The following is a 72,089-nucleotide window of genomic DNA, read 5'->3' as shown; positions in this document are numbered from 1 at the left end:
GTCGGACAAGGAAAATTGAAGAAGAGGGAACCAGAAATCAGAGAAGAAGAACTGGAAAATAGAAATAAAACCTTAGCCCTTTCTTCTCATTTTTCCTCCAAAATTTCTCGAAATCGTCCCCTCTTGTTCGTTCCTCCCCCTTTTTCGTTCTCACTCTGTATGTTCTCTCTCTCTCTCTCTCTCTATGCGTGTGTGCGCGCGCTTTTGTTTTGCTTAAGTCGGGGAAATAGCATCTATTTTCTTTTTGGAAAGATTATGGGTCTGTTGTGTGTTGTTCGAAGATGAGGGTCAGATCCGAGAGCTTCCGCTACGGCTGATCTAGGAAGTGTAGGGATTGTAAAAGGGTTGTGGGTTAGGGAATGGGTAAATGGGCTGAGGGGAGGAGTGGGCACATGTCCAAAAATGGGGTTCACCAATAAATTATTTTGGTCCAAATTCAATTCTTTCTCGTTGAACAAAAATAAAAATACTACCAAAATTAATTAATTAAATCTTAGTTAATAAGAATAAACTATTTTTGTGTTTTTTAAACTTATGTTTTAAAATAAAAATTAAAAGTTGATGGAAATCCTATAAAAATAAAAATAAGTAAATATTTTTAAAATACTGCTTTTAAAAGTTGCGCCAGGTAAAAAATTATGCGCTTACAGCTGCCCCTCTTTGCTTGAAAACACGAAGAGTTTTCGGAACAAAGAACAATAAGCAACGTAATTGATTTATGACCCGACGCTTATTCAAAGCGAAACAAAGACGGACAAAAGATTGTGACCGAGCCCTGGTATCTGAGCTACCTACATATCCTTGGCTTTAAAGGAATCAGGTCACGTGTCGTTCAGAGGTGAATGAAGTAATGGAGTGTGTGGAGAGGATGACAGTGTCGAGTGATATACTGTTCCGTCGAGGTTCCGGTCCGCGGTCCTGTTATTACATCAAAATAAAAAAAAAATGAAAAAGACTAACTAAGCCTGTCAGCTATGAGTTACAAGATTCCTATCTATAAGTCTTCTGAAGCTTGATCTTGAGGCTTGAATGGTTCTTCATGCAGACTTTTGATTTGAACCTTGCTGCTTGCTAACTGCAGGTGCTGATTCATTCTTCTACAGCTTCTTCGGATCAAGACCGGACATGCAGTGCTCGTGTATTCACCCATGTCTTTCATCGGCTTATGCATTTTGGATTCACTTCTCTTTTTTCCTTTTTCTTTTTTTTTTCTTTTATTCTGGATTGAGACTTCTTCCTTTGGTCATCTCGGACTGTCAACTCGCATTCTTGAGGCGAGCTTCTGCTACTTCTAACTTGAATTGAATTCTTAAATGACTTCCCTCATTCTCCAGGTGGGCACCTGATGACTTAAAACACGAAATAAATTCCCTCATTCTCCAGGTCGGTGCCTGTGCTGACTTAAAACAAAAATGAATTCCCTCATTCTCCAGGTGGGCGCATGTTACTACAACAAAACGGAAACAACAAAAGTAACTTTTTCTGCCCCAGTTTACACTAGGAAGATTTGTGAGTTATTAGCAGAACTATAAATTATCTATGCCATTGATGAAGGATGTAATGATGAGATTAAAATTAAAGACTCGACTAGGATGTGCGTCTCCTAAAGAAATAAAAATTTGAAAAACCCAAACTAGGAAGTGTGTCTCCTAAATTTGAGATTGAGCTTGCGAAAAACTATAAACTAAGCTTGACTAAACTAAAAACTGACTCTATTCTCCAGGCGGGACCCCTGATTTCAAGAAAACTAAAGATTGATAACTTTAAGAAAACTAAAAATTGACCTTTATTTTTTTTTCTTTCCAGACTTCCCTTTTGTAAACTTATTATCCTAGGAGAAAATTAATCAGACTAGGTCTTCTCTTTTTTTTGGTATCTTAGGAGAAAGATTCATCAGACTAAGAATTCTATACTAGGAGAAAGTTCATCAGACTAGGTTTTCTATCTTAGGAGAAAGATTCATTCAGACTAAGACGTTTATCCTAGGAGAAAATTCATCAGACTAGGTTTTCTATCTTAGGAGAAAGATTCATCAGACTAAGATTTTGATCCTAGGAGAAAGTTCATCAGACTAGGTCCTTTTTTTGTTATCTTAGGAGAAAGATTTATCAGACTAAGATTTTGATCCTAGGATAAAGTTCATCAGACTAGGTCTTTTTGTTATCTTAGGAGAAAGATTCATCAGACTAAGACGTTTATCCTAGGAGAAAATTCATCAGACTAGGTTTTCTATCTTAGGAGAAAGATTCATCAGACTAAGATTTTGATCCTAGGAGGAAATTCATTAGACTGGGTCTTTTTTTTTGTTATCTTAGGAGAAAGATTCATCAGACTAAGATTTCTATCCTAGGAGAAAATTCATCAGATTAGGTTTTCTATCTTAGGAGAAAAATTCATCAGACTAAGATTTTTATTAGGAGAAAATCCATCAGACTAGGACTTTTTATCCTAGGAGGAAAAATGTGAAGAGCAATGGCAATATTTTATGCACACTAGCAAGACAAATAAAGGCAAAGATTTGAGAAACTTCCCTTTGTCGGCTCTTCTCTTCTCTTTTTTTCTTTTGAACCACTTTCCTTGCACTGATTTGTTCCTGTTTCAAACAAAGAAAATTTTGTCAGTTTTAAAAGTGGTGGTCGGTTTGTGGCCTTGAGTCTTGGGCAGCTTGGCTTTTGCTCAATCAGCTTGAGTCAGTTTCAAGAGACTTTTTGCTCTGCATCAATCCTGATCGTTTCACACCCAGTACCATTTATATTTGTGGCTCAATCAGCCTTATCCCAACTGAAAATCTTTGTTTAGGTGACCTTTTCTATGTCTTGAATGTCTTTCTGCTTTTTGAGCAATTTGTCTGTCAGAGAGAATCACAACTGGTAAGTGTCTTTTGTATGATGTGCACATTTCATAGTTCTTCTTCAGTACTACAGAGAGCCCCAGCCCCCGATTAACCTCGAGGTTATCTGTGCTTGCTTTAGCCAAGTAGGCTGACAAAGGGTATTTTGGGGGGGAAGTCTTTGCATAAATCCTCAAGGCATGTTAACTGTGACACCTGACTGTGCTGGCCAAATTAACTTTGTGCAACTGAAAAGCTAGTAGTAGATTTTGAAATCTTTTCTTGTTTGTTTTGACAAGACTTAGAATGAAGGACACAATGATGCCAAGAAACAATATTAACAAGAAATTCCCATGTCGAGAAGGACATAAGCAAGAGTTTTTTAAAAAAAAAATAGCTAGCCTTAATGAATCATGATATGCATTTTGGACTTAATGGCCGATCTATCAAACTAATTCAATCTTTCCTTTTACAATTCTTATGATTTTGAAGTCGGGCTTGTTCGTGCCAATCCTTTGCATCAGCTTCACGACTCACTATCGACTAATGGTGCTCCGAGGGATTTTCACCAACAAGTCTCTCTCATTTATTTATCCCTACTAACCGTCATCTTACAGTGCCCGTGAGGGTTTTCACTAGTAAGACTCTCTCATTTTATCTTCTTTATTTTTCTTTTTCTTTCTAGTGTGAGCAAATTGACAGTGTTCTATGCGTGTGACAACTGTTGCTCATTGCATGCGTCTCTTGACATTCTTGAAGGCATATCGGAAGGTCTTTATTTGGAAGGTTTTTGGATAGGGTTGGAAAGAAGGGTCGGCGTGGAGGCTCTAAGTAGACTCAATATGATGGGTTGTACACTTTACAACTTTTGGAATCGACTCTTTCAAAAGTGAAATAAAAGTTTTGCCCCAGTTTCTGATACTGGGGATTTTTGTATTTTTTTCTTTCTTTTTTTTCTTCTCTTTTTTTTTTTTTTTTGAATTCTTATTTGGTTGGACCGAACCGTGTAAGGCTGCCTACGTATTCCTTTTTTAAAGGAATCAGGTCTAACGTAGTTCAAACATTTGACCTAATATTATTATTTTTCATCTTTCTTTCTTTTTCTTTGTCTTTTTTTTTTAATCTTTTTTTCCTTCTTTCTTCTTTTTTTTCATTTTTTTTTTCAAAACAAGTTGCCCCAACTTTTATTTTCTGAGAGCATGGACTTTGACTGTTCTTTTCTTATTCTTTTTTTTCACTTGAACTTTCTAAGAGTCGGCCCAGTTTGTACTCTTGGGACATGGACTTTTCTTTTTATTTTTTGTTTTTTTTTCTTTGTTTTTTTTTCCTTACTTTTGAGTCTAAACTTGATTCCAAAAGAGGGTAGTCAAAGAAAATAACACAGGCTCGAAAGGGGTAACGAAGGGTATAAAGTGTTTGGATAGCAGAAAAAAGGGCCTTCCAGCCTCGAGAATGCCAATCTTGTTAGCCCTTCACAATCACGACATTGATGGACATGTTGCTTTCTGGGTCTCTTTTCAGTGCAAAGTTGTATGAGCAATACTTTCCTCGCAGTGAATGACTCTTGTCAATTTGGGGTGACTTTTTCTTGGATTTTGTCTTGATGTAGAAGATGCATTTTGCCACTAAACTGATCCATTTCAAGTTGTCTGAAATACACCTTCTTTTGAAAACACTTTCTGTCTTTTAGTGCTAAACAGACTTCAACCCATCCGATCATCCTTAAGCCTGATCTTCTTAAAGATTCAAAAGGTAGAGATCCTTAACTTCCATGAGCATGACTGCTTTGGTTCCATGAAAACTTGGCTCATATTTATTTTCCAAAAGTTTCATGTTTATATTCATCTTCAAAAGTGTCTCTATCTCACGTTATCCAATTCAAGACTAAATCAGGTTTATAAGGTCTGGCCAAAATTTCCGCATGCATGTCATGTCACTAGAACTAGTGTGAAAATAACTATGCACAAAATGACTAACTGCTTTTTTTATAGAATAAGGGATAGAAGGGTCCGATAGCACAAAAAGAAGAAGAAAAGACGACAAAAGAAACTACCATGACTCTTCCCTGTCTAAAAGAGGAGTGACTTTCCCGTTGCTACGCGACATCTTAGCCACAAATTTGCACATCAGTACTATTACGCCATTCAACCTTTTTATTCCTTCTAATTCAGCACTCAATTTTTGACTTTTTGATCAAAACATTCCCAATATTGGTTGCCGGATTTCAGGACTGACGACATGTGAAATTTCAAAGCAACTCATTTACTAAAAGACTTCGAAGAATTCTCATGCATCCCCATCATCAAATTATCCCGAGCATGCCATGTCTTATTGCTCAAATCTGGTAAAGTCAACCCCACATTTGCCACCATTTTTTATTTTTCACGGCCAACTTACCTACTTGCCTTTTCGTGATTTTGGATCAACAACAGTGGTCCTTGTTCAATTGGTTGAGAAGATGCTTTTATTTCCGAGGGATCCTAGACTCGCCATTGCAAACCAACAAACCGACCACCTTAAACCAGGTTTTATTTCAAAACAACAAACATATTAGAATGAACACTCTTTATTTTCTATTTTTCTTTTTCTTTTTCTTGTCACTTTTTTTTCTTTTTCTTTTTTCAAAATCATTCTATCGAACCTGATGTGGGTTGCCTACGTATCATGTTGGAACATGAATCGGATCTTGCATAGTTCGGGAATATCAGAAATAAAGTAAATAAACTAATTCTTTTTGGATTTTGATTGTTTTTTTTTAATTTCCGAAAGAAAGACTTATAAAGAAGAAAGAAAATATTTTTAAAATTTGATTTTTTTTTCTAATTTTTTCCGAAAGAAGGACTTCTACATAAGAAAGAAAAATATTTTTTGGATTTTGATGTTTTTTTTTTTTTGGAGAAAGACTTTCGAAAAAAAGGTAAAAAATATTTTTTTCGATTTTGATTTCATTTGTTTTCTTTTTCTAACGAAAGACTCTTACAAAATGAAATATATTTTGGTTTAAATTTTTTTTTTTTTTATTTGTTTGGGATTTTCTTAAGAAAAACTCCTAAAGAAGGAATTAAAGGAAAATATTTTTGAATTTTAAAAAAATGGGGTCTCAAAGAAAGACTTTCTAAAAAAGGAAATAAAGGAAAATATTTTTAGATTTTTGAAAATTGGGGGCTGGAAGCGATGAGGTTTGCCTACGTATCTCACATCCGGTGAGAATCAGACCCGCGTAGTTCTGTCATTTTGATGCACAGAAAAATATGATTTTTTTTTAAATGATTCTCTTTTTTTTTTGAAATTTCGACAGAGTAACGGGATTTTTGAATACCGGAATTATCAAAACCAGGTATTTTTCTATCCTACCTCACTCTTGGTTTTTCTCTTCTTCTTTTTTTTTTTGGAATTTTTTTCTTACTCAAGAAGCCGGTCAACATACAAGCCAAGCAAATTAATGCACAAGTAGCACGTAAAGAATGCATCAGGATGGTCCTTTAATTTTGGGTACACTTGTCCTAGACGGACCCATCCCCTGTGTTGAGTCCCCTAAGTCAAATGCACGTGATGCAAGCAAACGTACCTACTAGGGATCCAGCATGAGGCTGTGTTATTCTAAGTTTAAATCCAGGGTGTATTGTTCTAGACCTGGCTTACCCGAGCGGACAACTCGAGCCGAGGGAGGGCAGCGTACCGGGAATACAGAAGGTTCACCGGCTTTGCAACTTGTCAGAACCTCGTTCTAAAATTAGGATATGACTTTAACAGAAAAGAAGCCACACAAAGCGCACGCTTCCCGGAAGATTTAGAAGACTCAGAGAGAAGAAGGGCTTCGGAGCAGTTTATATACAATTCACACAATATCAAAGCGGTAAAAAAAATGGCATTTAGCACATTAGGCTCAAACACGTAAAAATCAGACAATCATGAAAGTCAATCATAACAGCTATTCTAAACTCGAATTCTGAACCCTGAACCAGAGATTCTGGGTTCGGTCACCAGCAGAGTCGCCAGACTTGTCACACCTCCTTTTTCCCGCGAGGATATGGGGGATAGAGAGTTTTTCCAATTAAAGTGACATTAATCGAAATGAGATTATTTATTAATTCAGAGTCGCCACTTGGAATAATTTATGGTGTCCCAAGTCACCGGTTTTTTTTAAATCCCAAATCGAGGAAATTGACTCTATTTTTACGGTCCGCGAACACAGAATACCGAGTAAGGAATTCTGTTAATCCGGGAGAAGGTGTGAGGCACTCCCGAGTTCCGTGGTTTTAGCACGGTCGCTCAACTATTAATAATTGGCCTAATTATCTGATTTATCACATATTTGAAACCTATTGTGCATCTTTAACTTTTTAACCGCTTTTAATTATTTATGAAATTATTTCTGGAACAAGTCACGATGTCGTACACTTGTCGTTTCGGCACACGTCGCAAACCGCGCCACATGAAATGCACCCGCGATTTATGACATGTTTATTTTTATTATTGTTATTCGAAGTTGTGGTCGAGTCACATGAAATGCGCACCCGAATTTGAAAATTATATATCATGACTATGCCACGGGAACCATACTCATAGTTACGATGATTTATTAATCGCGCCAAAAGCAAACTACGAATGTTCAAGAATTGTTATTCCTAAAGCTAATTTGAGATTATTAAAAGGCCAAGAGTTATGGAAAATTAAAATCATTAGAACAAAAGGTTTCAAGTTTAACGGTTATTAAAACAAAAGCTCTAGCAAATTATACATCAGCGACTTGTTCCAAAAGTTGGAGTGCATTAAATCAAGATTTGATGGAAAGGCTTTCTACCTCATTTGCCTTTAATTTCAACAAACACTACATCTGACAATTCTAACAGTAAATTTACTACATCTTGAACACTAGCAAATTCTAACAGCAAAATCAACAAACACCGGATTAGAACATCACTCAACAGAAATAAAGCATCAAACCTCTTACACCTAACAAATCAGTATCAAAAGTCCATCCCCAAATTTAACCTCTATTGCTCTTACATATTTTCAATCACACCAAAAACAAAGTAAAAGAACCAGAAACAAACCCGAGAAAAGCAAATTTTCGATTAATAAAGAGGTTCCGGCAATTACACGAACAGAAGAAAACCACAACTACGATCGAATCCGAAACAGCAATCAAATTCAACTGAAAACCACGAACCAAACCACGAACGGACAGCAGTTTGAAACTCGAGCTCAGACGAACTCCAGACCTCAATTCATCTCCATTTTTTAAAACACAGAAATCGAAATTAACATGAAGAAGGCAGTATCACTTTTCTTTATGTTTCTTCCTGATTTTCTGATTTTTGAATCCCATAACAAACAGAAAAGTCGGACAAGGAAAATTGAAGAAGAGGGAACCAGAAATCAGAGAAGAAGAACTGGAAAATAGAAATAAAACCTTAGCCCTTTCTTCTCATTTTTCCTCCAAAATTTCTCGAAATCGTCCCCTCTTGTTCGTTCCTCCCCCTTTTTCGTTCTCACTCTGTATGTTCTCTCTCTCTCTCTATGCGTGTGTGTGCGTGCTTTTTTTTTTTTGCTTAAGTAGGGGAAATAGCATCTATTTTCTTTTTGGAAAGATGAGGGGTCTGCTGGGTGTTGTTCGAAGATGAGGGTCAGATCCGAGAGCTTCCACTGCGGCTGATCTAGGGAGTGTAGGGATTATAAAATGGTCGTGGGTTAGGGAATGGATAAATGGGCTGAGGGGAGGAGTGGTCTTAGGTCCAAAAATGGGCTTCAGCAATAAATTATTTTGGTCCAAATTCAATTCTTTCTCGTTGAAAAAAAAAATACTACCAAAATTAATTAATTAAATCTTAGTTAATACGAATAAACTATTTTTGTATTTTTTAAACTTATATTTAAAAATAAAAATTAAAGTTGATGGAAATCCTATAAAAATAAAAATAAGTAAATATTTTTAAAATACTACTTTTAAAAGTTGCGCCGGGTCAAAAATTACGCGCTTACACCCACGTCTTAAAATCTGACAAAATTTACAAAACTAGGAAGCTCATCCACTCGCGAGTCCATACATATAAATTTTATCAAAATCCGACATCGTTTGGTCCCTCAAATCCTTAAATTAAACTCTCCAAAAATCTCAAGCCCTAACCCCCCATTTTCACTAATTATATGATTAAACAACGAAAAATCACCATATATACGAGTATTAAGGCTCAAGCAACTTACCTCACCGATAGCCCTTGAATCACCCTTCAAAAATCACTCCAAAAGCTCCAAAAACCGACTTGAAAATGGTGGAAATGAACCAAATTCGTGAAGGGTTCTATTTATGGTTTCTGCCTAGGTTTTTCGCACCTGCGGACAATTTCTTGCTTCTGTGCCACCGCACCTGCGCAAGTCACTTAAACGCCCAGACTCCGCACCTGCGCTCCATTTCCGCATCTGCGACCACGCAGGTGCGGAAAATACCTCGCACCTGCGGCCACTGCCTGACTTCCTCATTTCCGCTTCTGCGTCACCTATCCGCATCTGCGGACTCGCAGATGCGACCTATCCTACGCACCTGCGGACCTAGCCTACCTCGACATTGTCCGCACCTGCGACCTCTTGTGCGCTTCTGCGGCCTCGCAGGTGCGGGAACTTCATCGCACTTGTGCCTTCTGCCCAGTTCCTCCAACCTCGCATATGCGACATACCGCTCGCTTCTGCGAGCTCGCACCTGCGATGAGACATCCGCAGGTGCGATTATGACAGCTGAGTTCCAACTTCAGCAACCCTCCAATATCCAAACTTATTTCGTTAATCACCCGAAATCACCCCGAGGCCCTCGGGACCTCAACCAAAAATACCAACAAGTCATATATCAACATACAAATTTAGTCGTACCTTCGAATCACTCAAAACAACATCCAAACACCAAATTACCCTCAGATTCAAGCCTAAGAACTTCTAAATTTCCAAATTCGGCAACCTATACTGAAACCAACCAAACCACGTCCGAATGACCTCAAATTTTGTACACACGTCACACATAACATTACGAACCTACTCCAACTTTCGAAATTTCATTTTGACCCCGATATCAAATTTTTCACTGCCGACCGAAATCGCAAAATTTCCAACATTTGCCAATTCAAGCCTAATTCAACTCCGGACCTCCAAATCACATTTCGGACGCGCTCCTAAGTCCAAAATTACCTAACGGAGCTAACGCAACCATCAGAATTTAAATTCGGGATCGTTTACACATAGGTCAACATCCAATTGACTTTTTCCAACTTAAGCTTCTACTTTAGAGACTAAGTGGCTCATTCCACTCCGAAACCACTACGGACCCGAACCAACTAACCCGTTATATCATAATATAGCTTAAGAGAATAAAGGAAACAGAAATGGGGGGAACGAAATTATAACTCCTGAAACGACCGGCCGGGTCGTTACAAATTACTTGTATGGCACGAATAAAAAAGGAAAACACACTGATTTGTTTACATTTTCCCCCTTTTTTGTTTGACAAAGTTCATTTTTTCTTTCTTGTATACCAATCAAGCAATCAACTAGTCAATTCCGAACTGATTGGATCAGTAATTATTTCATTCTAATAGTGAGTCCATATAAATATCTCTTTGAATCTAATTATCCCAAGCCCAGAGGAAATGTAATTTGTTAGCACGCTTCTAGGTTAACATCCTACTGATTGTACTGTAGACAATTCCCAGCACAATGCATCGCTAAGGTCATCTTAAGTTGATTTTTCAGCGTCAATAAATCGGAAAGCCGATTTTATTTAACCACTAAGTTGATAGTTTACGAAGGCCAAAATTAATTATAAAATATATGCCAAAAGAGTCTATGAATTGTGGAAATAGCAGAAAAATCCGTCTCAAATACACACAGGTCATCAGTCTCAGAGAAATATGTCAAAGCCCCAAATACCCCAGTTATCGCCAAACAAACTGACAGAAAATAATGGAAACAACCTCAACGCACAACTGAGAAAACAAGAAGCGCAGAAGCTAATAATTGGAAAATTAATTGACAGAGAACAAAGATAACAAATTCAACATTTACCTAAAATGAAGAGGTCAGAGATCGAACAAAGAAACAAAGGTATTTGATGATATATATATATACGATCTGCAAAAAGCATAGTAGAAGAGAGGAGAAAAACATAACAAACAGTTAGAATTTGAAGCGGTCACCTCATCCTTGCTAACTCAACTGATAAGGTTGGTCGTTCAAGTATTTTTTCAAACACATATACAATAGACAAACAGAAATATGCATAAGAAATTTAATATATATGGTAATTCATTGAAGAATTTTCTCAAACACCTAGAGAACTTTAATAGAAATGGTATTCATTCAAGAATTTTCTCAAATATTCCTCTCAAGACAAATACAGATAAAGATGAATCAAGAGATGGTAGAACGGATACCCACCAAAAAATACAATTGACGGAAGAAAACACACAACAGTACAAACTTGAGAACAAGAGTAGAGAGTTCTGGAGCGTTACTTTTCTGGAGATGGCGTTAGTTCTCCACGTTCCTTCGAGATTTAGCTGAGAAACCAGGGGTGCTTCCACATGTTAAAACTGGAACTACACGTGTTAAGCACTTAAGTTATATAAGTGATCGACTGAATAGCTTTGAAATGACAGAATTATCCTCAGATCAATTTTTATTTTCATAGAAGCACACATGTTGACCTTAAGGTGCTTGATATTTCTTCTTATTAATAAGTAGTAATATAAGTACTAATATTCTTCTTTCCTCTTCCTTTTTTTTTGATTTCTAGTATTCAAATAAAGGATAAAAGTGTTATGAATATATTATATTATGGATGTTCATTTAGTACTCCGTTGTAAATAAGCCTCCTGAAGAAGCTTATCCTTTCGGTACTCCGCTATGGATAAATATTACCCATGATAGAAGATTATCTATATCTGGCACAACAGTTTAGAGCAGCAGCTTACAAGCAGCTTACACAGCAGCTTGCAGTAGCAGCTTACACAGCAGCTTACAAGCAGCTTACACAGCAGCTTCCTTTCTTCTATTAATAGAGGAGAATTCAGTTTATTATGTACAGAAGTTTGAAGTTGAATAATATATCAGTTTCTCTCTATACTTGTCTTTACTTTACAGTCTTTATTTTATAACACGTTATCAGCACGAGACTCTGCCATCTCGAGCAAATACTTTGAAAGTATAAGAGGTACGAACTTTCTTTTTCTAAATAATGTCAAATCTTTCTAAACTTGAGTTTGTAGCCCTAGATATATCGGGCAAAAGCTACATGTCTTGGGTGCTTGATGCCGAAATTCATCTTGATGCGATGGGTCTGGCAAACACCATCAAAGATAAAAATCAGGCATCAAACCAAGACCGTGCCAAAGCAATGATATTCCTACGCCATCACCTTGATGAGGGCCTGAAAATGGAATATCTTACTGTTAAAGATCCAGTCATACTGTGGAGTAATTTGAAAGATAGATATGACCACCTGAAGATGGTCGTTCTTCCACAGGCACGTTATGATTGGACTCATCTAAGGCTACAAGATTTTAAATCTATCAGTGAGTATAATTCTGCTATGTTCAGAATTATTTCCCAATTGAAACTATGTGGTGATAATATTACTGATCATGATATGTTGGAGAAAACTTTCACCACTTTTCATGCCTCGAATATGCTCCTGCAGCAGCAATATCGAGAGATGGGATTTAAAAAGTATTCTGAACTTATCTCACATCTTCTTATAGCCGAGCAACATAATGGGCTATTAATGAAAAACCATGAAAGCCGACCTACTGGTTCTTGTCCATTCCCTGAAGTGAATGAGACGAACTTCCACCAAGCTAAACGTGGAAGGGGACATGGCCCCAGTCGTGGTCATGGCCGTGGTCGGGGAGGAAACTCTAATCGTGGTAATAATAATGCACCAAAGAACCCTCCTCACCACCAGCAGTGGAAAAGGAAGGAACAAAAGCATGAAGCGGTGCAAGCAGCAAAGCCAGAAAATGCATGCTATAGATGTGGAGGAAAAGGGCACTGGTCACGTACATGTCGTACGCCAAAGCACCTGGTTGAGCTATATCAAGCTTCCCTGAAGAAGACAGAGAAAAATGCTGAAGCAAATTTTATTTCTGAAGATAATTTAGACTTCATGCATTTGGATGTAGCTGATTACTTTGCACTCCCAGAAGGAGAAACAAGTCATGTGATCGGTAGTGAATCTGTAGAGATGTAAATATTTTAATTTTTGTTATTTGTAGTAGATAGTATGGTTATGTAAATGTTGTACATAAATAAAAGTTATGCTTTGATAATAATATTTACTATCATATTTATTTTATTTATGTCATTTTGAAGAATATGGATAATCCTCAAATTATGTTTGGATCAAAGACCAATCATGAAGATATTTGTGTAGTTGATAGTGGGACAACTCATGCCATATTCAAAGATCAGAAATACTTTTCTTATTTGCATAAGGAAAAAGCAAATGTTTCTACAATTTCTGGTAATATAAGTTTGATTGAAGGCTCCGGAAGAGCTATTGTATTTCTGTCTAAGGGAACAAAACTTATTATCGACAATGCATTATACTCCTCCAAGTCCCGAAGAAACTTGTTGAGTTTTATAGATATCCGCCGAAATGGGTATCATGTTGAGACAATAGATGAAATGAATGTGGAATATCTTTGTATTACAAAGAATATTTCTGGCCAGAAATGCATTGTAGAAAAGTTACCAACTTTATCTTCTGGCTTATATTATTCAAAGATTAGTACAGTTGAATCACACTCTATCGTAAACCAGAAGTTTACTGATTCAAATACTTTTGTGCTTTGGCATGGCCGTTTGGGCCATCCTGGATCAATAATGATGAGACGAATTACTGAAAATTCGAGTGGGCATCCATTAAAGAACCTGAAGATTCTTACAAATAATGAATTTTCTTGTGATGCTTGTTATCAAGGCAAAATGATCACTAGACCATCACCAATGAAAGGTTGGCATTGAGTCCCCTACCTTCTTAGAACGTATACATGGGGATATATGTGGACCTATTCACCCACCAAGTGGGTTGTTTAGATATTTTATGGTCCTAATAGATGCATCTTCAAGATGGTCTCATGTGTGCCTATTATCATCTCGCAACCTGGCGTTTGCAAAGTTATTAGCCCAAATAATTCGATTAAGGGCACAATTCCCAGATTATCCTATAAAGGCTATTCGCCTTGATAATGCTGGAGAATTCTCATCTCAAGCTTTTGATGATTATTGTCTATCAGTTGGGATAAAAGTTGAACATCCGGTAGCTTATGTTCATACTCAAAATGGCCTTGCAGAGTCATTTATTAAACGACTGCAATTGATAGCAAGACCACTACTTATGAAAACAAAATTGCCCACTACTGTTTGGGGCCATGCTATCTTGCACGCAGCATCACTTATCCGTCTCAGACCAACACATTATAATAAATATTCTCCGTCACAATTAGTTTTTGGTCATGAACCAAACATTACCCATCTACGAATTTTTGGATGTGCTGTATATGTGCCAGTAGCACCACCCCAGCGCAGTAAGATGGGCCCCCAAAGAAGGTTAGGAATATATATTGGGTTTGAATCACCCTCTATTATTCGCTATCTTGAACCATTGACGGGAAATTTATTTACTGCTCGATTTGCAGATTGTCGATTTGATGAAACAAATTTCCCACAATTAGGGGGAGAGAAAAAGGAAATCAAAAGAGAAATTGTGTGGAAAGTTTCATCATTATCTCACTTTGATCCACGTACCCCTATATGTAATCAGGAGGTCCAGAAGATCATCCATTTACAGAATATAGCAAATCAAATGCCAGACGCATTTACTGATTTGAAAAGGATAACTAAGTCACATATCCCTGCAGAGAATGTGCCTATTCGAATTGATGTCCCAGCAGGACCATCTATTAGCATGAGAGCTAGTGAACCTAAAGCACGCCTGAAGCGTGGTAGGCCTATGGGTTCTAAGGATCGAAATCCTAGAAAAAGAAAATCGACAAATGATCAAAATGATATTATGAAGGGATCTCCTGAAGAGACCCAAGATCTGATTAGTTATGAGATTCTTGAAGAAATCAATAAACCCGAGACTCAAGTGAGCGAAGAACTTTTAATAAGTTCTACTGGTGATGGGATTAATTTAAATCGATCTGAAATAGTGGTGGATAATATTTTTGCATATAATGTTGCACTTAACATTATGCAAGATAGTGAGGATTTTGAACCCCGATCTGTCGAAGAATGTCAACAAAGATCTGATTGGCCAAAATGGCAAGGGGCAATTCAATCAGAATTGAACGCACTTGCTAAAAGAGAGGTCTTTGGACCAGTAGTCCAAACACCTGCTGGTATAAAACCAGTTGGTCATAAATGGGTTTTTGTGCGAAAAAGGAATGAGCAAAATGAAGTTGAAAGATACAAGGCTCGCCTTGTCGCACAAGGATTCTCACAACGACCTGGAGTCGATTATGAAGAAACATATTCACCCGTTATGGATGCCATAACATTTCGATATCTCATCAGTTTAGCCTTACGTGAAAGGCTTGAAATACATCTAATGGATGTGGTTACAACTTATCTGTACGGGTCACTTGATAATGAAATTTACATGAAAATCCCTGAAGGATTTAAAATGCCTGAAGCATATTCAAAATCTCGGGAAATGTACTCAATCAGATTACAAAGATCTTTGTACGGTTTAAAGCAATCTGGGCGCATGTGGTATAATCGCCTCAGTGAATATTTGCTGAAAGAAGGTTACATAAATGATGTTATTTGTCCATGTATTTTCATAAAGAAAATGGCTTCAGAATTTGTTATACTTGCTGTTTATGTTGATGACATAAATCTTGTTGGAACTTTAGAAGAGCTCCAAAAGGCAATTGAATATCTTAAGAAAGAATTTGAGATGAAAGATCTTGGGAAGACAAAACTTTGTCTTGGTCTGCAAATTGAACATTTAGCAGACGGGATCTTTATCCATCAATCTGCCTATACAGAAAGGGTCTTAAAACGCTTTTACATGGACAAAGCACACCCATTGAGTACACCAATGGTTGTTCGATCACTTGAAGTGAATAAGGACCCATTCCGACCTCCAGAAGAGGATGAGGAACTCCTGGGTCCTGAAACACCCTATCTTAGTGCAATTGGTGCACTTATGTATCTTGCTAATGCTACAAGGCCTGACATAGCATTTTCTGTTAATTTACTAGCAAGATATAGCTCTTCTCCTACACGGAGACATTGGAACGGGATTAAGCATATATTACGATATTTAAAGGGAACTCTTGATATGGGTTTATTTTATGCTAACAAAGATAGTGCAGATCTTGTTGGTTATGCATATGCAGGTTATTTATCTGATCCCCATAAAGCTAGATCTCAAACCGGGTACGTGTTTACATGTGGAGGTACTATCATATCATGGCGCTCCACAAAACAATCTATTGTTGCTACTTCTTCAAATCATGCTGAAATAATAGCTATTCATGAAGCAAGTAGGGAATGCGTATGGTTGAGATCAATAATTCATTTTATTCGAGAAAAATGTGGTTTGGAATGTGAGAAAAGACCCACAATTTTATACGAAGACAATGCTGCATGCATAGCCCAATTGAAGGGAGGATTTATAAAAGGAGATAGAACGAAGCACATTTCACCAAAATTATTCTACACACACGATCTTCAGAAAAATGGTGATATTGATGTGCAACAAATCCGTTCAAGTGACAATCCGGCAGATTTATTCACCAAATCTTTACCAACTTCAACTTTTGAGAAGATGGTATACAAGATTGGAATGCAGAGACTTAAATATTTGAAACAAGGTTTTCATCAGGGGGAGTAAAATACGCGATGTACTCTTTTTCCCTTATTAAGGTTTTTTTCCACAGAGTTTTCCTTATAAGGTTTTTAATGAGGCAGTTAGCAATGCGTATTACTAAATATGTGTACTCTTTTTCCTTCACTAGGATTTTTTCCCACGGGGTTTTTTCCTAGTAAGGTTTTAACGAGGCACGTTATCTTTTAATGAACATCCAAGGGGGAGTGTTATGAATATATTATATTATGGATGTTCATTTAGTACTCCGTTGTAAATAAGCCTCCTGAAGAAGCTTATCCTTTCGGTACTCCGCTATGGATAAATATTACCCATGATAGAAGATTATCTATATCTGGCACAACAGTTTAGAGCAGCAGCTTACAAGCAGCTTACACAGCAGCTTGCAGTAGCAGCTTACACAGCAGCTTACAAGCAGCTTACACAGCAGCTTCCTTTCTTCTATTAATAGAGGAGAATTCAGTTTATTATGTACAGAAGTTTGAAGTTGAATAATATATCAGTTTCTCTCTATACTTGTCTTTACTTTACAGTCTTTATTTTATAACAAAAAGATCTCTTTTTTGAGTTTAAAGATATTTATTTGTAAATGGGGTCTCTATATAATTATGCAGTAATGTATATTAACAAATTGATAGTAAATCAAAGAGTTGTCATAGCTATCATACATATGACCATTTTAGTTCTCTGATTGTTATATGTTCATGATATGAGATACTTAAAGTTACACAAAAAAAATAAAAAATAAAAATAATAATAATAATAATAAATATATATATATATATATATATATATATTGAAGAAAAGAATATTATTTTATGTCAATCGATTTCTCGGTGAAGTATATATATATATATATATATATATATTGAAGAAAAGAATATTATTTTATGTCAATCGATTTCTCGGTGAAGAGACTTCATCACACAAAAGCTAACAAATTTTTTTTATAAAGAAAAACTTAAGTGGGGCAAGTGCAGGGGCGGATTAGAATGAATCTCCTTCGTCGAAAAATTACATTGTATATATAAGATAAAATTTATTTTTTATCTCTATATAATATATTTTGAATCCCCTTAACACAACGTAAAAGTATAGCCTAGTGATCAAGGGGTTTTAAAAATTTTATGAGATCATTGATTCAATTCCCACTGACTACCATCTTTGTTAATGTTTTAATTTTTTTCCTTTTTTGAACTTTGCCGAAAATCCAATTTTTTTCCTTTTTTGAACCTTGCCGAAAATCCTGCCTCGTCATTGGGCAGGTGGACGCAAGTGCAGGTACAGGCGGGTAGACGCGGATTCAAATGCTATGCGGGGCGGAAGCGAGATTTTATGGGTTAAAACAGAACCCGTCCCGCCCCTTTCTATCCCTGACCAGAAACCTATTTTAAAGTAGTTCCACAGAAGTAATATTTGGAGGCGAGATTTTATGGGTTAAAACAGAACCCGTCCCGCCCCTTTCTATCCCTGACCAGAAACCTATTTTAAAGTAGTTCCACAGAAGTAATATTTTCCGTAGCTCGCGGACAATAACAGATGCATTACAACCAATGGACTATTAAACATAGAAAGCTTTCTCAGAATTGGACATTTTTCGTAATGTGATTAATTTCAAACTTGGATCATATCGGTGGAAATCAAAAGTCGGTTAAAAACAGCCACAAATTGTTCCATATGAGCTTTGGGCATTTTTATGAATAATCACTCAGACTTTACTTTCCTTTTACCATCTTATAATATAAAAAGTTCACTCAAATTACATTGAGTATCGTATAAAAATTAGAATTTTTTTATAAGATAATCACTCAACTTTACTTGTGAATGATTATTAATACATATTAATCTGTACCTCGGCTGGCTTTTGATCAAAGTTACTGCGTATTGACCTTGTTCCCTTCGTAAGCATTCACAAGATTTTTCATAAAGAAACCAAACTATCAGGGCGAATCTTAGTAGGACTTGCCTCTTCGGTGTAAGTTAGCTGTACGAACAAATTATACTATTGACGTTTGTATCAAACAGAAAGAGAGGAACTTCAAAAGGGAAACATTTTGATTTTAAAACTTGCATTACAAATTAAAAAACAACTAAAACTACAATAATCACACACACAATATAAAGCGCCTTCTAATAATATCATCGTACTTCCCCTGAAGTCCAAACCAGCTGCATACTAAAACTGCTTAACTGTATATTATCTGTAATTAAACCACTCTGCAGTACGTAAAAGCTGTAATTTGTTGAGCTGATCCCTATTCGAGTTTGGCGGTCGTTCAATTCTCCGCGCCATGCATCTTACGAGCAAAAGAAGCTGATCTCTGAGCTTCTCATGAGCTGCTGTGTGTAAAGTTGCTGCTAAAATGTCGCAACATATTTGAGCAGATTTCAAGTACTTTAATTTAACCCCAACAACTTAGGTACATGACTTGCCGTAACGAGTCATCAGTTTGTTTCCTCTTTGTCTCCCCAACTACTCCAGCAGTCCCACTGAAGCTGCCTCTAAGTTCAGAACCCAAAAAACCAGAAAATAGCCTAACATCAGAAGCATCTGATTTCCACTTCTCACCGTGATCTGAATATCCATTTACTACGGCTACACTTGCTGCCATCCACACGCGGTTCAAGTTCATCATCTTGGTTGTTTTCTGTGTTCGTTGTTGATTGTAGTAAGAAATGTTAATATACTTCTTTGATGGTTGTGAGAGTTATAAATGGTAAATGGAGATATACGAGAGGGTATTTATAGGGGAAGCAAAAGAGTTGAGGACAATTAGGATTATATAGCGAGTGGGCGGCTATCGAAGATGTGGATGTTTGATGCATTTTTGGACGTATTGTCGTTTGTCATTTAGTATATAGTTATTACTCTTCGTAATTTCGCGACTAAGACACTAATGAATTAATCTTATATATAGATGGTCGTTCAATTTATTTTATCGTTAATGATATAATAATTTATTAATATATAAATATAATAAGTAATATATTTGAGTAAAATTAATTAAATTTATAAATTAATTTCTCCTATAATCATATAAATCAAATAAAATGAAACCGCTGAGTACATAACAATCTTGCACGACAGGGAAAAGAAATATAAAAGATCTTTTGCAAAAGAACCGGCACTTTTTTTTCATTATATTTTGTATGTCACTTTAAGTCTAGACTAGAGAACCGCGCAAGAATGATTGAATCGCAAATTTCCAGAAAATGAAATATCTTACGCACGTGCTACGATGAAGGACGACGTTACAAGTGCCAACTATATACAGAGCTACGTTGCATGAGTCATCTCAAACTACCAATAGTTATTATCAATAATTTCTTCCTATGTTTTATCCAAGGTACAGAAGGGACAACGTGGGATACTAGTGCATCACGTGATTTACCTGACTCGCTTCCATGCTTTGCCATGTCTCTTGGCGTGGGTTCATTTCGTCGCGCTTAATAATATTTGGATATAATTATATATTTTTAGTATATTATTTATATTATATTTTGAAGTTTTAATGCTAAATTATGTTATATTTATACTTAATTGAGTTTATTTTATGTGTAGGTGAATTGATGATGAAAGTAGAGCAAAAGGGATACTTAAACGTTGAAAATATGCTCGAGAACAGTAAAAAGGAGAGGCCAGCTAAAAGCCAGACTGAACCAGACTTTAGCCTGGCGAGGCCAGCCAAAAGCCAGGTTGAACCTGGCATTGGGCTAGCGACGCCAGGTTGAAGCTGGCGTTGGGCTGGCGACGCCAGGCCTAGGGCTAGGTCCAATCCGAGTTTTGAAAACTTAATTCGTTTTCAGATTTGATTAGGACTTGTCCTACACGTTTAGGTCTTTTCCTACACATATAAATAGACCTAAAAACGCCATAGAGGGAGACGGACCGAAAGAGAACATACTTGGGGAGAACATATTTGGAGAGGATGTTTTTTAGAGGAAAACACAAGCACAGAGCCGCCGTGGAGGCCGGAATTCATTAAGTTCCATCTTTCTCCCACCAAACTTAGTAATTTTTATGTTTCTTTGTATGATTTATTGTTTGGCTACCATGTCTATGTGAAGCTAAACTTCACGTTTTAGGGTTGCGGTTCTTTCATGACTTTATTATTCGGATATTGATTTTGCCTTCTTGATTTACCATATTGGTTTATTTATTCAATCTTGCGCTTAATTATTTAATTGCTTGATCACCAATTGCATACTATCTATGAATCTAGAATTGAACTCGAAAGTGGGAATTCTAGATTGCATATAGGATTGAGTAGAGCAAGTTCTTGAACTCGGGTATCGGGGAACGGATTCGTGGTTAGGATAGACATATACTTAGTTGTCTTGTTTGGTTGATTTACAGGAATTATAAATGCGTTCTTGTTGATTCTAACTCCATAGACATATAGGTGTTAGGTTAGCTTGAATAGGCGAGTAAGAACTCGACAGATTCTTATGAGCAACATTAACCATGTCAACCAATAAGCTAGATAAATTAGTTGGTCAATTCAATTGAAGAATACAATAGGATTGTTAGATAGCCCATAACCCTAGATCGTTTTCATTACATTGATATCATAAAAATATGCTCTTTCTCTTTTCAAAGTTCATTATTTATATTTTTTATTTAATTAGTTTAGAATCAAATATTTTTAGGTTTAATTCTTGTTTAGATAATTAGAATAGTCTAATTTAGTTAATAGTTAATCACAAGTCCTCGTGGGTTCGACATCCGACTTTTAGTCACTTTATTACTTGACGACCGCGTATACTTGCGTGTGCGTTTGGCCGCAATACTTAACTTATAATCCATCAGTTTTAATTTAGATGAGATAGTTTCAGTGGCGAAGACATATAGTTATAAGGATGGTCAGTTGATCATCCTTCGTCGAAAAATTGCAATGTCTATATATATATAGATAAAATATTACATTCTAGAGGTATATAACACATATTAAATACTACGAAAAAGGTTCATATATGCGAGTGAACTATGCGAATTAGGACAGATATGCTCGTCGTTAATAGTTTGGCACAGATATGTCCAATCCGTCCAATACTTGCTTATTCATGCCCTTAGTCTAACGAAACCACTATTTTGTCTTTCTTAAATAATTAATAACCGGATCTGCTGACCCGATCCGTTAGGACCCGACCCACCCTTATTTCAAAGATATTTTTTGATATATTATTTTTATTTCATTGAGAAATTGTGGGATAATCATATTTATTTATTTGATTAATTTGATAATTGATTTTTTTATACATCATTTCGGGAAGTAATCCTACTAAAAGTAGTAATTGATATTTATTTATTATTTTAATAATATAATATTCGAATTAGTTTGTGCTTTCTTCAATTATTTTACCATCTATTTTTATTTTTCTCATAATCTATTTATATTTTTTACCAATACAAATACAAATAACTTCATGTTCACTATAACCTAACCTGATGGATCCGTTTTTTTGTTTAGATAAGTGATCATTATATGATTGATTATTAGTTTATTGTATTATTTTCTGCATTACAAATTTATCATGAAATAAGTAATAAATTGTTAAAACAATGATACTTCTTTTATATTTTTATTAATTAATTATTTCATAACAAATATTATTTCATAACAAGCACCACTGTTATGAAATATAATTCACTGCTCGTAAGTTGAGCGCTTGCTTTGCTCATGGGATACAGGCCATAATAAAAATGTTATACACTTGAAATATTTTGAGGTACTTGACAAATATAACAGTAGAAAACAAAATAAGACTTGAAACTAAAGTTAAAGATAATCTTAATTTTGAAGGGCTTGATTGAGAAAATTGGTGCTACGACCATCTAATTTGGATGTAAATAAGCTTCAAATTAAAAACTGACCAAACTTTAAACGATTTAATTATGTTCATTGATACTTTTTAGAAGAGTTCTTTTAAAAAAACATTTGGGAAAAATAAAAATAAATGATAAAATAATTAAAGAAATCACAAATTATTTCGAATATTATGTTATTAAAATAATAAATAAATATCAATTACTATTTTTAGTAGGATTACTTTCCGAAATGATAACAAAAAAAAAAATCGATTATCAAATTACTCAAATAAATAAATATGATTATCACACAATTTCTCAATCAAACAAAAATAATATATCAAAAAATATCTTTGAAATAAGGGTGAGTCGGGTCCTAACGGATCGGGTCAGCAAATTTTGGTTGGGTCCGGTTATTAATTATTTAAGAAAGACAAAATAATGGTTCCGTTAAACTAAGGGCATGGATGAGCAAGTATTGGACGGATTGGGCATATCTGTGCCAAACTATTAACGACGGGCATATTTGTCCTAATTCGCATAGTTCACTGGCATATATGAACCTTTTCCGTAAATACTATTTGTCGGAATTGTTTTTCACTTCTTTCAAATTTGAATACTCTTGAGTAAATTCCTAACTTCGCCACTGGATAATTTGACTCGACACGGAGTTTAAGAAAAAAATAAATTTTAAAACTTGTAATCTTAAAAGCTTAAGAGGTAAACGTTTTGGGGGGCCATAACATTTGTGTGATTATAAAATTATCTCATCAAGGGTAAAATGAATAAAATAAAAAGTTTAAAGTTGAATTATTTTCGATTATAGAAATGTCATTCTTTTTTTAACGGACTAATAAGAAAAGTGTGTCATCTTTATTGAAACAAAGGGAGTAACTGGTTTGGCAAGTTGTTTTTGGCCAAAAATAGTTTTGGGGGGCTAAAAGTGCTTTTGTCAAAATTAAGGTTTTGGCTAAATCTTTAAATTGAAAAAAGTGTGTTTTCATAAAAGTACAAGTAGTTTTTGAGAAGTAGAAAGATTAATTTCTTCCGAAAATATTTTTTTGAGAAATACTTTTGCTAAAAATTCTCTTAAAAGTACTTTTTAAAAGTTTGACCAAACACTAATTGGTGCTCAAAATTACTTTTTAAATTTATTAGTCAAACACAAATTATTTTTCACCAAAAATACTTTTCTGAAAAAATAATTTTCGAAATAAGCTGATTTTATAAGTTTAATCATACAGGCTATTAATATTCTTGAACAATAAGCAGTTTTACATACCAAGTGGGGGTTGGGGAGCGAAATTGCTAGTTTTCTTTATATTCTCATTGAAGAAAATCGAATTTACGAGGTTTCAAGAGCGCTGACCTGATTTACCCCTTCTCGTTGGATGACCGGCCCTTTCTTAGACTTGGTGAACTCCTGTCGCAATGAATTAAACTCCGTTCTATGCCCCGCGTCAAGCATTCAGGCACCAAAGACCTCTAACTACGCCCCTCAGCCTAGGAAAGAAAAATTCCATTTGCCTAATACGTACGGGTGACTATTAGATAGGGACTCCGGAAGTTCATGGGAGGATCATAAAGTTCTAAATTTTGGAAGCTAATATCATTTACTTCATTCTCTAGCATAAGTTTACACTTAAATAGTATGCTTTTAACACGCTTACTCAAGCTTTTTATAATGCCTCCCAACATTTCCTATTTACTCTTTCCGTTTCAATTCAGATAAGATATCTTCGTTTTAATTTAGATAAGATAGTTTAACTCGACACGGAGTTTAAGAAAAAAAAAGGAGACTTTTAAAATTTGTAGTCTTAAAAAGCTTAAGGGATAAAAGCTTTGTGGGACCGTGACATTTGTGTGATTATAAAAGCTTCTCATTAAGGGTAAAATAAGTAAAATGAAAAGTTTAAAGTTGAATTATTTTCAATTATAGAAATGTGTCATTATTTTTGAAACGGGCTAATAAAAAAAGTATGTCATCTAAATTGAAACGGAGGAAGTATAACTCGGGTAAGTTAGAATAGAAAACACTAATCACAATGTTCATACTCCCTCTATCTCATATATCTATCGTGATTTTTAAAATAGTTATCTCAAATTATTTGTCATTTTAGAAGTTCAAGATAAAATTAATTATTATTTTCTTTTTTTTAACCTTAGTAGTAATTGTTCTTGAAGATGGAAATGACATATAAACAGAATAAATATTCAATAAAAAGAGATTATATCTTAAGATATAAATAAAGGTAAAATAGTAAAAATTTATTTTAAGTAATATTTCTTTAAAATTGTATAAAAGAGAAACATAACACTTAATTTGATGTGGAGAAAGTATATCCTAATATTCATTATTAATGGTTAGTTCGACGGAACAGTATCCTTGTTCTAACATGTACTTATGTAATTTTCAGGTAAAGAGATTTGAACACTCACCCCAAGTTGATAAAACTGATCAAAATCTAAGTGTGAGGTGTTTATGACTACTTCGACTACATTACCCAATGAATATGAGCAAAACCTGAATTCTGGAAGTTTCCTTTCAATTTAATAAACCTTTTTTTATTAATAAAGAAACCACCATAAGTGGCAGAAATAATTTAAATCGAAGAAGACTAGACCAATACCTATATTGATGATCTGAATTTTTTTTGTATGACTTGAATTTACTTGGGGCCAGTATATACACTTAGGGCAAAAAAGGAAACTTACTCTTCACAGACCTAACAAAAAGTGCATATGTTTTCCGAGCCGTGCCTTTGACAGAGCAATAAACTAATGGTGAAATCAATCGACAATTATCTCAATCCCGATCGCCGCTTAATTTGAGGCTCTTTATATTCCACTTTACTCACATTTTATTAAGTTTTAGTACGGCCAAACAAGGTCCTTAAAGTTGGATTCAAATTCTATTTAGACACCTCAACTAAGACTTCTATGTATTGGATACTTCAACCATAATAGAAGTGTGCTTATTGAACCCACCGACTGATAATATAGTGTCACATCCCTTTTATGCCTCCCAAAACGATAATATGTTTGGATTGTGGGTTAAAGAGTTTTTTCAATTAAAGTGATAATTTTTTAAATAAGAATTATTTTATTTACAGAGTCGCCACTTGGAATTGAGTTTTGGGTTTTCCAAGTCACCTTTTATTTGAATCCTTAGTCAAAGGAATGTTTGACTCTATTATTATTGATCTGCGAAAATAAAGTCCGGATAAGAAATTTTGTTGACCGGGGAGAAGATGTAAGGCATTCCCCGAGTCCTGTGGTTCTAGCACGGTCGCTTTATTAACTACAACTTGGCTTTGATTAAATTTAGACATACCATGATTTATTGGTTTTCAGATTTTATCTATCCGTTTGTAATTACTAAAATATGGAATTATCTTTGAAACAGATCACATGTGTGTAAATCCATTTTATTTAGTGCGCAAAAATTATGTCACGCGTACGTGTACACAATTAATCACGCTTTATTATTTACTAAGATTATTTTTGGTCAAAGTTACGCGAACGCGTACCTTGATTTATTTTGGGAATCATAATTATGTCACACAAACATGTACATAATCACGATAATAAGTTTAAAACACGCCTAAAAGTGTACTAGTTGTATTCATTATTATTCCTAACTTTTGAAATTATTATAAAGTCACGTGGTATGGAATTATTTGTGGGATAAGTACATGATTGTAGCTATTTGAAATCATAGTGTCATTTACACTATGTGATTTCCGTTTACACCTTAAAAGTTAACTGTTAATCTAACAAATAAAGACACTATTTTGACAACTATACGAAGCACGTAAATAATTCACGTTAAGAGATAAACAAGGATATATCTAAACAATTAATAAAGCTTTTCAACTTTAACTAACAGTTCACATAACTTTTTATTTTTTATGTTTAAACTTTGGATTTTAAATTAAAAAGAAAAACATATACTTATTCAACAATCTTCAAATAAATCAGAAGGCCAAAAATAATAAAATATTCTATGTGAACTAAACATGTAGATGCAAAATCAATAGCAACAAAAATAATTAGCTAAGAGGTGACCACCCCGATGTAGTATTATTATCAAAAATGCTAGAAAATAAAAGTTGGCCTTTAAATGAATCAACCAAAGACCTCAAACACAAACCTCGAACAGGAGGCCTCGACGATCTTGACAGACTGAGCTCAACTTAAAAGAACAACAACAATTAATGAAGGTGGAGTTGCTGCGTTATAGTGAAAGAGAGCTAGCCGGAGATGGTGAAACTCCGACGAAACGCCGGCAAGACAGTGAACTAGCGGAAATGCATTTACATGACTTCAGAACTGATTTTAAAAGTGGAATGGAGAAGCCAGAGCTGCTGCGTTTTGCTAGTTCTGCTGCTGCGTTTTATGCTGTATTTGAAGGGCTTTTGGAGGCGATTTTGCTGCGCTTTTAAAGTGTTTTAATGAAAGAAATAAAGGAGAATCAGTGATGGTTTGAAGGAGGTGAACTATGGTGCTTTGGTTGTCAGTTTTCAAGGCTTTGAAGGATGGAGATATAGCTTTTTTTCTGAGTTTTCCTACCGGAGTATATGAAATGAAGAAGAAGACCCCTTTTTTTTTTGCCTTTTTTTAGTTCTCTGGATCCCTACCCTTTTTGCTTTTTCTTTTTCTCTGATGTCTCCCCGTCCTTTTTTCCCTATGTGTGTGTGTTTTAATGGTTGAAAATGAGATATGTGATTTGTGAGTGGGGGGGACAAGCATGGGGGCAAGAAAAAGTGGAGTGGGAGCAAAGTGTGGTATTGGTGAGATGAGTGGGCGAAAATTAAAATACGGTCAAAAATTAGGTGCTCACAGAGAGTACTGCAACAATTTGAAGATGACCTGATAGTGTGAAGGTGTTGTTAAAGGGACGAAGGTGTTGAACTGACTATCTGGTAATTGTCGATAATGATCCCAAGAGATGGTGGTGAAGATGCAGTGTATTTGGTGGTGTATGATGGCCGAAAGACACGATAGGTTAAGGTGAAAGCACGGTAAAAATACGTCTTGGTAGTGAAATGATCTTAATGAGTTACAGTGTTTGCTCAGATGGTTTAATTACTGGAGAAGATAAAGGCAATATTGATGCAACAATGGAGATAATTGTATGAAATAGAAAAGAAATGATGGTATTGGTGGCGAAGCGGTGTCGACAACAGAGTTAAGGTGGAGTTTTTAATTAGAAAATGTGATTCTTTTTTTACAAAAATGTTGATTGTTTAGCTTAATTGGAAAATGGAGTTAATATTGGACCCATTCAAGCTTTTGAATTTTTCCATTGAAAGAGAAGCTAGATTGTTTGGTCGGAAGGCGTAATACATTGACATCGCGGGGAGGGGGGAGGGGGCGGGATAGCAGTGGGGTTCTTTTCTCTTTTTTGTTTTTTTCCTATGGCGTTGTTTTAGATTAAAAAACCACGTGGCTTGTTTTATTCGTTAATTTTGCCATGTCATGCGCATGCAGTTCACTCGTCTAGTGTTACTTCTACACATTATTAGAGGTGTTCAATAGGTACACTTCTACTGTGGTTAAAGTGTTCAATAAGTACAAGTATTAGTTGGAGTGTTTAAATAGAATTTGGGATCAATTTTAAGGGGATGTCTATATATTTGACCTTTAAGTAATAAATAGTTTATTATATTTTATCATTTCTACGTTTATCGTCAATCTATAACAACTCTCCTTAGAATTGTACAAATAAAATTAAAATTTAAAAGACTCACTTTTAAAGGATTGAATAGTCTCCAGAATGGCTATTGAAATGGGGCCAAAATAAGTCTCAACAAGGAAAGTCGAATGGGCTGATTGTTATAAATCTTAGCGGATTTAACCGAATTGCGTCGTAGTCCTCTAAAATTTGCTTTGGTCAAGATAAACAAGTCAAATTGACTAAATAATGAGTTATAGTACGTTATACTACAGCGTTCCCTAGCTCAAAAATTTTTCATCTATTTTCCTAACTTTTATAATTTCTTTAATTACCAAATGGAGCTGATAAAAGTTTCTTTTGTTTACAACACTATAATTTGGGGTACATGTGCCGTTCAAATTGACCAAATCTTGTTGGTTGAATATTGAACTTTCATCGATGAAAATTCGATTCCTCGCCTTATAATTTCGGTCCTCTCCATTTTTCACAAAACAATATATAATAAAAAGAAATTTAAACAAAAAAGTAACATTCTTGATCAATTATGCCTAAGTTAATACCATCTGAATGAATTTATGAAAATCAAAGTGTCCAAATTTGGAAGAATTAGACAAGTCTCGGCTTAATTCATCGCCCACACACCCATGTGTTTTTACTTTGTTTTCCTCTGCTTGTATTTCTGTAGACCCAAGTCAGCAGTTCCCAAAATCTCCCCCATTAGAAGAGAGAAGGAATAGAATAATGACAAGCAGAGTAAGTATATCCTCCCACCATTTCCGTTCTTATTAATCTAAGAAATATTCTATTTTCTTATTAATCTTTAAAAGAAGAAAGAATAATACGTCTTATATTAAAGACATTTTAATTTTAAAGTTCATATTTTACTGTTAGTGAAATTTTTATAGCTACACAATTGTTATAATATCTTTAAGTTTACAAATTTTAAAAGTCATAGTCACCTAAACGTTATTACTATAATACATATAAAACCACAAGATTTAATGGTATTTATTTATTTCTTATTTAAACTCCGTATAAATCAAATTAAGTCGCATCAATGGAACGAAAGATTATATTTAAGGAAAAAAAGAAAGACAATGAGACACGCACGCATATATCTATTTCTATATTATAAGCGGGGATAACCAGACAGTTCATGGTCAACATGTTTGCCGGCCATAGGGATATTTCTGAAATTTCATAGTTTATACGCTTTTAAGGTATTGTACTTGTTAGCTTTATTGCTTGTGCACACTTGATATGTTTGCTGGAATTATGTGGCGCACCTCAACTTTTCATGCCTCGTGTTAATGCAGCACTTTAAAACTGCCACTTACTGATCAAGTGGGCCTCTTTTCGGTTGTTTCAATGTCATTAGAGATAACATTATTACCTTACCTCTCTTTCTTTCTCATTCATAATATCATGTCTTTATTTCCTATTCTAAGTAATTAAAAAATAAAAGAACCAATTATAATAAATAAAAACAGTCCTTTTTCTTCTCATGTTATTTTCTTTCTCTTTCATAAAATTAATTGAATAATAAAAGAGCAATCTTAATTCTAATTAAAGGTCAAGTCTTGTAGCTTATTGTACGTGACCTTCGAATAAGGCATATGCATTATACAATTATTATACTTTTTGTGTAATTAAATTTTCTAATTAAATTTGAAATATACTAAAATTATTTCATAAATATTTCATGTATATTGATATATATCTTATGTATGTTTTACCTATTATGTAAATATACTAGGAATATTTTATAAATAAAATGCACAAATAGATATATACACATATACATTGTATTATTATTCTATTTGTTTAATTAAATAATCTAATTGAATTTTGTAATATACTAGAATTATTTCAGACCAAAAATATATAGAATGATATACTTATGATAATAGAAAATCTAGGGATTGATATAATTAATGAAGTGTTGTATGGAAAGATGGAGTTTCGGTTGCAATGTGATGGGCAGGGGCGGATTTACATGGACCCAAGCGGTGTCACATGACACTGCTTCGTCGAAAATTTTTATTATATATATATATGAAATAAATAAAATAAATAAAACAGAAATACAAGATAAAATCATTAAAAGTGACACCACTTGCATCGAAATAGCTCAGTAGTCTAGTGGTTGACAGCTTCAAGTTTGATGTAAGAGGTCTTGGGTTTGAACTCCCTTAGCTCCACCAAATATGTTTTGACTTTTAGGCTTATTGCTAGAAATAGTGAACCGCTTATGAAAAATTCTGCGTGCCACTAGTAGGGGTGGGCATTCGATATTTCGGTATTCGGTTTATCAATTGTGTATACCAAATACCGTACCAAATTAATTGGTTCGGTACGATTTTGGTTTGATACATATTCATGTGTCACGTACTGCTAAGTGCTAAGAGCATTAGCAGGCAGAAGCAAAATTTCAGTGCATTCCTAATTAAGGAAAATCTTTCCTTTCATTTCTTATTGAAAGGAAATGGAATCCAGAGGCATCAACATTCGGCACCACTAATAAGTAATATCTTTCCTTTGAAAATTAAAATAATAATGACTAAATTTAATACTAATATGAAACGAAAGATTCTCACTAAAAGGAAAATTCAAGTTTACACCAATAAGTAATAACAACTAAAGTGTTCCACACTCACAACAGCAACAACATTATGCCAAGTTTGCAAACCTATTGGTTACTGCCATTATGCCAAACATAAAGTTGTAAGTTTATCTAATAAGCAGGCAACCAGCAACAACATCAACATAAAACGATAAGAGCACTGGCCCATAACGCCATAAGTCTAAGTGTCTAACACATTAAGCTTAAATAAGTTTAATAAATTTTCAAAAATTAAAATAACATAAATAGTCTCGACTCTCGAATCAAATTTAGGAGCACGGGGCATTATTGAACTTGAACCTAAAAAAAGAAGATAAAATCATAAGTTAGAATATTATTTTTTGATGATAAAAGAAAAAAACTACAAAAGTATATCACCAAACAAATAGAATATTAAACTCACCACTGTAACTATACGTCAAAGTGATCAAACAATGGTAGTAGTGCTTCCATTATTTTTCATATCTAAAGATAATTCAACCAAATACATATGTCATACAAATAAACAAGTGTAAATAAACAACTGGGTTTAGTATCACAATGCCTAAGGAAAATAGACCTAGTGAAAACTACAATAACTACGATAAAATAGTCCCTTAAATCTGTTTGTGTACACCCAAACTACTGAAAAGTTGAATAACAAGTTGCAAATAACACATAAGTTAGTTCTTTCCCTCTTAATTTCGCCCAGGCCAAGTGATAAAATGTATTTTGTAAATGGCGTCCAACTACCCATAAGTCTCCACGACTTAACTATAAACTAGACACCAAAATATTACTTATGTACTTACTATATTATCCTTGAGTCAATTATTCAACGCACTAACTTAATGAAGAATGAAGAAGTTGTGAACCTGTTGAAGAGTTGAAGATTGGAGGTTAAAAATGAGGAAACAAGTAGTCACACTAGAAAGTCGTCGGTGCCGAGGTCGTTAAGTCGCCGTGACGCCGTCTCTATCGCAGTCGCAACACTCGTAGTGATAGATTCACAGCCACAAGCTCACGGCCGATATGTTCTTCACTTATTGAGAAACCTAATTCTAATTCCAATCCTTAGAAATAAGGGGAAAATACTAAAAGAGTAATGAACTTGGGCTTAGTCTTGAGTTATTAGGCTAGAAATAAACTTAAAACTTTGGGTTGGGCTAGGACAGTATAGGACAAGGAATTAGGAATTAGGAAGCACATGGAATACTTTATAAATTTGGTATTTCGGTATACCGAAATATCGAAATGTTAATACCGAGGACCGTACCGTTATACCGAAAATTTAATACCGAATTATACCGAAAAAACCAAAACTGAAATACCGAATTAATTCGATTCGGTTCGGTTCGGTTCGAAATTCGATTTTTCGGATTTTATGCCCACCTCTAGTGATGGGGTCAGTTGGGATTCTATTATGGAATATAAATATTTGCTACCATGTTTTGTTAACTGATAATTGCTGCTAGGTTTATGTATTTTCTTTAAATCTTGCACAATTATATTTTTTCTCTTAATTTGATCTGTATTAACTTAAATTATTGTATATAGGTAGAACCGAGGCTCTATGCTTGATCAAGGCATCTGGAACAATAGGTCAAAGCTCGATACCTACGTAAGAGATCGAAGTAACATATGTAATTGAGCTCGAGGATCGAAGTTCGAACAAGACCATCATATTTGCCCTCGAGTTTATCAGGGGCACAACCGACCCCGCTTCTAACGACCTCGAAGAAAAAATTTGCCAACTCACACGACAAGTATTCGTGATTCTCGCCATTAATCAATCATTATGGTGAAAATTAGAGGATTAAGTGAAAAAGGTAGCCAAGTATAATAGCGTATTAACCAAGTAAAACCCTATAAGCATGATTTCTAAATATAAATTTTGTAGAACATAAGTTAACATAGCCCTATAGTCATAGTATCTAATGAATATGCTGCAGTTATGTAAATTGAAAGATTGGTCATTGGCACTTTATTTCCTATAGGTATGGTATCTAATAAAACACATAGTAGCAAAATATATTAAACGAATTAAACACTCAGGTCCTATGGGCATGTTATCTAACAACACATAGGAGAAGAACATGTTGAGTAAATTAAACACCTATAGGCAGGAGTTTTACCCGTTCATGCAAATATTAGAATAAGCCCATTTTTCTAATTTTACTAACACCCCAACTGTTATTACAACATTATTACAAGCCCGATGAATGAATAATATTACAAAGTTAAAAAATTACTATAGTGGGCCTAAGACAGGCCCAAAGTACACCCAGCCTGGCCAGACCTTCAAATTTCGTATCCATACAAGTTTCACCACAACCCAAAAGTCATAGCCAATCAAACCAAGAAAACAATCTTCATTTATACAAAATAGCCAAAATCCAGTAACCACAACTGATTAACAACCATTTACACAAACCAATTGGTTCATTCAGTAGGTGAAAAGGGAGACAGAATTGAGCAATTGGGACAAAGTAGCCACAGAACCTTAGACCCTAGTGTGTCAGAGTTCCCAAGGTTTTCAAGAACCCAGACAGTGCTCACACTAGGGAGGTTAATAGAGAAGATTTAGGGGGCCTTGGCTTCTAGCCGGCCCAGAATTAGACTCATAACAAGAAACAATCAAAGAAATAGCAATAAAGTAATAGGTTTGGAAAAGCATTTGCAGACACTTTAAGATAATCACATAATGAACATGATCTCGAGAAGCAAACTAATACATTGGGGCAGAGTTACATATGACAAGAAACAAGGAGCCTGGGATTGCAAAGTTAGCAGGCAAGGGCATTAGACTAGTAAAACCAATTAATAAAACCAGTTTAGAGCTTAAAGGATCAGATTATACCAAACTCAGGATTAAACAGTATAACACAAACAAGATCAGGAACCATAGAGGGCTTCAGTCAAGGAAAAAACGATAATAGGTTATTAGAGGTACAGAGTTGGATATGGCAAGAACACATAGAGTGGAAATCATATTCGTAGGGGCACACTATACATTTAGAATGAAGGTCTTAAACAAACTAGGGCATATTAATAACAAAAACTGATCACTAGAGATTCGGAATTAGGCAGAACATATGGATTGAGCCGTATAATCAACGGAGAACATTCAGATTATCAACAATCACCAAGCTAAACATGCTTCAATCTGTCCAAATTGGCTAAGCTAGGTGCAAAGACATTATTAGGGTAGTAATTATAGGCAGAATTAGACAGAAAAGAGTCAAGGAAATACATGAAGTCATGCAGCTTCAGAAACTATGCTAATATAATGGAATAAACACTGCAAAGGTTTAGAAACTAACCTGTGATTGTTCAATAAACAAGAAAGAACAACAAATAGGATCCAAAGTCTCAAATATGTCAAGTTCCTAAGAGTTTCAAGAACCTAGGGCAGTGCTCACACCCAAGAGTGGTCGAAAAAAAAAAAGAAATCTGGTGGCCTTGGCTTTCAGTCAGCCAAGAGCCCAAAACAGAACAAGATACTCAACGAGCACAGAGTAAAGCTTTAGTTTTAGTGGAAAAATAGTGATTGAAGTTCTGTCCAAAAAGGGAAAGGGGAATGGGTTTTTATAATAGTAGGAATCGAACAAACAAACAAGGAAATATAATCAATCAAACATAAAAATAAGGAAAGAAGAACATGCAGAATCAATTAGAACCATTTTACGAGAAAAATCAGGCCAAACCCTAGTTTTTAGGGAAAACAAATATCAACGAGATATACACAAAAATAGTAACATAGGATGAATATAGACACAAATAGCACTAAAATTTAGAGAATTGAACCAACTTTGGTCCGATTTAAGGAAATATGCAAAACCCCTAGTTTTAGGGTAAGTAAGAATCAATAAAATATAAACAAAAATCGGACTCACACGGTGTAGAATAAATGTGTGTAGACGGAATATTGTCCAGATTTAAGAAATGGGAGTAAATCGGACAGAATCAGAGTGGTAATACTTACCATGTTTAGGCAACTATTAGGTAATAGCATGGAGAATCAACCAATAGCGGAAACATACTAATATGGTAATGAGATGAGAGGGAAATCCCATTAAAAGAGGGATTAAGGGAGGGTTTAGAGAGGCGGCGGCTAGGGTTTCTCAGAGAAGAAGAGAAAGTAGAGAGAATTTAGGGGTGGTGGGTGATGAGAATGGTTAGGGTTTGAGCAGGTTTGGATAGTTAAAGAGAGGGAGTGAACGAGGGCCGTTGATCTTGAGAGATAAATGGCTGGGATTAAAGATAAATGGGGCGGGTAGTATAAAATGGGTACCGAGCGGGTTTTGTAAGGGGTGTTTGGTTTGGGCTTGAGATTTATTGGACTAGGGTGTTAGGTTTGGGCCCGCGATTGGTCCAAAAATGGGTGGGTTTTTAGGCTAGTTTTTAAATACCCAATATTTAATAAATAAATAATTTATAAAAGTAATTAATAAATAATAAAATATAATTTGTGCACTAAAATGATTAAAAATAATTACTTAACATTATAAAAATATAAAAGTTATTTTCTGCATAAATAATGTAATTATACATGCATATGGGCTATTATTGCAAAAATGTGCAATTAGCCATAAAATGCAAATATAATTATAAGAAATGCACTGAAAAAAATATTTAAAACCTCATGCTGGTATAAATTATAAGTTCAGATGATTAAATCATCATAAAAATAATTTGGAGGATCATTATTGGATATTTATATAATAAAATGCAGGAATAAATTGGTTTAAAGCCTTTAAAAATTATAAAAAATACTTTTGTATGTTTATAAATTAAAATGATAATGTATATGCACTATTTTGAAAGTATATATATATATATATATGAGAGAAAAATTGGGTATCAACAGCTGCCCCTCTTTACACGAGAATGATGAAAGAGTGATGACCGATTTTGACCAAATGGCGTGATTTTAAAAAATATAGGTCGAACCCTGGTTTCTGAGTTGCCTACATATCCCTGGTTTTACAGGAATCATGCCATGTATAGTTCTGGATCCAACGATGGAATAAACCGATGAAGTTGTTGTAGGAACGGACAAGCTTTTCTGGATATGACGATATCGGAATTGTGAATGGATGTACCTTGGAATGGTTATGGATATTTGAACGGTTATCATATGGAAATGGGTAACGAACGGTGGTTGGTTACGTTTGAAATAATTGTAGGATGTGAATGTTGAACGGAAACCGGAGCGAAGATTTCTCCCGTTAGGAGAACGGTTACTTCCTGAATTACCTGCAAAACTTAAAACACAATGCATGCAAGTATATATGGATTATTGCGAGAATTTAAACATGATGCAAATTCCCTTTGGACCATGAAAGCTATCTTTGGAAGATGGGGATGGTGTCCTTAGACCATGATGTCCTAGGCCATGAATTGCGTGATAAGGGATTAGCAAGCCATGAAATGATGTTCTCGAACCATGAAAATGGTGCCTCTGAACTATGACGCCTTTGAAATATGATGTGCGATATTGAGAGATCCTCAGGCCATTGCATGGTGTCTTCCGGCTATGAGGATGATGGCTTCGGACTATGATGCCTTCGGACAAAAATGGCGGTATTTCAGCCCATGAGATGGAAAGACATGACGTTTGGTTATGCGAAGCGAAACAAGACAGATCTTAGTCTTGTGTAAGATCGGGGGCAGAGCTTAGCCCTAGGTGGAGAATAATGCTAGATCTCATGTAGGATGGGAGACAATGCTTAGTCTCGTCCAAGGAAAGGCAGTGCTTAGCCTTGTGCAAGATGGAGACATGGCTTAGCCTCATGCAAAATAGAGACAATGCTTAGTCTCATGCAGGGGAAGTCTGTGCCTAGCCTTATGCAATTAAGGAGGCAGAGCTTAGACTCATGCAAAAATGGAGACAATGCTTAGTCTCATGCAGGGGAAGGCAGCACTTAGCCTTATGCAATTAAGGAGGCAGGTCTTAACCTCATGCAAAGGTGGAGACAATGCTTAGTCTCATGCAGGGGAAGGCAGTGCTTAGCCTTATGCAATTGAGGAGGCAGGGCTTAGCCTCATGCAAAATAGAGACAATGCTTAGTCTCCTGCAGGGGAAGGCAGTGCTTAGCCTTATACAATTAAGGAGGCAGGGGCTTAGTCTCATGCAAGATGGAGACAATGCTTGGTCTCATGCAATGAACAGATAATAAGTAGTAGTAGTAGTAGTAGAGTATTTCTTAGCTGGAAATGTATTTGCACGTGGCAACTTTGTCGTTATGAAGACAGTGATTCTGAGGTGTTCCAGAATTTGAGAATATTTCTTGTTCCTGCATCCAAAGGACAATCGTGAGTTTTACGGGGGAAGGTTGGTTCGTGCCTCCGCCTGCCTGCTTTGCTTTGCTCTGTATTGAAGTCCTACTTGAGTTACCACGGGTAGCATCTGGGTGTTTCATAAAAATAAAGTTTTCAAAAATGTGCGTGCATATGATGAATGTAGTTATTTAAAATACATTAGTATGCAATATCGGATAAATTAGATGAACCAATGACTGCGACACTTTAGAGACATTGCGACCTCCTTAGAATTTTGAGGGTCCTCCTAAAAATTCTGCCCCAGTTTACTTAGGTGATTCTCTAACCGTTCTGCATATGATGACGTTGGCTGGACATGCTCCGGAATTTTGAGGGTCCTCCTCAAAATTCTGCCCCAGTTTCTGGTTGTGGGGAAAATGAAAATTTTATTGAATTGTGACCAAACCCACAGGGCTGCCTACGTATCCCCTCATAAATGGAAATCGGGTCGAGCGTAGTTCAATTACATCAGATGAAGAAATGCAAACATTCTAAACATAATATCTTTTGATTGCGTTTGAATTGATAGGCTTTGGCCAAACCTCTCCGTCCATTTCTGTGAGTATGAGTGCTCCTCCTGTTAGTACTCTGTGAACCATGTAGGGACCTTGCCAATTGGGCGAGAATTTCCCTTTGGCTTCATTTTGATGCGGGAAGATCTGCTTCAGTGCCAGCTGCCCGGTGCAAACTGTCTAGGTTTGACCCTTTTGTTGAAAGCTCTGGACATCCTATTCTGATAGAGTTGACCATGACACACTGCATTCATTCTTTTCCCGTCAATGAGAGCTAATTGTTCATAGCGGCTTCTTATCCATTCTACATCACTCGATTCAGCTTCCTTTATAATTCTTAAATAAGGAATTTCAACCTCGGCAGGAATGACAACTTTGGTATCGTAGACCAGCAAATAGGGAGTTGCCCCGGTTGATGTGCGGACTGCGGTACGGTACCCCAATAAGGCAAATGGTAACTTCTCGTGCCATTTCTTGTGGTTTTCTACCATCTTCCTTAGTGTTTTCTTGATATTCATGTTTGCGACCTCCACGTCTCCATTCATTAGAGGCATGTATGCTGTGGAATTCTTGTGCTTGATTTTGAAGGTTTCGCACATAGCTTTCATTAGGTCACTGTTGAGATTGGCGGTGTTGTCGGTGATGATGGACTCTGGAACTCCGAATCGGCAAATAATATGATCTCTGACAAAATCTACGACGACTTTCTTGGTTATAACTTTGTAAGATGCAGCTTCGACCCATTTTGTGAAGTAGTATATGGCCACTAAAATGAACCTGTGCCCGTTTGAAGCGGCGGGCTCGATTGGTCCAATGACGTCCATTCCCCAAGTGGCAAAAAGCCAAGGTGCACTCGTTGCATTGATTTCATTTCGCGGTACTCGTATCATATCTGCGTGTATTTGGAACTGATGACATTTCTGGACATACCTGATGTAGTATGTTTCCATAGTCATCCAAAAATAACCTGCCCGCAGTATCTTTTTGGCTAAAGCGAACCATTTATGTGTGGTCCGCAAGTTCCAGAGTGTATCTCTTCGAGCAGTTTGGATGCTTCCTTGGCATCATCACACCGTAATAACCCTAAGTCTGGAGTCCTTCTGTACAAAATTCCTCCACTTTGGAAGAAATGCTTGGACAATCTTCGGAGCGTGCATTTTTTAGTATGATTTGTATGCTCCGGGTACTCTTCTTTTGCCAAGTACTCCTTGATATCATGGAACCATGGATTCCCGTCTGCTTCTTCTTTAACATGAGCGCATTAAGCTGGCTGATTATGAATCCTTGCCGGAATGGGATCGATGAAATTCTTGTCCAGATGCTGTATGGAGGACAAAGTGGCCAATGCGTATGCGAATTCATTCTGGATTCTCGGGACATGTCTAAACTCTATCTTCCTGAACCTCTTCATCAACTATAACACATGATATAGATATGGTAATATCTTGGTATTCTTTGTAGCCCATTCTACCTGCACCTGATGTACCAGAAGACCTGAATCACCAATTACCAGTAATTCCTGGATATTCATGTCAACGGCCAAATTGAGCCCCAATATGTAAGCCTCATATTCTGCCATATTATTTGTGCACAGAAATCTGAGTTTCGCGGATATCGGGTAATGTTGACCTGTTTCTGACACCAAAATGGCTCGAATACCCACTCTTTTGAAGTTTGCAACTCCATCGAAAAACATTCTCCATTTGTCGTAGGCTTTGGCGATATCTTCTCCTATGAATGATACTTCTTCATCAGGAAAATATGTTTTTAGTGGTTCGTATTCTCCTTCTATAGGATTTTCCGAAAGATGATATGCTAATGCTTGTCCCTTAACCGCCTTCTGAGTCACATAGACGATGTCGAATTCACTCAACAATATCTTCCATTTTGCCAGCTTCCCTGTAGGCATGGGTTTCTGGAAGATGTACTTTAGAGGATCCATCCTTGATGTGAGATATGTGGTATGGGCGCAGAAGTAGTGCCTCTGTTTCTGGGCTATCCAGGTCAAAGCACAGCAGGTGCGTTCCAGCAAATCGTAGGGTGTGAACTTCTTATTCAGATAGTATATGGCCTGTTCTTTCTTTCTCGTCTCATCGTGTTGTCCCAAGACACAACCGAAAGCCCCATATAATACAGAGAGATAGAGTAGCAGTGGTCTACCAGGTTCTGGCGGGACCAAGACTAGCGGTGTGGACAAATATTCTTTGATTCATTCAAAAGATTTCTGGCAGTCTTCAGTCCAACTGGTTGCGGCATCCTTCTTTAACATTTTGAAAATCGGCTTACAGATCACAGTTGATTGTGCTATGAAGCGGCTGATGTAATTAAGATGTCACAAGAAGCTCATCACGTCTTTCTTGTTCTTTGGAGGTGGCAAATCCTGGATAACCTTGACCTTTGATGGGTCTAGCTCAATTCCTTGGCGGCTGACGATGAATCCTAACAACTTTCCTACGGCGACCCCGAAGGCACATTTTGGGGGATTCAATTTCAAATTGTACCTCCGAAGCCGATCAAAGAATTTACTCAAGTCTTTTATGTGATATGTACTCTTCTTGTATTTGATGATGACGTCATCCACATATAACTCTATCTCCTTGTGTATCATGTCGTGGAAAATAGTTGTCATAACCCTCATATAAGTGGCCCCAACATTCTTCAGACCAAACGACATCATTTTATAGCAGTACACCCCCCACGGTGTAATAAAAGCTGTCTTTTCGGCATCCTCTTCATCCATCCAGATCTGATGATATCGCGCGAAGCAATCCACAAAGGATTGGAGTTCATGCTTGGCGCAGTTGTCGATCAGTATGTGTATGTTGGGTAACGAGAAATCATATTTGGGACTTGCTCTATTTAGGTCCCGATAATCGACGCATACTCTGACTTTCCCATCCTTCTTCAGAACTGGCATGATGTTAGCCAACCAAGTTGGATATTCAACCACTCTGAGAACCTTAGCTTTGATCTACTTGGTGACTTCTTCTTTGATTTTTAGACTCATATATGGCTTGCATTTTCTGAGCTTCTGCTTTACTGGTGGACACATTGGGTTGGTGTGTAGTTTATGAGCCACTATGGACGTGCTCAAACCAGTCATATCATCATAAGACCATGCGAAAATGTCTTCATATTCTTTCAGGAAGTGGGTGTATTCTTCTTTCTCTGATGGTGACAGGTGAATGCTTATGCGAGTTTCTTTGACTGTTTTGGAATCTCCTAAGTTGACTATCTCAGTTTCGTCCAGGTTGGACTTAGGCTTGTTCTCAAAATCTTCAACTTCTCTAACAATTTTCTCAGGTATTATATCCTCTTCTTCTATTTCTTTCGAGTCACTATTCTTATGTTGCGTTGTCTCATTACATATCACTGTCGTAAGTTCATCGGGATGGGTAATAATAATGCTATAGAGAAAAAACATAAAGAATAATAATAAATACTAAAATAACAATGCATTAGATAAAATCTTGAAAACGTCAAACAGGTACGGCTCGATGACTCGAGCAATTATTTCAAAACAAAACATCCTTAAAACAAAATATTGAAAATGTCTTAAATGCTCATAAAAAATGCTTTTAAAATAAATGATGCTAATTGCAAGGCTACCCAGGAACTCAACGGGCCCTTGATGGTGTGGCAGTCCAGTTCTTGAGAACAACTCCCTTCTCCACTGTCTAGATGACGAGGCCTTTCTCCTCCTCCTCCTCCTCAACTATTACACTGCAGTCCATGTCTTTATCTTCTAAGAATAGATTCCTCAAACCAGTTAGCACTTCATCTTCTTTAGATCCCCACATCATATCCGCCTGATGGAAGGACTGGTTCAAATGTGGTATCAGTTGCTCGAGAGGGTGATAGGGACCGCGCCATGGTGGTGACTAATTTTGATACTCATGCCAAGTGTATTGATATCCCAGTCCAAAGGCTGAGCTATGACATTTTAACTGTATTAATTTGGTGATCCCTTGGAGATTCTTGCCGAGACCTTTGCCAGGTTCATACCCTGTCCATGCCAATATGCTTTCTATTTTTTTACTCCACCATTTTTCCTTCTCGATCGTGAACTTCTTCCTATTCTCCACAACCGGGACAGTCTGGTTGGTGTAAATAGGATTACTCTCGTTTCCATGAATGATCACCTCCTGATGATTCCATTCGAACTTCACAGCATGATGCAGAGTAGACTCTACATCCCCAATGGTGTGTATCCAAGGTCGTCCCAATAACGGATTGTATAAGGCGGATATGTCGAGCACTTGGAATTTAACATCAAACCAAGTTGGACCCATTTGTAAGCAGAGGTTGGTTTCTCTGATTGTGGCCCTTTGAGACTCATCAAACGCTTTTACGTTCATAGTTCCTACTCGTATCTCATGCAAAACTTTGCCTAACCTCTTAAAAGTAGTCAACGGGCAGATTTTGAGACTTGAACCCCAATCTATCAGGACCCTGGCAATGAATTTATCTTCGCACTGTACTGTGATATGCAACTCCCTGTTATGGCTCAACCCTTCTGGTGGCAATTCATCTTCATGGAAAGTGATCTTATGGCTTTCTAATACTTGTCCTACCATGTTGGCTATCTCTCCACTAGTAATGTTGTTGGGTACATAAGCCTCATTCAACACTTTCATCAACGCGTTCTTGTGTGCCTCAGAATTCTGCAATAGTGATAAAATGGATATCTGAGCAGGGGTTTTGTTCAAATGATTGACCACAGAGTACTCCCTTGCTTGCACCTTTCTCCAAAGATCATCCGGGCCGGTTTCAATGGCAGGCTGCTCGAAAGAGACTTCTTTACTTGTTCCCCCTAAATGCTTGGGCGTGTAAACCCTACCAGTTCTGGTCATACCTTGTGCTGCACCAGTTTCTTCCATTTTCCCCTTTCCTTTCCTCCTCGCTTCTGCAGTATAGTCCCAGGGCACAACATTTGAATTAAAGGATGGTGTGGGTGCTACTGTTACTGAGAATGGTGTGGTCACTTCTACTTCGAACGGAGTTGGAGTGGCTGAGGGCGTTGTTACTTCAACCTCGAACGGAGTCGGTGCGGCTACCTCAACTTCAATTGGTGACTATATCTGTACCATAATAGGTGTGAGAGTGACTGAAGGCATTTTGGGATCATCCCCTTCTCTAATGAGCCCAATTGACCCTTCCGGATCCCATTCTTCATCAGTTTCTATCACATTTACCCCTTGCCCCTATGATCCGGGAGGGGATTATTGTAGACATTAGGTGCTGTCTCCTTTGCCTGTATAACTTTGGTATCAATCAGCTTCTGGATCTTATCATTCAGAATGTGGCATTCATCAATAGTGTGACCCTTCATGCCCGAATGATAGGCACATATCTTGTTTGGATTGATCCATTGAGAGGAATTTTCCATAGCGACAGCGGGAATGAGAGTGACATAACCGGCAGCTTTCAATCTCTCATACAACTGGTCAATAGGTTCGGCAATAAGTGTATTATCGGGGTTACCTATGGTCGAAATTTGGCCTGGGATTTTGGTAATTTTGGCGGGCTGGTGGTGAGTGGTAATATGCTGGCTGAGTGTTGTAAGTGTGGTAGGCAGTATCGGGTTGCTGATATCTAGGAGGTGAAGGCTGATATGTGGTTGGAGGTGTTTGGTATGTGAGAGGAGATTTCGGACCTTGGGCTACCATCACGGCCCCTAATTCCTTCTTTTTAGATGTACCCCCCCCGATTGCAAGGCTTTGTTCGTAGCCTGGAGTGCCTCGAAATTTGTTACCATCCTTCTTTTGATTCCCTCTTCTATTCTTTCTCCCAATTTGATGATGTCGGAGAATTTACGATTTTCAATAACCATCAACCTCTTGTATTACTGCGGATCCTGAGCTCGGACAAAGAAGAAAGTTTCCGTTGGCTTCTTCTTGAGAGTTTGAATGTAGAAAATGTCTGGTGCATTTTCTGTGTTAAACCTGAACCGATCCATGAAATCCAATGCCATGCTTACCCAATTAACCCATTTCTTTGGGTTCTAACTGATGTACTAAGATAGGGTGTCTCCAGTGAGGCTTCTCATGAACAGCTTCTTACGGATTCTTTCATCCTTGCCAACTCCTACAAGCTTGTCACAATATGTTCTCAAGTGCACCTTTGGATCACCAGTTCCGTCGAACATTTCAAACTTAGGAGGTTTGTAACTCTCTGGCAGTTCTACATTTGGCTGAATACGTAAATCTTCATAATTCAAACCCTCAATGCCTTTGCCTCCTTCGACACTTTGAACCCTACCTTTAAGTTTCTTGAGTTCCTCTGCCATGTTCTTGATAAGCAGGTACTTCTCGGCGGATTCGAGTATATATAGGGTCTGGTGTGGGGTGTGGGGTGTGGGATGTGGGATGTGGGATAAGGTTTCCACATATATGGGATTTCTTTGGTGGACTCCGGGAATCTGGGCATAATAGTGGTCATTGGTTGAGTTTTGCGAGTCAGGAGTAGGCTGTGTTGCATTCTGAGGAGTGTGGTAGGTGGTAGTTTGTGGGTACTGGGTCGGATGATGATGATGATGCTGTGGAGGAGTTGGTATTGGTGGAGGATTAGGATTTTGGGGAGGCGTGGCGTATTGGTGAGGTGCGAGAGGATTTTGCGGGTGTCGGTTTTGTGTGTTTTGAGGAGGTGTTGGATTTTGGGCGTTTTGTTGGTTGATGTCGGGAACATTCAGGGTAAGGGAAAGGTTTGCCAAGTTACGGACTTTCTTAAGTTCCTATTGTAACTCCAATATCTTCTGTTCTAACCGTAAAACCAAGTCATACTACGCCGGAGTACTCCGACCATCCAAAGTTTCGACATTCTCGGCGTGTGTAGCGTTGTCTTTCCTGATACCACTCATATCGTCCATATTAGCTTTCCCTTTGTTCTTAGGATCACTTGGAGGAGGAGGAGGAGGAGGACCTATAGATCTGGTATAATATGTTGTTGATGCCAGTATGCACGAACCAACCTTAGGGGATGGGAATAAACAAAGAAAAGAAGAAAAACAAAAGGTAAACAAGTTAGTAAGGAGTATTAAAAGGATATTTACGATATTAAAACACGTATTGCGGAATTATAAATTCACATCCTAATTTGGGGACCTCATCGTGCCCAAGGTAGGCCTAGCGACATATAGCTTTGGAAAAACTCAATGCCGATAACTGCGTCATTTCACTAATATGATAAATAAACCAAATCTCTACAAAAACGACAATAATTATAAAGAGTCACTAGTGGCATTTGCATTATTACAATCAAATTCTAAAATGAATTTAGAAAACATCATTCCTAATCTACTCGGTCCCAGAGGGACCTTCTCCAAGCTTGGCCTTCTTAGCCCCGTCAATCAGATTCCCAAGGTCGCGCATGTCCAACATCAGATACGCCCTTGCTAGATGTCCTCCTTTATTGCCTTCTGCGTTCTGATAATCCGAGACCTGTTTCCTCATCTTTCCCTCAAGTTCCATCAAACCCTGATCCAAATACTCCAACCTTTCTGTTGATTTAGTAGCGATTCCCCTTCATTCATTGATTGCCTCCATGTCCACTTTACGTTATTCCAAATGCCTGGCCTCAGATTCAAAGACCCTTTTGCGCAACCTCTTGTATTTGACTTGTGCTTCAACAGCGTTATCTATGACCCTATTTCTCAAATCAACCCCTGGCTTGACCTCACCTGCTACGTCATCGACCAACCACGATGGGTAGAAGTACACATGGTCGGCATGATACCTGTCTGGCTCGATGGTATCTTTCTCCACAATAATATTTTGATGCCACATATGTTGTGCCTTGAACTTGAATGGAATGGCATTCCCTCAGAAGTCTTCTTTGTAATGAACCATTTTGGAAACTCGTGGTATAACCTGTTTTCTCCCAGCTTGCCTTATGACTCTGAGAGGAGCATAATGATAGATTCCCCTTAATTCGATTAGCAGTAGATGAGGAACATCTCTCGACCTGATGATGAATTCACTACTGGGGAACCACTCGAACATCCAATGTACCTTGTCATCAGTCAATTTGCTAAAGAAATATACCCAGCTCACATCGTTTCCCAGTTGTAAAAACCTGTCTGGGATAAAAGTCATTCTCTTCGGATGGTGATAAGCTATGTGGTCATTCCATGGTCGTCGCGGAAATTCTTGACGGTATTGTCCTCTCTGAAGGTGTTCTAACAACCATATTTGCAGAAATATATTGCAACCCTCGAAATGCTTATATCCCTTTTTGCAATGGTTTAGGGCTCGGTACATCTCAACTACGATCATTGGGACAATAGTGTAAGTTTGCCCCTCAATTCCTTCCATTAGGGTCTTAGTGACGATAGCTAGGCGAGTGTGGATCCTTTCTCCTTGTATTGGGAATATCAGCATCCCCAGAAAATAGACAATGAATAAAAAAACCCGGCAGTGAGTCCAACCCAAAGAAGTGATGGCAAATTTATCATGGTAAAGACGATATGACTTTCTGTGACCATAACGCTCGTAAAGGAAGTCGAATTGTATGTAAGATTTCTTCAGACAGACTAACTCATCATTTTTCCTCAAATGCATCATTTTTAGGAAACCTCGAGAAGTACGGTTTTCTGGTACCAACAAGCCAGGTCTATCCCATGGGAGCCCGGCGAAGCCTCCTATTTCCTCTAGAAGGGGAGTCATTTCTATATCACCAAAAAGGAATACGACCCTCTTCTCATCCCAGAATATAGTGGCAGCCTCAATTAACACATTGTTCGGTTGAATATCTAACAAAGAAGGTAAATTCCCGAGAACTCTTTTCACATGGTTTTTGTCACTTGGCGAGAGATTTTCCCACCAATCTAGCAACAAACGTGGGATACTTCGAACCATGCCGAACCCGGGGACTTTAGGAAGAGTGCGGACACTCATCAAGCGCCACTATGGTATTAATTACGCACGAGTGGAATATGATGTGGAGCATGCTTTATGTAAAGATAAAATAACACGTTGTCAAGTATTTTGCATGATGAAGACAATAAACACAGTATTAAATGGAACGTAAAGACATAAAAAGAAAGGAAAATAAGGAAGAAGTTAGTTCGCGCAATGTGAAAGAATTACAATAAAGCAAGCAAGGGGGGTAGGGGTATAGAGAGACATGATGTAGCAAATTTAAAAATGATTCGGAGTAAGTGAACATGGCTAGAAAATAAAGGAAAACGCACATTGTAACCAAATTAAGAAAAGATTTGCATATTAATGCAAATTTAAAAATAGGGGAAAGGGTGTGCATGTAGCCATAAAAAGGGAAAATGGAAGCGGGATGTTCATGTAATGATAAAGAACAAGGAAACACATTCATCAAAGAAGACTAATTCATATAGACCAAGTTCTCTATGGTAAGAGCCTAAAAATATCCCTAGCAGAGTCGACATGCTGTCGCGCCCCTCTTTCTCTCAAAATTGAGTTTTGACACGTGATAACTCTTTTAAAGGAAGGTGTTAAAAGAGAGAGTCTCCACCTAACAGGTTTGATGTGCGTTAGGGCACCTATTTGCAAATAACTCTGGTTTAACTAGTTTGCGTCACCAAAGATCGGGTAATGGCTCAAATTACCTCGAAGAGAAGGTGTTAGGCACTCTTCGAGGTCCACAACTGTGAGTCCGAGCCGAACGTGAATTATATGAATTAGTCAAATAGTCAGAGAGAAAAACAAGAAGTTTGAAAAAAAATTATTTTTAGAAAGTCCTTGAGTAAACACAGATAATTGGTTTAAAGACAAGATGGGGGTCCTAAGTTTTTTAGCCTAAAGGATCACCCCGTACAACATAAATAATACTTCATAACTCCCTCGAGGTGGGGTGTTACTCGTATTATTCAGCGGGCACAGACTATCATCTCCTGCTACCCGATTACTATCTTTAAGTTTTTACCTAAAGCGCACTAGTTGATTCTAAACCGTGCCCTATGTGTACACTACCTATCCCATGCCTATGGCCTAGGAGGCGTTTGGACCTCTCTTTTGGATGGTTTCTAGACTTAGCTTAGGCTGCTTAAAAATCATAAAACTAGGCGACATACAAAACAAGTTGGACTTCATGTAAAAGCAATTAAGGGATCAAGTTAACATCCACACTTAGACAACAAATGCACGCAAACAAATTAGGCAGGTGACAATTTTAGAATTAATAGAGTCTTAAATCCTATAGTCATGGCTTCTAGGTGATTCTGGATCCAAACGTGCAGGCACTTTCAGAGCAAGATGCCATTTTAGGTACAATTTCTAAGTGACTACACGGTAGGCCTGCTGATTACAGATTATAAGCAATTAAACCTGTAGACATGATATCTAGGTGATTTATACGATAGTTGGTAGTGATAACTATTGAAGATACTCAGAATTACTCAGTTTGATCCTATAGGCATGCTTTCTAATAGTGGCAACGAAACAGTGTTGAAAGTTCAATATTAACACTTAAAAGCGAGTGGTATTACCCTATAGGCATGATTTCTAACGATTAATGATTGAACTTGATTTTTTATACTTAGCTCCTATAGACATGTCTCCTAGGTGGGCAGTATAATATCGTATTAACCAAGTAAAACCCTATAAGCATGATTTCTGAATGTAAATTTTGTAGAACATAAGCTAACATAGCCCTATAGTCATAGTATCTAATGTATATGCTGCAGTTATGTAAATTGAAAGATTGGTCATTGGAACTTTATTTCCTATAGGCATGGTATCTAATAAAACACATAGGAGCAGAATATATTAAACGAATTAAACACTCAGATCCTATGGGCAGGTTATCTAACAACACATAGGAGAAGAACATGTTGAGTAAATTAAATACCTATAGGCAGGATTTCTACCCGTTCATGCAAATATTAGAATAAGCCAATTTTTCTAATTTTACTAACACCCCAACTGTTATTACAACATTATTACAGGCCCGATGAATGAATAATATTACAAAGTTAAAAAATTACTATAGTGAGCCTAAGACAGGCCCAAAGTACACCTAGCCTGGCCAGGCCTTCAAATTTCGTATCCATACAGGTTTCACCACAGCCCAAAAGTCATAGCCAATCAAACCCAGAAAACAATCTTCATTTATACAAAATAGCCAAAACCCAGTAACCACAGTTGATTAACAACCATTTAAACAAACCAATTGGTTCATTCAGTAGGTGAAAATGGAGGCAGAATTGAGCAATTGGGACAAAGTGGCCACAGAACCTTAGACCCTAGTGTGTCAGAGTTTCCAAGGGTTTCAAGAACGCAGGCAGTGCTCACACTAGGGAGGTTAATAGAGAAGATTTAGGGGGCCCTGGCTTCTAGCCGGCCCAAAATTAGACTCTTAACAAGAAACAATCAAAGAAATTGTAATAAAGTAATAGGTTTGGAAAAGCATTTGCAGACACTTTAAGATAATCACATAATGAACATGATCTTGAGAAGCAAACTAATACATTGGGGCAGAGTTACATATGACAAGAAACAAGGAGCCTAGGATTGCAAAGTTAGCAAGCAAGGGCATTAGACTAGTAAAACCAATTAATAAAACCATTTTAGAGCTTAAAGGATTAGATTATACCAAACTCGGGATTAAACAGTATAACACAAACAGGATCAGGTACCATAGAGGGCTTCAGTCAAGGAAGAAAGGATAACAGGTTATTAGAGGTACAGAATTGGATATGGCAAGAACACATAGAGTGGCAATCATATTCGTAGGGGCACACTATACATTTAGAATGAAGGTCTTAAACAAACTAAGACATATTAATGACAAAAACTGATCACTAGAGATTCAGAATTAGGCAGAACACATCGATTAAGCCGTATAATCAAGGCAGAACATTCAGATTATCAACAATCACCAAGCTAAACATGCTTTAATCTGTCCATGTTGACTAAGCTATGTGCAAAGACATTATTAGGCTAATAATTATAAGCAAAATTAGATAGAAAATAGTCAAGGGAATACATGAAGTCATGCAGTTTCAGAAAACATACTAACAAAATAGAATAAGTATTGCGAAGGTTTAGTAACTAAACTCTGATTGTTCAATAAACAAGAAAGAACAGCAAATAGGATCAATTGTCTCAAATGTGTCAAGTTCCAAAGGGTTTCAAGAACCCAGGGCAGTGCTCCCACCCAAGAGAGGTCGAAAAAAATAGAAATCCGGTGGCCTTGGCTTTCAGCCAGCCAAGAGCCCAAAACATAACAAGATACTCAACGAGCATAGAGTAAAGCTTCAGTTTTAGTGGAAAAATAGTGATTGAAGTTCTGTCCAAAAAGGGGAAGGGGAATGGGTTTTTATAGTAGTAGGAATCGAACAAACAAACAAGGAAATATAACTAATCAGACAAAAAAAAAAAAAGAGCATGCAGAATCAATTAGAACCAATTTAGGAGAAAAATCAGGCCAAACACTAGTTTTCAGGGAAAACAAATATCAAGGAAATATACACAAAAGCAGTAACATAGGATGAATATAGACACAAATAGCATTAAAAATCAGAGAATCGAACCAATTTTGGTCCGATTTAAGGAAATCTGAAAACCCTAGTTTTAGGTTAAGTAAGAATCAACAAAATATAAACAAAAATCGAACTCACACGGTGTAGAATAAACGTATGTAGACGGAGTATCGTCCATATTCAAGAAATAAGAGTCAATCGGACATAATCAGAGTGGTAATACTTTCCATGTTTAGGCAAGTATTAGGTAATACCATGGAGAATCAACCAATAGCTGAAACATACTAATATGGTAAGGAGATGAGAGGAAAATTCCATTAGAAGAGGGATTAGGGGAGGGTTTTGAGAGGCGACGGCTAGGGTTTCTCAGAGAAGAAGAGAAAGTAGAGAGGAGGCGGCGGGTGGTGAGAGTGGTTAGGGTTTGAGAGGGTTTGGATAGTTAAAGAGAGGGGGTGAACTGGGGCCGTTGATCTTGAGAGATCAATGACTGGGATTAAAGATAAATGGGGGCGGGTCGTATAAAATGGGTACCAACCGGATTTTCTAAAGGGGTGTTTGGTTTGGTCTTGAGATTTATTGGGCTAGGGTGTTAGGTTTGGGCCAGCGATTGGTCCGAAAATGGGTGGGTTTTTAGGCTAGTTTTTAAATACCTAATATTTAATAAATAAATAATTTGTAAAAGTAATTAATAAATAACAAAATATTATTTGTGCGCTAAAATGATTAAAAATAATTACTTAACATTATAAAAATATAAAAGTTATTTTCTACATAAATAATGTAATTATACATGCATATGGACTATTATTGCAAAAATATGCAATTAGCCCTAAAATGCAAATGTAATTATAAGAAATGCACTGAAAAATATATTTAAAACCTCATGCTGGTATAAATGATAAGTTTAGATGAATTTGAAGGATAATTATTGAATATTTATATAATAAAATGTAGGAATAAATTGGTGTAAAATCTTTAAAAATTATGAAAAATTATGAAAAATACTTGTGTATGTTTATAAATCAAAATGATGATATATATGCACTATTTTGAAATATATATATATATATATATATATATATATTTAAAAATATAAGGAAAAAATTGAGTATCAACAACTTTAGTATCCTTTGAAGATGAACTCGGTCTAATTTTAGCATACACATCTCTTTATGACTCTAATATTTTGGTAATAGTATTATTGGGTTCATGCGTAGCATGTACTATTCCTTAATATATATATATATATATATATATATATATATATATATAGTGAAACATCTGGATATATAAATACAAGACAAGGCATGACATGCAGCCGCAGCCGGTGATGTCACTATGCAACCATACACGTATTTGCATGAAGCTTAACCGCGTACAAGAAATTTCAACAGCTTACGAGCAATATTAGAGAATGACTAATTTTTCAACCACAAAAACATCATCAATTTATAAAAAGATAATGTGTATCCCTAAACATGAATATTATATTTACATATTATATGTGTGTGTCATTTTTATGTACCAACACGTTACATAGATACATGGTGTATTTGCATTAAACAAAAATGCTTTGACACCATTTTTTATAACAGCAATGTGAACTCTCCCAATTAAATATTTGGTGTTGAAGATAACGAAGAAAAGGGAGCCTTATAAACTTTATAATTCAAAGTTTGTTGAAGGCAATTAATCACCTCACAAAAACAACTAATATAACAGCATTCACGTACCAACTTTGCAATAAAAGAAATGCACTTTGTGTTTGTGGAGGGGGAGAAAGGAGTCTAATATCAATGACATCGCAAGTTTTCCCCACAAGCAAACCCCAGATTTATTACAACTAATTACTGAATCAGTATATTTTTTCTAATTTGTAATAATTTCCTAAAAAATCTTACAATGGTGACGAGCTATAAGCTGATTTCACTACTATTAAACAAAGATTTAGCTGATAGGGAACAGGAACTTCAACGATATAATTTATTATTTTTCTTGAACTTGTATTTTTATATACAACAGTCAAATTGATGGAGACAAGTGGCGAGTTTTAATCAGGACTTTGTATCATCTTTTTAATTAGTAACGTACTTTTCTTAAGTATTTCTGTACTTTTCTTAAGTATTTCTTAGTTGCCAAAAAGATTGGGTTGCCTCCTTGGGACCAAACAGGAAAAAGAACTGCAGGCTGCGGAGCTAGAATTTATGTTACTGGTTCAACCTAGTAGTTTTGATCAGACTATATATTTATTTCAAAAAAAATATTGAATATATATAAATTATTGATTTAAAACTCAATATAAAAATTTTAAATTCGTAAATTTTAAATTCTGACTCCACCACGGAAGATGGTCGATGTTTATCCTTTCATTAGATACTATATACTTCATCCGTTTCAATTTATGTGAACCTATTTCCTTTTTAGTCCGTGCCAAAAAGAATGACATCTTTCCTTATTTGGAAACAATTTACCTTTATGCAATGATTTATAGCCACACAAAATATATGTGCCTCATTTCACACCAAAAGTTCAAAAATCATCTCTCTTTCTTAAATTCCGTACCCAATCAAATGAGTTCACATAAATTAAAACAGAGGGAGTATAATTTTGCTACTAATATATTTTTTTTCCGTAAGTGCTAAACAAATTTTCCATATAATCTGCCGCTTAATTATATTAAATCGCATGAAAGATACTCTTGCTTCTAGAACAGAATATGACAAGTGAGAGGGAAGAGGTAGGGATGTCAGCGGGGCAGGGTAGGCGGGGCGGGTGGGAGGCGGGGCGAGCCTTAACCCGCAAAACTTTTAACGTGTCCCCCGTAGCACTTTTGTATGTTTTCAACCTGCCCCGTCCCGCTTAATTTTAAATTTGTTTTTTGTTGTTTTTACAATAGTATTTAATTTTTTTATGACCCAATTTTCTAGCTTGTAGTTTGATTTTCAGATGAGATATTTAGATACAGCTCAGCAAGATTAAAAAAGTTTGAATCACTATTTTGTCCTTCCGCTTCGTCAATTTTGGTTTGTCGTAAAATATCTATAAGTTGCATAAACAAACTATTTATTTTTATTTCTTCAAAACTTCCAGAACTTTGAAGTTCATTTAACTAAAGCAAGGCTTCGTTGGCTAATTAATCAAAATTAAACTTTGATATTTTCTCCATCAAAGTATACTTTTCAACAGTTAATTTTACTAGTCAAAATTTAACTAATCAATATTAACTAATCCATTAACAATTAATCTAAAACCTTTATGAAAATATATTACTTCTGCTTCAACTAGCTTTATTTGTGGATAATGAACCGGAGAGACGCAACAGGTAATAAGATTTTAGTTTACGACATGGGTCTCATCAGATTGGATTTCACAACCCACAACCCGCCCCGCTCGGCACCCACGTTCCTGCAAACTTGCCCTGCCCCACATCGCCTTAAACCGCCCCGTCCCATTGCCATTCCTAGGAAGAGGTAAACAAACCAAGGTAAGCAAACTGCCAAGCGAGGGGAGGGGATCAGAAGGATTGAAATGTGTAACCATCTTAACAGTGGCAGGGCCACATGCACCCGAGGGGTGTCAACCGACACCCATTCGTCGAAAAATTACACTGTTTAGTTCGGTACTTTAAAAAAAAAAATACATATATACTATATAATGACACCCTTTGACTTCTTGGTGAGTTTTTTTTTATATATTTTAACTCCCCTTAATAAAAATCCTAGTTCCGCCATTGCATCTGAACTAATTAAGGCATAATAGATTATAAAGTGTGTAATTATCTCAACTAATTAAAGTTTAATAGGTTTTTATGGAGAATACATTTATTTTTATTTAATGATGTCTTCAATATGCCCGGTGGGGCCCGATTCGGCCAAAATCGTGAATTTTTTATATCAGATTATTTGAACTTGGATCTAAATAATTTCCAATATCAGAAGATAGAAAAGTATTTAGTTGCTGAAAAAGAAAGCATTTACTTGCTAATAGGGGCTATAGCCTATATGTTGCTTGAACGGGCAGACACTATGTGAAAAGTGAACGTAGTCGTACATACAAACAATTTGTGCTATGGACGATTTTAAAACCAAGACTATACACGGTAAATGCTAATGCTTGAAAAAGAAAATAAAGTTGAAACTGATAAAGATGTCAAAATATTGGTGGCCTGATAACTAAAAATAACGACATTAGGCCAACTGCCAAGTGTAATATGTGTAAATTACAAATAATATTTATATTACCTACGTGTACGGTCTTTGATTGGCTGACCTCACAAGTTCCCCAATACGGAAATCTTCTTCTTCCACATACATACGTGTTGTTTAATTTAATTTAGATTAAATTATTTTCATTAGAAAAGTGGCTTCAAATGAGAAATAATGAAATTTTCTACACAGTTTCGCACTTGTTTCCTCTTCAATTATTCTAATCTCTACTATAAGCTTAGAGTGGTTTCCTTTAAAGTATACATAACAATAATAAAGACGACGAAAATGACTACAGTATATTTTATTTCACTTGATTAAAACTTTGTCTCGTAGACTTGGTTGCAAGCTTCTAAAAGGTGACACGGAGAGGAAAATCTGGATTTAGGCGATATGTTGATGATAGTTAACGTAATCAATAAAAAATATTTATGCAATAAGATTACTTATGTAATAGTTACAAGTCAAATTAGATAATAGCATTCATGAATGAGTACATAATCGTTTGGTTAAAAATAAAAAAAAATTTGGTATAAGAAGTTACATCAATTTTCACTAATATTAATAATCAAACATAAAGTAAATATAATTTCACATTTTATATCAGAATTAGTATCCTAATCATAAACCATGAAAAACGATGAGACGTTTCTTGCCTTGTTCTAATTGGTAGGAGAAATCTAACCACCATACCGAGTAATCACTCCCTATTTGTAGACTTTGATGCAAAGGTCAAAACCATTAACTAGTTGCCACTTGTCCACAACCTTCTATCCAGATTTTTCACATTTTCTTTTGTAAGATAAAATCCAAAAGCTTCTAAACTGGAAAGAAGAAAAACTCAAGTAATTTTACTTTTTTATTATACACTATATACGTGTTTTTTTCAGATAAGTTTTTAAATATTTCACCCTAAACACACAGCAAAGATGATGCATTGACATAGAATAAGGCCGGTACCAAATACTATTGACTTCCCTTTTCTTCTCTTCTATAAATTAAGGGTCATCATCTCATTTCTCCTATAGGGACTACAAGTACTGCACTTTTGCTTATATTATATAGCTCTCTTTGTTTCATTCAAACAATTGCACCCTTTTAAGTAATCTTTATTACAAGTAGAAAAAAAACCAATGGGAAGATCACCAAGTTCTGATAAAAATGGACTCAAGAAAGGTCCTTGGACCTCAGAGGAAGATCATAAGCTCATAGAATATATTCAAGTTCATGGTCCTGGAAATTGGCGTAGCCTCCCTAAAAATGCTGGTACGTGATAATATTTTCTTTTTAATCTGTTCCGAAAAAGTTATGACATCTTTATGACTATAAGTTTCAAAAAATTCCGTTCTTTTTATATCTCCTTGTCTAATATTCAAATTTTTCTAATAAATTGAGACGAAAGTAGTACTTAATTGTTGTTTCATAGACGATTTTATATATTTTTTTTAATCATATTGCTAATTAATAAGTGCTTTATTCTAATCTTTCATTTGAAAAATTATTTGTAGGACTTCAAAGGTGTGGAAAGAGTTGTCGTCTTCGTTGGACGAATTATTTGAGACCAGATATTAAGAGAGGAAGATTCTCATTTGAAGAAGAAGAAACTATTATCCAACTTCACAGTGTTCTAGGCAACAAGTAAGATACTCTCTTAGTTCTTTATTTCATTTTCTGTGTTGCTCTTTTATAGTTTGTTTCTAAGGAAATGACACTTTTTATATTTAATTTTTTTTTTATTTTAAACTTTTAATTTTACACACGCTTTATAGTCATAAGAATCTCATAATTAACATGTATAAGACCATCAATTTTAATGGTACTTTTAGTATGTAGCAAAATAATTTGCTTTCTTCCTTAAACCTGTACTTTATTTAAAGCTTATTATTGTTATTATTTTCAGATGGTCAGCAATTGCTGCTCGTTTGCCAGGAAGAACGGACAATGAAGTAAAGAATTATTGGAACACTCACATAAGAAAAAGGCTTCTAAAAATGGGACTTGATCCAGTAACTCACAGCCCTCGTCTTGATTTATTAGACTTATCATCCCTCCTTAACTCTACACAATTTAACCTTTCAAGTTTACTTGGACTACAAGCATTTGTAAACCCTCAAGTCTTGGCACTAATTGCTACAACCCTTTTTACACCCCATACAGAAAATCCAGAAATGTTATTACAAAGACAACTTCAAGAAAACCAATTTTTGAACGTACAGATACAAAACCAAGAAGGGTCTCAAGTGTTGTTCCAAAAATATCAAGAAAATCAAATTTTAAATGCCCCAATGGAAAACCCTACCCCAACTTTCCAACCTTATAATCAGTTCCAAGATCGGACTTCAGAAATACCAACATGCACTAAATCAAACTTGGGATCATATAATTTGGTGAATGGCCAAAATTTACAAGAAAATGTGATGCTACCTTTGCAAAACTATGGCCAAATTTTACAAGAAAACTCCAGCGGTCAAAACTTTAGCTTTGATTCAGTGTTGTCAACACCATTGTCAAGCAGTACAGAAGATGAGAGAGATAGCTACTGCAGTAATTTCATGAAATTTGAAATTCCAGAGAGTTTATTTTTTGATGATTTAGTGTGAAAATTGACACTCTTTAGTACTTGGTTATCACTTTTTCGTTGTTGTTTCTCTTCTAGGCTAATTATTTGGATGGAACAATTGTTACATTCTTTTTTAACTTGGTCCATTCAAATCTACATTTTTTTTTACGTGGATTTTGAATTTTATCTATACATAAAAGCTTTTTGTTGCTTACTGTCGTTCTTTCCCAAGCGTAGTTGGTGGATGCGTAGTGGTTGAGCTTTTTAAGGCATTCTTAAGGCTTTAAAACTTAAAACAGTATCAGACCGTCTATTGTCCTCTTAAAGTTTCGTGATATAGCCTCTTTTTTTAATTCGGTGTTAGTTATCCTTACCCGCGTTGAGTCAGACTAATTTTAATTTAAAACTTATTAAAGGGATAAAGCTTCCGAGTAGGCTTTTTTGCATTACAAAGCTTGAAATAAAAACTTTTGATTAAGGTTGGATAGCCTAGCTCTAACCTTGGCCTTTGATCCTAGATCTTATAGTAATGGGGGAAAATAATCTTTTATATCCCATGATTAATTTCATGTTATTCCTCCTTTTCTTCTATTCTTCTTGCTCCTCTCCGGTCTCTCTATTTCTCTATTTCTTCTTCACGGTTGGAGAGCTTCAATTGAAGCTTTAGTTGCTTCTTTGTGTTTGATTGGAGTTTCTGGCCATAACATCTTTAAACTATATTCTAAACTTAAATTTCATTCTTATATATCCAAGTCAACAGAAATATCTTAAACTATAGTACAAAATGAGCAGAATAAATCTCACATTCCTACTGCTACTTCAATGCTAAAAACTAATAACGGCTCTCTAACTTCTTCTCGGACCAGGTATAATAACTTCAATCGACGACCTTCTCCTCTTGCTTTTCTCCATGCTTTGAGTTTTAAATTCGTCATTTAATATTAGTCGTACGTTCAGTTTTAATTCCTCATTTCAATGTTAGTTTTCGTGGACAAGTAATCTTTATCCTTCTTTGCTGGTGTATACGGTCGGAATCGGGCTCGACTATTGCATGACAGATCGGGCTCGGAACGCGAGGGGTTGAAGATCGACCCCGAGTCTCATCGAATCAGAATACGAGGTCAGAATGTTCGTCCTCGAAACATTGAGCCCATGATCCCGGAATTGACCCTAACCCCGAATAAGCTCGAGGAAACATTGCCAGTATAACCAACAGAAAACCGAAATAACGGAAGGCCGAAATATCCGTAACCGGTCGGATATTTCGGCGGGAATCTCGGCACGTATCAATAAAGAACCGGCAAATCAGCAAACCATGAGATTGTTACCTTTTATAGAATTGTATCTAAAGTAGGACTCCCCTACTATATAAAGGGGGTCTGATTAATTGTAAAACATACTGTAACTCGCATCCCAAAGCAATATATCATTATTTCAGTTCTTACTATTCTCTTTTCATTCTGTTCTGATATCGATAAAAATACTTTTGGCTCGAGGGCGGTTAGCCTTCTAAGGCGAAGACCGTTCAACTTGTGTGGTTTGCATTTACTTTCCTATTGATTATTTCAATTTCAATTTGATTTATCATTTTGTATCAAGTTAGATCACGTATCCTTAAAACTACGTATAAATTAAATTGTTATCCGATTTTGAGGGTAAACAGTTTGGTGCCCACCGTGAGGCTAAGGATAATAGTGGTTATGTGGTACAAATCTCCATAACACACACTACTTTGCGCTTGCTCTTTGAAGTGTCTCTGATTTCAGGTTAAAACACAAAATTTCGAACTCTCAATCAACACCCCTACATGTTGACAACGAGTCCAGTTACCACGTTGAAAATAACAACGTAGCACCCGGTAACGAGGTACCGCCCGCTGATCCTATCGAAATTCTGGTCGCAAACCCAATTGACATTAATTCACATGTGGCTATCGACGCAAACTTGCCAACTGACCCCGAGAATAGCGTCCCTTGGTGGAGCCCGATCGACAACTCAAAATACACAAAATATTGGATGGGATGGGATGGGATCAGTTTAATGGTGATCGTCGAAATGTTGTAGGCCCAACAAGCGGCCATAACTCAATTACAGAACCAAAGCCGTGCACCGAGCAGAGTTGAACCCGATCCACCCCTGGAAGTCACCCGTAGGGATAAACTGGTCGCAGAAAGGTCAAATGAACATGAATTGGGGGCTAACCTCGAGATCATAAATATGCTCGAAGAGCTGATAAAACAGATAGAATCATGGGAGAAGAAAATTGATGCTAATGACAAAAAGATGGAAACCTACAATTCCAGGGTAGACCATATCCTAGGAGCACCGCCGATATTGAAAGGTCTGGATTCCAAGAAGTTCGTGCAAAAACCTTTTCCTCTGAGTGCGGCTCCGAAGTCGATCCCTAAGAAACCCCGTATGCCCGAGATACCTAAGTATAACAGAACAACCGACCAAAATGAGCATGTAACCTCTTATACACGTGCCATCAAAGGGAATGACTTGAAGGACGATGAAATCAAGTTTGTTCTGCTGAAAACATTTGGACAGACCCTGTCAAAGGGAGCTATGATATGGTATCACAACTTACCTCCTAATTCTATTAACTTATTTGCTATGCTTGCAGATTCTTTCGTGAAAGCACACGTTGGTGCCATCAAGGTCTGGACCAGGAAGTCAGACCTTTTCAAAGTAAAATAGAAAGATAACGAGATGCTAAGAGAGTTTGTATCCCGATTCCAGATGGAACGGATGGACCTACTGCCGGTTGCTGATGATTGGGCTGTTCAAGATTTCACTCAAGGACTCAATATTCGAAGCTCGGTGGCTTCACAGTAGTTGAAGCAGAACCTGATAGAAAATCCGGTTGTTAACTGGGCCGACGTGCATAATCGGTATCGATCGAAAGTCGAAGATGATCAACTTGGAGCCCCTTCGGGGTTCGTTTATTCTGTCAGAACCATTGATAGAGCCAAGAGAGACATCGACCGTGAACCAAGATCGAATAGGGATCACTATCAACCGTACAATGAGGATCGAAGAGGTAACAGATATGGGAGAAATCTCATAATAGGCGAAAGAAAAAACGATCGAGGTCAACACAGTCGGGGACTCATGAGTAAATACGGCTTTGACAGGCCCATCGGGCCTAAGGAAACACCGAGATTATCCGAATACAACTTTAACATTGACATTGTCGGCATTGTATCAGCTATCGGACGTATCAAGGACACCAAATGGCCTCAGCCATTACAATCCGATCCATCCTTGAGGGATCCTAACCAGATGTGTAAACATCATGGCACTCACGGCCACGAAACGAAGGATTACCGACAATTGAGAGAGGAAGTAGCCCGATTATTCAACAATGGGCATCTTCGAGAATTCTTTAGTGACCGAGCAAAAAATCATTTCAAGAATAGGGATTCTAACAAGCGGCGAGCAAGAAGAACCTCAACACGTCATTAACATGATTATCAGTGGGGTCGATATTTCTCAGGGGCTGATGTTGAGACGCACCAAAGTATCTATCACAAGGGATAAACGAACTCGGGATTACATATCGGAAGGAACCTTGTCTTTCAACGACGAGGACGCGGAAGGAATCGTGCAGCCCCATAATGATGCACTGGTAATATTTTTACTCGTAAATAAATTCCGAGTTAAACGTGTATTAATTGACCCAGGTAGCTCTGCCAATATCATCCGATTTAGGGTCGTGGAGCAATTCGGTCTACAAGACCAAATCGTGCCTACAGTCCGAGTTCTAAACGGGATCAACATGGCATGTGAAACCACTTAGGGCGAGATAACGTTACCAGTAAACACAATCGGGACTACCCAGGAAACTAAAATTTATGTGATAGAAGGAGACATGAGGTACAACACTTTGTTCGAAAGGCCATAGATCCACAATATAAGGGTAGTGCCCTCGACAATGCACCTAGCGGAGTCAAAACAGTCTATGGTGAACAACCGGCTTCCAAGGAAATATTCGCGGTCGAGAAGGTGATACCGTCATCTACAATCTCATCATCGAAGGATCCAAACCAGGTGGTCAAAAATGGGGCCAAATAACAATCATTGATACCAGCCTCGGCAGATTCGGACAATCGAGGGGAAGGCGAGGATGATGATTACGGGGTTCCCAGATCTTTTATAGCCCTCGATGATTTCGACTCCACTAAATCGACGATCGAATATATGGAACAAGTCATATTGAGAGAACACTTGCCCGATCGAAAGATATACCTGGCACAGGGCTAAGCTCTGAGCTTAGAAAAAAGCTCATTCAATTTCTTATAACTAATGAAGATTGTTTCGCTTGGTCCCATTTTGATATGATAGGGATCCCACCGGAGATAACCACTCATAAGCTAAGCCTGGACCCGAAATTCCATCCGGTCAAACAGGAGAGGAGGCCCCAGTCCGAGGTCAAACATGCTTTCATCAAGGATGAGGTATCTAAAATCCTTAAAGTAGGGTCCATTAGGGAAGTTAAATACCCCGATTGGTTAGCTAACGTAGTGGTAGTCCCTAAAAAAGGGAACATATTAAGAATGTGTGTAGACTATAAGGATTTGAACAAGGCGTGTCCCAAGGACTCTTTTCCTCTCCACAACATCAATCGCATGATCGATGCCACAACCGGCCATGAGATCCTTAGTTTTCTCGATGCCTATTCCGGGTACAATCAAATACGGATGGACTCGGATGATCAGGAAAAAATCTCATTCATCTCAAAGTACGACACCTACCGCTATAACGTGATACTATTTGGATTAAAAACTACCGGTGCCACTTATCAACACCTAGTAAATCGGATGTTCGGTGAACAAATAGGAAAATTAATGGAAGTTTACATTGACGACATGTTGGTTAAGTCCCTGCAAGCAGAGGACCATTTGAAATATTTGCAGTAAACCTTCAGCATATTGAAGTAATACAATATGAAACTGAATCCATAAAAATGTGCGTTTGGAGCTGTGTTGGATAAATTCCTCGGATTCATGGTATCCAACTGGGGAATCAAGATCAACCCCAACAAAATCAAAGCCATCAAAGATATCACGGCCGTGGACAACGTAAATGTCGTGCAATGACTAACCGGACACATAGCCGCCCTGGGATGATTCATTTCGAGGTTGTCCGATAAGAGCCACCGATTCTTTGCATTATTGAAGAAGAAAAACTTCTTATCGACCCCGAAATGTCAACGAGCTTTAGAGGAACTCAAACGGAACTTATCAAGCCCACCGCTACTTCACACACCGAAGGCAGACGAATAACTAAACTTGTACTTGGCAGTTTCGGAGATAGCAGTAAATGGAGTCCTGGTCCGGGAAGAGCAAGGTACACAATTTCCAATTTACTATATTAGCAGGACTCTAGGTGAGGCCGAAACTAGGTACCCTCACCTAGAAAAACTGGCGCTCCCTTTGCTAAGCGCCTCTAGGAAGCTAAAACCATACTTCCAGTATCACCCCATATGTGTCGTAATTACTTACCCGTTGAGGAATGTTATGCATAAGCCTGAGCTCTCGGGCCGGTTGGCCAAATGGGCCGTGGAAATAAGTGGGTACGATATTGAATACCGACCCCGGACCGCTATTAAGTCTTAATTATTGGTAAACTTTGTGGCAGACTTTACACCGGCCATAATACACGAAGGTCGAAAGAGAGTTATTAATTAACTCAGGGACTTCTTCGGGAATTTGGACCCTCTTTATGGATTGGCATCGTATTGAAGCCACCAACAGGCAATGTAGTTAGACAATCTATTAAGACTGCAAAATTGACTTTCAACGAGGCTGAATATGAGGCCATGATTGCAGGCCTTGAACTAGCCAAAAGCTTGGGGGGAGAAGTGATCGAAGCCAAGTGTGACTCCCTCCTTATGATAAACTAAGTTAATGGAACATTCGAGATCAGAGAAGAACGAATGCAAAGATACTTGGACAAATTGTAGGTATTATTACATCGGTTCAAAGAATGGACTTTTACAACATGTACCTCGGGATCAAAACAGTGATGCTGATGCCTCGCTAACTTAGGGTCATCGGATGAAGACAACGAGTTCAATTCGGGGATAGTCATACAACTTATGAGATCGGTGGTGGAAGAAGGCCATGCCGATATCAACTCGACGAGCCTAACTTGGGACTGGAGAAATAAATATGTAGAATATCTTAGGACCGGGAAAGTTCCCTCGGATCTAAAAGAATCGAGGGCCCTGCGTACAAAGGCATCCAGGTTCAGCCTGTCCGAAGATGGAACCCTATTTAGAAGAGGATTCGATGACCCACTCGCAATATGTTTAGGTCCAGGAGATACTGAGTACGTTATGAGGGAAATCCACGAAGGTACCTGTGGAAATTATTCGGGCACCAAATCGTTGGTTCGAAAAATAATCAGAGCTGGTTATTACTGAATCGATATGGAAAAAGACGTGGAGGAGTTCGTATGAAAATGTGATGAATGTCAAAGACACTCTTCGATGATTCATCAGCCCGGGGAGCTGCTGCATTCGATTTTGTCACCATGGCCGTTCATGAAGTAGGGAATGAATATTGTTGGCCCCCTTCCACGGGCTCCCGGTATGGCTCAATTTATATATATATATATATATATATATATATTTATGCCTGACTATTTTTCTAAGTGGGTGGAAGTCCAGGCATACGAAAAGGTCAGCGAGAAAGAAGTCATTGACTTTATTTGGGATCATATCATATGTCGATTCGGAATGCCAGCCGAGATCGTATGCGACAATGGTAAACAGTTCATCGGCTGCAAGATAAGCAAATTTATCGAGGATCATAATATCAAAAGTATCCTTTTAACACCCTACCACCCTAGTGGGAACGGGCAAGCAAAATCGACCAACAAAACTATACTCAAAAACCTCAGAAAGAGGTTAACTGACGCCAAAGGCAGATGGAAGGAAATCTTACCCGAAGTCTTATGGGCATACCGAACGACCTCGAAGTCCAGTACCGGGGCCACCCCGTTCTCGTTGGTCTATGGAACCGAAGCTCTAATACCGGTCAAAGTCGGAGAATCAAGTCTCAAGTTCTAATATGCAACCAAGGAATCACATGACGAGGCTATGAACTCAAGCCTAAATCTACTGGATGAAAGGCGCGAAACAGACCTTGTCCGATTGGCCGCCCAAAAGTAGCGGATTGATAGGTATTACAATCGACATGCCAACCTTTGACACTTCAATGTCGGAAACTTGGTACTAAGGAAGGTTACACTATACACCCAAAACCCGAACGAAGAGAAGTTTGGTCCGAACTGGGAAGGCCCTTATCAAATTAGTGGGATCATACAAACTCGGAATGATGAACGGTGAGCAACTACCGAACAATTGGAACATAGCTCACTTCAAGCGATACTATTGCTAAGGTACGACCCCATTCATTTCTTATTATTTATTTACATTCCGAACTAACACTTGAAGGGAATCATCAAAGAACGATACAACCATTAGGACTAAAAACACGTGTTGCACTCTTTTTTCCTTGAACCGGTTTTTTCCCCAAATAGGTTTTTTGGAAAGGTTTTTAACGAGGTAATAAGTAAATCGTGCTAACTTAGTATTGAAGGCCGGTTACGAATCGGTATCGAAGAATACAACAGTATTTGAGGCCTCTCTTCGATAGGACCCGGACACTGGGAGGATCACCCTCGGTTAACGACTTTAGCAAGGAAGGAAACTTTATGATTAAATGGTCACGGCTCGATCGATAGGATTTACTATAAGGGCCAAACGGTCACATGAACCGTGCCCGCATAGTCTACTCGAGCCCTAGCATAAAACTTGTACATATGTGTAACTATCATGCACAAGAATAAAAATTTCTACCTTGCGGATAAATATCTTGTCCTTTAAGAATTTCTCTTTCTTCTCTTAAGGAATTTCTTACATTCGATCCCCTAAAGGTATCAAGCCCAAGAGACGCCTTTATCCGGGTTCGAACGATCACTCCCAATCTAAGGTTGTCGTCCGAAAATAAACTCGGACAACTCAAATTATCGGAGCTCGGGGGCACAAAGCCTATTTGGCGTTGCCCGAATTAAAAGGCTACGGCCATTCCGTAATATCGAAACCCGAAGGCACACAGCCTATTTGGCGTTTCCCGAATTAAAAAGCTACGGCTAACCCCGTTCGGGGATCGTTATCTAAGGCAAGTCCAGATTACTCGAGGTGAAAAACCCATTGGGCAACACCCAAACTAAAAAGGTTACGGCTATTCTAAAATGGCTCAGAGACGTTCGAGACCCGTAACAAAAAAGAAGGCCTTCAAAATTTCATAACCGGTTCTAAGGGCTACCCTCGGCAAACTATAATCTAAACTACTTTGGAAAAAAGTTTCCGGTAATACCGAACCCCCACGATGCCTTAAAATGAAATAATGTATAAGGCAAGGTTTGTTCGAACCTCCAAACGTAACCTAACTATTTCATGCTATGGCATTTCGATCTTTGCGAATATAAGTAATAAAGTGAAGGGAAATTCAAAAGCTGTTGAAGGGAAAAAAGCCTTATATATATATCAAAAATTCTTTTTACAAGGGCCAAACATCCCCGATGCAAATTTTTACAAAGGTCGAACAGCCTAAAAAAGGTAATACAAAAACCAAAAAACAAAAACCTCTAAAAAGTTCCTAAGTGGCCTAGTCTTCGTCAGGGGCCGCATCATCACCTTCGGGGTCTCCGCCACCCTCGGACTCGCCCAAATCTTCAGACTCCTCGAAATCTTCCTCTTCGGGATAGGCCATCTTCCTGGCCTCAGCTGCGAGCACCTTGGCATTCTCGATCTCACACGATAAATCAAAACCCCGAGCGTGAACTTCCTTGAGGGACTCCCTTCGAGATTTACACTTCATATGCTCAACTATAGTTTTTACAAGGTCCTGAGCCACTTCGGCATCGTCCTTATACTTGGCCACCATTTCATCAGCTTTAGCTTTGACGACAACGACCTATGACTTGGCCGTTTTAAGCTCATTGGCTAGACTTTCTCGATCTGAGACAGCCAAACCTAACCTAGATTGGAGCTCCTAAACCTTTTTGGTCTGAACCTTAGCCCTCTCCTTTGCTGATCTAAGCTAAAATTCACCCGAAGTTAGTTGTGCCCAAGCAACCTCGTTTTCCAAGGCCAGATGATCTATTCGGCCTCTCCATTCATCCGTCTCAGCTTTGACTATATCTATTTCAGCTCAAAGCTGGTCAATCCGATCGAGTTTTTGCTGGACCTGCGGATTTTGACCATCAATCACTGAATCAAATTCATCGTCACTAACCTCAAAAATATTTACTTGCTCGACAAAATCAGCATGTTCCTTCCGAGCAACTTCTAGCTCGGCATAGAGGTTCTTAACCTCCCCTTCGAACTGCTCGCTAAGAAGTTTAAAGGCGTCTCTATTCTCTTGAGCTCACGAACTTCAGCTTCGAGTTGTTTCAACTGTCCCGGTACCTTAAAAAGGTCTCGTGATGAAGCATCGAGGCCTACGAGCACGAAGAGAAACACTAAGTTATCAACGAATATTATAAGTGTAAATCAAAAACTCACTTAGGAAAGCATGAAATTACCCGGTTCAGCGCTTGTTGTGCTTTGTTGAAAAGGCAGTATGCATCCACCTCATTTATCTTGGCTTGATCATCCTCGGTCACCAAACACCGAAGATAATTGGTCACCCTTACGAGGGTAGATATGACTCGGGCATCCTCCGGAAGGGAGATAATAATGGATCGCTTCCAATCGGGATTAGCACTTGGGGCAGGGAATAAATCGACTAATTTTGGGCTCGAGGAAGGCCCGCTTGCTTCAGATGGTGAGCTATTCTTTGGTATCTCTAAGTCGCCAAATCCGGTGGCGTCATCCATGGCTGCCGAATCCATGCCGTCGAAAAAACTATGGAAGGGGTCGTTCGCTCTATAGGCCCCCTCGATAGGGCATTCTTTTACACGTTGGGCCTAATTGAACATTGACTCTATGAACGAGGGTGACTTGACAATATCTATCGGGCTAAGTGCTTCCTGCGGGGCTTTGCCCGCATCCCGGGAAGCTTTAGTTCCTGCCTCTTCCTCGGCCTCCCCGACTTGATGAAGATCGACATTGCCTCCCTATGGTTCGGAGGCCCCTTGCCCTTTGAGCTGCGGCAGCTCAATGGCCACCAGATCGAAGGCTTCTCCTTCCCCCTAAGACTTATCCATCAATCGATAGAGTGAGTCAGGAGACAGTACTCGAGCACTGGTGCTTTTCTTGGGTTTACGTGCTAATCGTTTCCTTGGCTTCTTTTTCTCAGAGCTTGGAGAACCCGGAGCCCTTTTTCTTTTCTTTTCTTCTCTTTATCCTGCCTCAGAGCAGATGGTTCGATAAGGATATCATCATCACCAGATAGAGGCCTCATTGCAACAGCTTTTGATAAACCTGCCAAAGGAAATAAAATGAGTTAGAACTCAATAGCACAAAAGGGAAATCAAATGCCACTTAAGAAAAATCTCACCACGGGAACGGGCCTCCCATCGACCCTTCGAAATCTCGTGCCACGAACGCTCGGAATAGGGACTTTGTGTAGCAATGCCCTCGACCCATTCCTTGAGTCGAGGAACTGCATCCGGCATCCGAGCAACAACTGCACCACCACAAAACATCGACGAGAAGGGACAAAAAGGAAGAGCGATGAACAAAATCTTGTGTAATGACCCGACTTGTCGTTTTAAGAATTTACGCCCGATCAGTGAGTTAAGGTCTCGAGCAGCTTCACAATATGTATTATGACTCACGGGTGTGGTCGAGTTTGATTTTCGGAAGATTTAGAATTTAATTAAAAGAACAATTCTTATTTAGAAGCTTAAAATGAAAAGAGTTGACCACAGAGTTGACTTTTGAGCAAACGACCTTGGAATAGAATTTTGATGATATCAATAGCTTCGTATGATGATTTCTTACTTCGACGTATGTCCAAATTCGGATTTGGAAGTCTGTATGATAATTCGACGCATTTTGGCAAAAGTTGAAAAAAATAGAAGATTTTGGAAAATCCTACCAAAGGATGATTTTTTTTATAATGAGGTCAGATTTCGATTCCGAAAATGGGAATAACTCCATTACGTCAATTATGACTTGTGTGCAAAATTTAAAGTCATTCCGGATTTATTTGATACATTTTGGTGCAAAATATAGAAGTTGGAAGATTTGAAAAACTTATAATTCGATTCGATGCGCGATTCATAATTTCGGCGTTGTTTGACATGATTTGAAGCCTCGACTAAGTTCGTATTGTATATTGGGATGCATTGGTATATTTGGTTGAGGTTCTGAGGGCCTCTGATGGATTTTGGAAGGTTAGCGGATCAATTCGAACTTGAAGAAAAGCTGGTGGAATTTCTGGGCAGCTAGCTTTTTTTTTGTAGGTGCGGTGATTCATTGATAATAATATTGGCACGTGAACTGTCTGTGCTGTTGTGATATGAAAAGTGGGCACGAGGTGCCAGGAAAATATGATGATTTAATTATGGACACGAAGTGCCGTGAAAATATGAAAATGGGCTGAGACCCGTGTTTACGAAAAATATAAAAATGGACTGAGACCCGTATTTCTATGATTATGAAATGAGGTGTCACTTGGTTACTTTTTAATTGAAAGAATTATATTCAAAATATTTATTTGGAAGGATTTTTATTTTAAAAAAAAATTATATGAAAGAATTGTATTTGAAACATATTTATTTAAGGAAATTATATTTGAAAAAGAGTTTTATTTGTAAGAATTATATGAGAAAGATATTTAATTGAAGAACTTGATTTAACTTGGTGTAATTGTATTTATCAATTGTTGAGCGATATTAATGGTGATTCTATTGTCTTACTGTGCATATCACTGATTGTTTTATGTTTCCCTTATTATTATTATTATTATTATTATTATTATTATTATTATTATTATTATTATTATTATTATTATTTGTTTCCTATTATTTTATATATTATATTGCACAGATTATTAGACTAGTGAGTGTCTTGACTGTACCTCGCCTCTACACCACTGAGGTTAGTCTTGATACTTACTAGGTACTGAACGTGGTGTACTCATACTACACTTCTGTACATTTTTATGAGAGCCAGGTATTGGAGATATCGGACTTGAGCAGAGTTAAAGCGGGATCGTAAGGATTCAAGGTAGAGCTGCTTGGTCATCGCAGTCCCTTGGAGTCTTTTTATTTCATTGTACTGTTAATTTTTAATCAAACAGTATCGTATAATCGGTCCTCGTGATCATTTCTTGTATTTAGTTAGAGATCGTGACTCAATACTACCAGTGTTGGGAGATTTTCATATTTGTTTCCGCTGTTAGTTTTGATTACCTATTTAATTCAGAAAAAAAGTCTTGAAATGTAATATTAATCGGCCTACCTAGTCTTAGAGACTAGGTGCCATCACGATGCCTGAGGTGGGATTTTGGGTCGTGATAAGTTGGTATCAGAGACCTAGGTTCATTGGTTCTACGAGTCACGAACGAGTTTAGTAGAGTCTTGCGGATCGGTACGGAGACGTCTGTACTTATCTTCGAGAGGCTACAAAGCTAGTGGGAAAAAAATTCACTTCTTTCATTCCTCATCGTGCGGCATTGATTAAGCTTGTAGCATATATCTTATGTTCTTTTGCATCCACTCGTGTATGAAATTGCGCATTCGGTATCAACTATGCACCAACGGTTCGTGATACTATAGAGGGGTTATAAGAGAGCCAGGGTTGCTCAACTATTATTATAACATGTCGTCCAGATAAAGGATGCGGAAGTATTAAGAGATCATTTAGTTGTTCACATTGGGGTGCAGCAAGTTCTGACATATGGTTGATAAGTATGATATTAAGAAGGTTTAATTAATTGCCTAAACATCATAATTGTGGTAGGGTCACGAGGTAGATGTAGATCTGAAATAGCTGGTGGTATTAAAGACTATGTAGTTCATATGGGATTTCTAGCGAAGGGTACGTACGCAACCAAGGCACTAGAGGAAGCGGGTTTAACTGTCACCAGGATGACATGCGCCAAATAAATGGTTTGAGATGTCTTATGACCGGAGTCATACGAGCGATGAAGGTTAGTATTGTGGATCATCAGAATGTGTCCTATGGCTTCACACTAAGTGAGGGGAGTCCACTATCAACGATCAGATTGTAGGGTCATGTATTATATGAGTTTTGGCCTGAGATCTATTTATGTGGTATTGAAAGGTTCTCCGAAATTTGTATATGATTAAGAGCTGAGATTGGTATGGGATGATGCTGGGACTTGCAATATTCCCGCTTCCTTAATAATTCTACATTTCAGTACCATCGAGGTCACAAAAATAATTTTAGAATACTCAGGGTGCTACAGTAAGTTCTTTTAATGAACCATCGATACGGGGTTCCTATAATGGTTATTCAAGTTATCCGGCAGAGACTCAGTATGAGCAGTCGAACCCGTAGAGGGGTTGCTATTAATGTGATTGTACTATACACATCAAGAAGAATGTCCCAGACTTGGAAGAGACGGATTTCATCACAATATTTAGGCTACAAGCTTTATTCCAGTTAATAATCTACGTGCACAGTCAGCTAGAGGTGGAGGACATGCGGGTAGTGGGCACCTAAGAGGTGGAGACCCAACCCGTTGATATAATCGCTATGATTTGGCTGAGGCCAATACACCAGATGGTAACGTTACAGGTACAATCCTGTTTTTTGTTATAAAAGCATATTTTTCCCTTAATTTGATTCGGTTTTGAATATTGAGGTGAGTCCTCCTATTATGCTCCGCTTATGGGTAAGCTTCGTAATTTTATGATTCACTTATATGTTTATCCTTGTTGGGAGATTTGAAGATGTGAGCTCGTGTCTGTCATTTTTATTTTTGGGCACCATTGAGGACTATAAGTCCAAAAGTAACTTTTATTATTCATTACAACGGGTTTGATGTGTTTAGGAATAATTGATTCCAATTTTATGAATTATATGCCCTACCGGTATGAGGGTTCATTATGTGTTATGAAAAATCTTTACGAAATTTATTGAAAAGAAGAAAGAAAGGAAATTAAAATTTTAGTTGGCACAATGTGCAAAATACTTGTGATTCAGAGTTGAGTACGTGATCCTCACATTTTATATATGATGTAAAATATTTAAACAGGGCTACAAGCCGCGGTGGAAGTTATATAAGGACGAGGTCCTTGTGGTGAAATATTTATGAGTTTAAAATTCTCCATGTGTGAAGTTTAAATTGTACTATAGTACTAATAGGGAGTCATGTGTGATAGGCTTATGTCATAATTCTTTTTTGTGTTTCTGTGCCCAGGTGGCGTTAAATGTGACTCATTAATCTGAGTAAGTAATCATGAGGTCTTTATGCCTCACATTCTGTTGTCAGTGTTGTGAAAATTCAAAATGAGGCGGTGGTTAATATGAGATTAATTGATGATGCTGAAATTAATTATGAACAGCTTTTAAGACCAGAGATGCGGTGATAAGCATACATATGATGTGCTTCATGTCCTGATATCATTATGATAATGCGGTGCTTGCAATGCTGAGATTGGTGTTATTGATATATACCTTGTGGTATTTTGTTGGGTTGTGGATGCGTTATTAGGAGTTAGTTTGGTGTTACTCTGCCAGGTGGATAGGCTCATTTACAGGGGAGAATCTGCCGAATTTTCTGAAATATTTGGGAGTTAGAAAAATTTGGGAGATTGATATGTGCAAAAGGAGAGAAAAATTATGTTATGTGTTTGAGGGCAGACTCTATTTCTCATTCAAGGGCGAATGATCCTAAGCGGGGGAGAATGTAACAACCCGAAAATATTTTGAAGTACTTCAACAATATCAAGAAAGTTGATGTGTGCGTAGGCACGAGTGGCTATAGCCAATTGAGACTAATACCGTGCGTTGATATGAAAATGAGATCTTTTGAAAATGTTTGGAGTATAAGAAATTGGTTTTAAGGCTTAAAAATGTAAATCAAATAAATAATCTCAAAGGAGACGGAGTTGTCGGGCTTATCTCAAATGCGGTAATGTGGGATCAACCATGAGTATATATAAAATCATCAATTTGGTAACCTCAGAATAATTCTTAGCACGATCGAGGACGAACGTTTGTTAAAGAGGTGGAGACTGTAACGACCCGACTTGTCATTTTAAGAATTTACGCCCGATCAATGACTTAAGGTC

General features: G+C 37.2%; 2 protein-coding genes and 1 long non-coding RNA gene across 3 annotated transcripts; 1 reads left to right on the top strand and 2 right to left on the bottom strand.

Moving 5' to 3' along the window:
* Positions 1-4,069: 4,069 nt before the first annotated feature.
* On the bottom strand, positions 4,070-4,650 carry LOC138893901 (uncharacterized). The gene is made up of 2 exons (XR_011409065.1): positions 4,163-4,650; positions 4,070-4,119 (listed from the first exon to the last, which is right to left on the bottom strand). It is a non-coding gene; the product is annotated as an uncharacterized lncRNA (long non-coding RNA).
* A 35,963-nt stretch (positions 4,651-40,613) lies between these two features.
* Positions 40,614-42,522, bottom strand: LOC138893640 (uncharacterized). The gene is made up of 2 exons (XM_070178284.1): positions 41,648-42,522; positions 40,614-41,049 (listed from the first exon to the last, which is right to left on the bottom strand). Exons 1-2 carry the CDS (start codon positions 42,520-42,522, stop codon positions 40,614-40,616), a joined length of 1,311 nt encoding a protein of 436 aa, XP_070034385.1.
* Positions 42,523-55,341: 12,819 nt separating this feature from the next.
* Positions 55,342-56,998, top strand: LOC104086594 (transcription factor MYB41-like). Its single transcript, XM_009590908.4, has 3 exons — positions 55,342-55,567; positions 55,810-55,939; positions 56,202-56,998. Exons 1-3 carry the CDS (start codon positions 55,435-55,437, stop codon positions 56,899-56,901), a joined length of 963 nt encoding a protein of 320 aa, XP_009589203.1. The 5' UTR covers positions 55,342-55,434; the 3' UTR covers positions 56,902-56,998.
* The last annotated feature ends 15,091 nt before the right edge of the window (positions 56,999-72,089 follow it).

Source organism: Nicotiana tomentosiformis, chromosome 6, assembly GCF_000390325.3.
Source record: "Nicotiana tomentosiformis chromosome 6, ASM39032v3, whole genome shotgun sequence".
In the NCBI taxonomy this organism is placed as follows: domain Eukaryota; kingdom Viridiplantae; phylum Streptophyta; class Magnoliopsida; order Solanales; family Solanaceae; genus Nicotiana; species Nicotiana tomentosiformis.
The sequence above is the reverse complement of the archived record's forward strand: the minus strand, read 5'-3'. Positions and strand labels throughout refer to the sequence as shown.

Bases quoted from the DNA above. Each gene is read 5' to 3' on its own strand.
- LOC138893640 (XM_070178284.1), bottom strand. From the start codon at position 42,522: ATGGAAGAAACTGGTGCAGCACAAGGTATGACCAGAACTGGTAGGGTT. The intron at 41,050-41,647 runs GTATGAACCTGG...TTTTCTCTATAG, and splicing joins AGCATATTGGCATGGACAGG to CATTATTATTACCCATCCCG.
- LOC104086594 (XM_009590908.4), top strand. From the start codon at position 55,435: ATGGGAAGATCACCAAGTTCTGATAAAAATGGACTCAAGAAAGGTCCT. The intron at 55,568-55,809 runs GTACGTGATAAT...AATTATTTGTAG, and splicing joins TAGCCTCCCTAAAAATGCTG to GACTTCAAAGGTGTGGAAAG. The intron at 55,940-56,201 runs GTAAGATACTCT...TATTATTTTCAG, and splicing joins CACAGTGTTCTAGGCAACAA to ATGGTCAGCAATTGCTGCTC.